This window comes from Solanum verrucosum, unplaced genomic scaffold (genome assembly GCF_900185275.1).
Source record: "Solanum verrucosum unplaced genomic scaffold, falcon-dt-bn FXZP01000228.1, whole genome shotgun sequence".
Lineage (NCBI taxonomy): Eukaryota > Viridiplantae > Streptophyta > Magnoliopsida > Solanales > Solanaceae > Solanum > Solanum verrucosum.
In genome coordinates this window covers 3,119,441-3,191,529 of record NW_026020210.1, presented here as the reverse complement: position 1 = coordinate 3,191,529, position 72,089 = coordinate 3,119,441, and the positions used below count along the sequence as shown (strand labels likewise).

At 35.6% G+C, this 72,089-nt stretch overlaps 2 protein-coding genes and 2 pseudogenes across 2 annotated transcripts; all 4 read left to right on the top strand.

Moving 5' to 3' along the window:
- The first annotated feature begins 10,456 nt into the window (after nucleotides 1-10,456).
- Nucleotides 10,457-11,942, top strand: LOC125830378 (putative F-box/LRR-repeat protein At5g02700). The gene is made up of 3 exons (XM_049509559.1): nucleotides 10,457-11,017; nucleotides 11,441-11,868; nucleotides 11,939-11,942. Exons 1-3 carry the CDS (start codon nucleotides 10,457-10,459, stop codon nucleotides 11,940-11,942), a joined length of 993 nt encoding a protein of 330 aa, XP_049365516.1.
- A 63-nt stretch (nucleotides 11,943-12,005) lies between these two features.
- LOC125830489 (uncharacterized) lies at nucleotides 12,006-12,546 on the top strand. Its single transcript, XM_049509689.1, has 2 exons — nucleotides 12,006-12,203; nucleotides 12,331-12,546. The coding sequence occupies exons 1-2, from the start codon at nucleotides 12,006-12,008 to the stop codon at nucleotides 12,544-12,546; spliced, it is 414 nt and encodes a 137-aa protein (XP_049365646.1).
- A 3,927-nt stretch (nucleotides 12,547-16,473) lies between these two features.
- LOC125830377 (uncharacterized) lies at nucleotides 16,474-48,120 on the top strand (annotated as a pseudogene).
- Nucleotides 48,121-51,814: 3,694 nt separating this feature from the next.
- On the top strand, nucleotides 51,815-52,423 carry LOC125830375 (phenolic glucoside malonyltransferase 1-like; annotated as a pseudogene).
- Nucleotides 52,424-72,089: the final 19,666 nt, after the last annotated feature.

Below are 72,089 nucleotides of genomic sequence, written 5' to 3'. Positions count from 1 at the left end.
TCAGATACTTTAAAACACAAGCAGTCTCTTGTGGTACCTCTTAGGTACCTAAGTATCCACTTAACTACCTCCCAGTGTTCTTTTCCAGGATTTTCAAGGAATCTGTTAACAACACCAACTGCATGAGCAATATCAGGTCTTGTACATACCATTGCATACATCAAACTCCCCACTGCTGAAGAATAAGAAACTTTGGTCATTTCCTCTTTCTCCTATTTTATTGTAGGACACATCTGTTTGCTCAACTTCAGATGACTCGCAAAAGGCGTGCTAACAGGTTAGCACTCTTCATGTTGAAGCGTTCTAGTACACGTTCAATGTACTTCTCTTGAGATATCCAAAACTTTCTTTTTGTTCGTTCTCGAACAATTTTCATCCCTAGAATTTGTTGTGCCGAGCCCAAGTCCTTCATGTCAAATGACTTGGACAAATCCATCTTCAACCTTGCAATCAAATCTTTGTCTTGTCCTACAATTAACATGTCATCCACATACAACAATAAAATAATAAAATTGTTGTCAGAAAATCTTTTGAAGTATACACATGGATCAGAATAGGTCTTTGTGTACATTTGACTTTTCATGAAATAGTCAAACTTTTTGTACCATTGCCTTGGTGCCTGTTTCAACCCATAAAGACTCTTATTCAATTTGCACACCATGTGTTTCTTTGCAGATACTTCAAATCCCACTGGTTGCCATAAAAATCTCTTCTTCCAAATCTCCGTGAAGAAATGCAGTTTTCACATCCAATTGCTCAACTTCAAGATCTAGGCTAGCTGCTAGGCTCAAAATAGTTCGAATAGAAGTCATTTTGACAACAGGTGAAAAAATTTCATCAAAATCAATACCTTTCTTTTGTTTGAAGCCTTTTACAACCAATCAAGCTTTGTACCTGACCAACTTGCCATTTTCATCTTTCTTGAGTTTAAAGACCCACCTGCACTTTAGCGGTCTTTTGCCTTTTGAAAGTTCAACTAGCTAGTATGTACCATTTTTATGTAGAGATTCCATCTCTTCTTGCATGGCTTTCATCCATTGACACTTTTCTGGACGAGACAACATCTCTTTAAGACTTTCTGGCTCCCCTTCATCATTGATGAGGACATACTCTAAGGAAGGGTACTTGGATGACTCTACCCTTTGTCTTTCTGATCTCCTCAGAGGTTGAGATTGTTCTTCTTCTTCCGGGTACTCCACTTGCTCGGTATTATCACCAAGTTGCTCCCCCTGCTCAACAATCTCATTAGGTTTCTCTTCCTGTTCAACAACTTCATCGATCGTACTTTCTGCACTTATGGGATAGTTAGAAGTAGAAGGAATGGTAACAAGATTAGGGACTATACCATTCTTTTCCTTGGCTATCTCGGATAGAGCATCGACAGTTCCAACTTCACTTTCTCGGAAGATTACATCTCTGCTTCTGATGACTTTCTTCTTTACAGGATCCCACAATCTGTACCCGAATTCTTCATCTCCATATCCGATGAATATGCATGGAACTGATTTATCATCTAGCTTGGTTCTCTGCTCCTTCGGTATATGTGCAAAAGTTTTGCAACCGAACACCTTTAGGTACGAGTAAAACATCTCCTTGTTGGTCCAAACTCTCTCCGGAATGTCAAACTCCAACGGAACTGATGGACTACGATTGATAAGATAACATGTTGTCCGAACTGCTTCACCCCAGAATGACTTAGGTAATTTAGCCATTCTGAGCATGCTTATCACCTTCTCAACAATGGTGCGATTCATTCTCTCAGCTACACCATTGTGTTGTGGGGTTCCATGAACCGTCTTTTCATGTCTGATTCCATGGTTTGAACAGTACTCTTCAAATTCTCTTGAAGTGTACTCACCTCCATTGTCAGTTCGGAGACGTTTTAGCTTCCGACCCTTCTCTTTTTCTACCAAAGCATGAAACTTTTGAAATACTTGAAACACCTGATCTTTGGTTTTCAAGATATAAACCCACAATTTTCGTGAAACATCATCAATAAAGGTAACAAAGTATTTATTACCTCCCATCGATTCACCACAAACATCAGAATATACCAAATCAAGTATATTCAACGTTCTTTTAGATGATGTCTGAAATAAGACTCTATGTTGATTGCCAAATAAACAGTAGTTACAAGGTTTTATCATTGTACCTTTGTCAAAAGAGATGAGTGATTTTTTGGAAAGAATTTGCAATCCTTTCTCACCATATGACCCATTCTTTTATGCCACAAATCTACAGAAATCTCTTCGTGAGGCGCATTCAATTCACTTTGGCATATTTCTGCATTTGTCCTGTACAACGTGCCACGAGCAACTCCTTTTGCAATCACCAATGCCCCTTTGGTGAGTCTCCATTTTTTATTTGCAAAGTAGTTCTCATATCCATCTCGGTCCAAAGCAACTCCCAAGATCAAGTTCATTCGCAAATCAGGTACGTGGCGCACATCTTTCAAAAATAATATGCATCCGATATTTGTCTTTATGCAAACGTCTCCGATCCCCGCAATCTTTGAGTAACTTGTGTTACCCATTTTCACATTGCCAAAATCACCTGCTACATATCTGTAAAAAAAATCTCTTACCGGTGTGGCATGGTAAGATGTTGTTGTGTCGACCACCCATTCCGACTCTACACCTACCAAGTGCATGCATTCCTCTTCCTCGTTTGTGAGGAGAACAACATTGTCATTATTTTTCACCATTGCAGTTGTGTTGTCATCATTCTTCTAGCCGCTGCTTTCTCCTTTGCCCCTTTTTAGATTTGGACAATCTCTTTTGAAATGACCTGGTTGATCGCAATTGTAGCAATTTCTGGCCTTTGATTTTGATCGGACCTTGGACTTTCCACGAGCTCCGGATCTACCATAGTTACTTGAGTTCTTTTGGTAACTTCTGCCTCTACTTTCAGTGATGAAAGCCTACCCGTGATTCTCAGGCTTTTTTCTAATCTTCTCCAGAAGAGTTGATGTGACATCCTTCAACTCAATAGAGTCCTTACCATGTAAAATGGTTGTTGCCAAATTATCGTAGGAATATGGCAACGAGTTTAGGAGAACTATGGCTTTATCTTCCTTCTCGATCTTTACTCCGAGGTTTGCTAGCTACGTGATTAGTCCATTAAGCACATTTAAATGGGACAAAAAAATTGTACCTTCACCCATATGTAGGGCGTATAGCTGTTTCTTTAGGTACAATTTATTTGTCAGCGCTTTGGACATGTATAGATTTTCCAACTTTGTCCAAATGCCACATGCACTCTCTTCATCGATGATGTTATTAACCACATCATATGTTAAGTGCAACGTGATTGCACTAATAGCCTTTTCATCCATTTCTTCCCAATCCCCAAGTTGCATGGATTCTGGCTTTTTGGATTTGCCGCCTAGTGCCTTGTGCAAACCTTGTTGGATGAGCAAGTCTCTCATCCTTCTCTGCCACGTTGAGAAATCGCTATCACCGTTGAATTTTGCTACGTTGTACTTTACTCCAGACATATATTTTTTTCATTGAGTATAGTACGATAAGCTGCAAAAAATATTTTTGTAAATGAGCAGAACATATGCTCTGATACCAATTGTTGGGAATAAACCTGCAACAAAAATAATATTTGCGGTGATAAAAACAATAAAAGCGGAACACAACAATGCGGTTAATCAACAAGAATAAAAAGAGCAATAATGACACCAAGATTTTACGTGGAAACCCTCCTGAATAAGGGAAATACCACGGCCCGAGAGGAGCAACTGATATCACTATAGTAATGATTTTTATACTTGTAGGTCTGAGTAAAAACTCCAAAGACCACTACACACTTCAAAAGAAATAACCCTCTTTTGATTTTTTCACCTCACTACAATAACACACACTTACCATGTCAACGTCACGTCAATGCCACATAATAAATTAATTATTTTCGCTACTTTTACTTTTACTTTTCTTTTATTATATGCCAATTACAAACCCTCCATTATCACCAAAAATATCACCATTATCAAACCCAAATGTCATCCATTGACATTTCGGTAAAACAAAAGACGATGAATTTTTTTGGCGAGTAAAAGTCTTTATGATCTATATCTTTGATTTAGAATTTCACTTATAAATGAAATTTAACCCAATATGAATGAAATATAGAACATCAAAGGAAACAAAACTTTGAAATTCTTATTGTACTCAGACACCTAACCCTAAGTTGGTTTCTCGAATAGTATCTGAAACTATAGGCGCCGGCGGCAATGTGCATTTTGTCACTTTGGAAGGAAAGAAATGGTTTGTAACATTTTAAAAGCATCGCCATTCAAAGCGACAACGGATTAGGAGGAGGAAGAGGAGCCGGTTGCCGGCGACTTCTAGTTAAACTTTATCTAAACAAGTGTTGCTGCTCTATCCAGGTTTTTGGCAAAAAAAATTGATATTTTTTTAATTTTTAATTTTATTACTTTCATTGGAGAGTGATAACTAAATTTATTTAAAGGTGTTTTGATTATTGTAAGAAAGGGTTAATATGCAGAATTCCTGATGAATTTTGTAGAAATTTGTGATGAAAAATAAAAATAAAGCAAAAAGGAGAAGAAGAAGTATAGGGTGGGTGTAAAGAAGAAGAAGTGTGGGTGGGGGAGATTATTTTGATTTAATTAGAAAGTGAGAAAAAGAAAAATAAAAATAAAAGCAACCTATACACTCTCACTCTCTCTGAAATACACTTTCTTAGCCAATTCAACAATTAAGGGTTTATTTATTTTATTTTAAGACAGTTCAGGAGGTGATAGACCTCCATAAAGTTTAAGTGTATAGTCGAGAATTCAGTAATAAGTTGGAGGGATATTTGACCATTTTCTCTTTTATAGATATTCTAGAGAATAAGTATAAAGTTAATATGACAAATGATATGCATATACTCTGATGATCCAAAAGACCATTTTAGCTGGAAAGTGTATTCAACTGATAGCAAATTATATTATATGCATTATGAAGAAACTTATCATAGCCCCTCCTTCACGTATTTCACATTTCACTTTTGTTAAAGACACTGGCTAATATTTGACAATAAGTGTTAAAAAGTGGATATTCGCCCAAATATCTGATGACCACATTTTGTAAATATAATTACAATTGGGAAACTTACATAAATATACCATATTAATTTTTTTCTTTTTGGGTAAATTTCATATATGACATATATTATAGTACTATTTTCAGGCTATAGCAGTAGATTTAGACTTTCAAGCTGTAACATTAAAAATTTCAAGTTATAACAAATTCACAAATAAAAGAAATGTTTTTATTAATTCGAAAAAAGTTTTAAAAAAAAAGATAAACGGAAATTAAAAAAAAAATGAAATTAGAGATGATAAAGTAAAAAACTGAAAGTGTGGCATGTAATTTAATTTGAATTTATTGTAAATAATTAATGATTAGCATGAAATAAGGGATTCAAACAAATTAACAATATTTTTTATCCTTAATTCACTCAAAATCAGTTAAGATAAACTAAAAAATCAGATCATATCATTTTTTTTGTAGATAATTAATAAATAGCACGAATTAAGGGATTTAAACTAATTAAGATTATTTAGTATCCTTAATTCACTCAAATCAGTTAAAATCAAATAAAAATTCAGATTTTATCTTCTCTTTTTTTCAACGTTTCTCTCTCTTCAATTTGCAACAAAAAAAATTCAACGTTTCTCTCTTCAATTTTCAACAAAAAAAATCCCACATTCGAGTAATTGAAGTTTTTTTCATCTTTGAAAATTCTTGATTTTGTTGTGATGGACAACTGCATATCAGTTTTAATCAAACATGGTAAAAGATGGGATCCTTCGGGTTAGTATTTATTATTGTTTAACGTTTGTTTTAGAATGATAGCGAAATGAACAAAAATGATCAAATTAAACTGTCGATTAATTGAAGGTGGAGTCATATTATGTTTACTGTTGTGAAATGTAAAAAAATTAGTGTATTTTTTTTTATTTGTTTATTTTGTATACGGTTGTTGTTTTGTGAAATTATAAATTTAATGTGATTTTATGAATAAATTTGATAGAATAAATTAAATGAAATTTGTATGAAAGTGTGCTAATTATTCTGTAAAACTAATTTAATTATAATGTTGACGAATTTATGAAAATTTATTTTATTTGATAATGAATTTGATAGTATAAGTCGAATGAATTATGTATGAAAAGTTTGTTAAGAAATATGTAAAAAAAAAATTAGAATTCTTGACGAAGTGTAGTACAAGTGTTTTAAATTGGTATTAAATGTGAAGTTGTTGAGTTTATATTAGTTTTGTTATTTCTGTATGAAGTTGGTGACAATAATTAATTATTTGGGACGAGAAATGTATATAGTTTGAATGAATAATCGTATTGTATGAAATGTATATTAAATGAGTATGAAAATGTATAAATTTGGTATGAATGATGATTGTTGTATGAAATGTGTATTAAGTGAGTATTAAATGTGAAATATTATGTTTTGTATGAAATTTGTTTTGTAATGTACTGTCTGAATGATATTTGTATGAAAAAATAATGACGAGTGTGTATAATTTTATTGTTATTATAATGATTTTTATGGATGAAATTTGTATTGTCTTTGAAATGAAAAGTTAATATCATTTAACATATTTCTAATTGATTTGTATAATGTTAGACTAATTGTTATTTTTTTTAATGAAACAGAGAATTATGTTGATTTTCAAATGAAATGAATTATATATGAAAGAGGGTTGCTGATGTGAAATTCCAAAGGTCCAAAGTTACTTGCAGTAGATGTTGTCAAGTTGGCCATAACATGAAGCATGTTCAAATTATCTTGTGCAAAACTAATGACTGTTTATTTGTTTAGACTATATATAATTTTTATTTTATTTTGTCGTTTAGATTAATGTTTTGTTTTGATATGAAACATAATTGGTTTGAAGTGCATTATAAACTTAGTGTTTAATATAGCATTCATTATTTATATACTGTTCATTCATTAATCATACAGATTGCATACCGTTAAAAATAAAATTTATTCCAGCTTAATACATAAGATAGTGTAAATATTAGTGATAATTATAAAAAGTAATTATGGTATCCTGAGTATTTAATTTAATGTAAGTTTACATGAATATTAATTTGGTTTTCAACTGGTGTCCTACTATAAATAAATTTAAAACAAATTGCAGTTAGTGTTTCATTCCCACACTAACTTCAGTTAGTGTAATACACATATTAATCAAAATTTCATATACGTTTTATCCAAACAACATGTATAAAAATTGATAAATTCATATAATCACACAATTTATACAATTTGTATATCAATATTATATCACAATTCATACAATATTCGATAATAAAATATTAAACTCATAGGCATGCACGTATTAATCAGATTTCATACACGTTTTATCCAAAAACATGTTTAGAATATAAAGTAAGCATAATGTGATTTTTTTATAGAAAAAATCAGTAGTTTGACAAATCATACCATTTTCATACCAATTTAATAATTTATATCATAAACACAGTTAATAGACAATCACACCAATGTTAAAACGCAATTTATACCATTTGCATACCATTATTATATCACAATTCAAATTTAAGTGTAGTCATACACATATTAATCAGATTTCATACAGATTTCATCCAATAAATGTATAGTTTGGAAACACACTGATATTTTCAAAATAGTATCTTGAAATTGTAATAGGCAATCGGTAATTCATTTGTAAACGGTATCTGCATGAAAGAAAACATATGATATTATATATCATCAAATACTTAAACACAAAAAAATTGCCCAAAAGTTAAAAAAAATAACTTTTTGTTGTTCTTCTTGTTGATGGTTTTGACGATGCTCCAACTTCTACATTTGTTTTTTTTTCTTTTTGATTTCGGTAACAAAATCAAAATCGGAATCAGAAGGGGTTTCAACAATTTTCCCCTTCCTCTTCTTCCCCTTTTGATTTGCAGGAGTGACCTTTTTTTTTCTTCATTTTTTCTCTCTTTGTTGCTCCTTCAACTTAGATGAACCATCCGTCGTCGGATTTTGAATATTCGCCGGATTTTCAACAATTTTAGGCGGGGGGGGGGGGGGGGGAGGGGGGGTTGAGTTAATATATTAAAATTTGAAACATGAACATCATCATTAGATGTTCCTTCACCCAATCTGGGACTCTTTTGAGGCGTTTCAATGGGTTTCTTAGACATAATTTTGTTGGAAAAAAAATTGGACGAAAGATTGAATGTTGGTGTAGTTGGCTGGTGAGAAAAATGGGAGAGAAGAAGGTGAAAGTGGGGTGATAGCCTGTATAGTTGGATATGTGTGGGGGAAGGGTGGTGGGATTGACTAATGAGAGGTTATGAGTATAACATTAAATAAGGAAGCGTAATCAATGTAAAATCCCTATAATTGTGTAAGAGATAATTATGAGGTATTTTTTATTTAAATAATTTAATAATAATATAAAATGATAAAAAATTACTTATTTAATAAAGTAAAATTTAATTAGTGATATGTTATAACCCGTAATTAAATTGTTATAAGCAAGAATTTTTTAAAAGTAGATTTAAAACCTGTAATATTGACTCTTAAATGTGTATATGGGGTGATTTTTCCTTTTTTTTTTTTTTTATCATTTATAGCGATAACATTTTTTTTCACTTGATCACTTTTAATAAATTTATAATACAATTTTAATACATATTACAAAGAACAATTTATTATTCACATATAATACAAATTTTATTAATGGATAATACATTTATCACATATTTTAATACACTTAAGGCAAAGTTTATTGAATCATGTAATTTTAGAAAAAATACATATAATATATTAAAATATTTTTAAATTTATTAATTTTAAATATGTCACGTGAAAAGTTAGAACTAAAGAGTTGTCAAAAAAGAAAAAAATTACATGTTTTTAAAATAAATTAAAAAGGAAAGTAAAACAAACAAATCAAAACAAAAGTAAGGATATGTGCGCACTTAATTATACTATCTCCATTTCAAAATAAGTGATATTTTTAGTCTGACCATACTCTAAAGATATTACTCATTCCAAGCAAAAGTTAGAAGTGTTTTTACTAACTTACCTCTGATTATATTTCTTGATAAAAGAAGTAGTTCTTCAATAATGTAAAATTCATAAATTAAAACAAGAATAATTTTGAAAAAAATAAGATTAATTCCTTCTTGAAAACTTAAAACCATTTATCCCGAAACAAAATGTAAAAGGTTAAAATACCATTTCTTCCTGATCAGAGGGAGTATCAATTTATTACTCCTTCATTTTATATTAGTTGTCATTTTTCATTCACACACTCTTTAAGAAATCATAACCTTAATCCTTTTCATGCTATCAATATTATTTACTTTCAAACAATTAATTTCGAGTAGAGTACTTAACAATTAATATGCGACAAAATATATGTTATTTTTTGCTTTTTGCTTTTTAAAATTCAAATGAATTTTGATTAACATTTAAGATGTATTTCCACTATATTATATAATATTTCTCATATAATTGTTGACTATTTAAGTTTTTTAATTTGAGAAAGAGACACAGGGCCTGTTTGAATTGGCTTTTGGCTTTTGGCTTATGACGTATAAGCCAAAAGTCATAAGTTAGTATTTCTAATTTATGACTGTTGGCTTTAAAATAAGTGTTTATAAGCACTTTTTAACTTTATTCAAACACTTCAAAATTACTTAAAAGTTATTTTAGCTTAAAAACACCTAAAATAAGTCAATCCAAACGGGCACATAATACAATGTGTCAATTTCTAAACAAATAAGCATAATACATTTTAAAAAATAATCATAATACATATATACTGCATACATAATTCACTTTTAATACATATTACAGATTTAACATAATATTGTTATGTATTGCTATAAATGGTAATAAATAAAAAGTATCGCTAAAATCAATAATTATTTATTAAAAGAAACTCATCCAAGTAATTTTTCATAGCGGGGGATTCAAACTAATTCAGCAAATACCCACTTACTCAAACTAAATTACTCCATTTTATACCCTTTTATAGGGTATTTACTTAGTTTCCCTTTTTTTTAAATTTTAGGTAAAAAATTAAATAAAAAGTGGATATTCACTTAGCTTATGCCACGCTGAACACAGTGACGGCTGTATCCAACTATTTATTTAGCACACCGAATTCCACTTGCACTAATAGCGCGTGTAAACCACGTACGGTTATTCTAGTAGTTATTTTCCGCGAGTGTGTTTCCCTACATTCCCTCTTATTGAAATTCAATCGCCGTAGAATCTGAATCACGTGTTTCCCTATAAAGAAAAGGAAAAGTAAAAAAAAGTATTCCTAAACCAAACTTGACTTTGACCAAGTGAAACTCTATAAATATCATGCAACTTTTCAAACGTTACACATATTTTAGAATTTAGAGAGAATTCAAAACGAAGGAAGCAATATGGCAAAAAGAGTTTGTGTTGATGGAGAAGACATAATATCAGAATTGCCTGTGCATATTATTCATCAAATCTTATGCCGCACTGACCTCGGCGTTGAAGAGGCGGCGAGAAGTTGTATCTTGTCCAAGACATGGTACGATTGCTGGACTTCAAGACCTAATTTGATATTCTATCAATTTGATATGACCCTTGAAAACTATGTCAAGTTGGTTGATCAATCTCTGCGATTCCACGTCGAACAAAACTTACATCTTGAACAATTCATCCTTAGATATCGTGATCCAGAAGTGGATTCTCACGTGGATACTTGGATTGAATTGGCGGTTAAACTCAATGTCACAGAGCTGGGGATTCACCGTTCCGGTTTAACATCATCATATAACTTACCTGATGTTATTTATGATGCTAAAAAGCTGACAACATTGCAGTTAAGCAGGTGCAATTTTGAATTTGACGAAAGATTTTCTTGTCTTGAGTCTCTTTCTTTGAATCATGTCCATATTTCAGATGCCCAATTACAAAGAGTTATCGACAGATGCCCATCTATCAGGACTCTAAGGGCTCGTTTGGTGTGAGGTATAGTAACAAATAGTCCCGGGATTAAATTATAGTACCGCTTATTTTGTTGTTTGGTTGGCAAGTTCGGGATAACTTATCTCGGGATTAATAATTAGTATCGGGATAAGTTATCCCTCTCCTTGGGTGGTATAGTAATCCCGGGATAACTTATCCCGGGATAAAATAGGTAAATGACAAAAATGTCTCTTTCAACCCTTTTGTTATATCACTTTTTACATTAATGAAGGGCATTTTTGTAAACAAATAAATTGTTCTTAAAATTTATTATTTTGAATACAACAAACCAAACACTCAATAAAAAATAATCCCAACACAACTTATCCCATCATAACTAATCCCAACATAACTTATCCCAACATAACTTATCCCATCATAACTCATTTTCAAACCAAACGACCCCTTAGTTACAGTGTTGTCAGGGTATAAGCAAATGTCATATTTTTGGCTTAGTACATCTCAAGTATTTCGATGCTAGTTATTGCAAACTCCATAGTGTGATAGTCCAAGCTCCATATCTTCAATGCTTTAGATATACAGAACCTACTGAACAGGGTAATCTTCATCCTTGCCAAATTGCTATTTTGGATGGTTACAATACTTTACAAACACTCGAGCTCACTGGTGCCACCATCACAGACCAACAGTTTCGAGATGTATCTTATAAGTTCCCAAATATTTCAGAATTGAATCTAAGATCATGCTATAACCTGAAAAATATAGAGATTCAGAGTGAAAAACTCAAGAAATTCACCTTATTAGAGTTGAAGAGTCTGGAAAAACTCACGATTCAAGCTCCAAATTTATTGGAATTTGATTTTCATGGTAGTAAAATGCCCTTCACATTTATGGATACTTCTTCCCTAGAAAGTGCCCGACTCACATTAATAATATTTTGTCGCCAGGTAGTTTACATTATTTTTGTGCTTATGTCATTGATTTATGCATTACTTGTTGAATTTGGTTTAAACTATGGCATTGACTAAAATCTTGCAGACCAAAAGCATCCTAATTTATGAAAATCTAAGAGAAATTGTTATTCCACCAAGTCACAAAGCCGAGATATTCATTGCATCCATGCTGAGTGTTGAATCGATCATTGGAATAATAATGTTCGGAAGTCCCTATATCATATCCATACTTCCATGTACAGATAGCAAAGCACTACAGGTAAAACGTCCCTTGTGCTTGTATAAACTAAGACATTAATTTGAGAAGAAAATTTGTTGTTAAATGTTGATTGCTCGTCTCATAAGCATTATTGTATAACATATCTTATGTTTTTATTTAAATGCAGGCGATGTCTACACTAAAAGGGTGTACACAAAAGCAAAATTGTGGTAAACAGTGTCCATTCAATACCAAGTGGCTTCGTAACTTAAAAGAAGTTATCAGTTGTAGTGGGACATCTGAAGAGGGAATGGCTGCCTCCATGTGGTATCTCTGGTTGAAATCCACATCTGTAATTGACCAAGTGAATAATTTCGTGTTAAAATGGAAAGATGAAGCCTAGACCGAAGAGTTTGGAGGAATTCAGCAAACAGAGTTAATTAGTGTGTTGAGAAGAAGTATGATTTATTACATATCTGTAGTTTAGTTGCAGTTGTTAAATATCGTCACCCCAGCTTCAGCAATAATTGTTCTTTTCTGAATGAAATAGAAGAGAATTTTAACTCTTGCTATGGGTAATGACAAACCATCAGCGTTTAATCTCTTGCAAATTTCAACCGGCGGGATGAAATAGAACAGAATTCCTCTATCTTCACACTGGAACGTCACACTCTGTTCTGAACTCTTTGTGTCGATCTAACTCATGCTAAACGTATATTTATACATGCACACACAATCAATTTCCCCCATTTTGATGATAACCTAACTGACATAGATTTTTCCCCTTTTGGCATCATTATATTAAAAACGTGCAAAAGAGCATAGAATCAATTTAGGAAGCGGAATGCCACAATGTTAACTCTGGCCACTAAAGCTACACTTATTAGCCATCTCAAAAGAAAACCACACAGTAAGCTTAAGAAGATGGGGAAGAAATTAATCAGAATATCAAGCCAAACTGGGCCCTTAGCAAATCCAGAGAAAGTTTGTATATTACAAAGGGCACAAATCACGAGGGGATAGGTAATTAATGAGAATGCGAGCATTGTGCTCAACTAAGTTGCTGTCTTTTAGCTTACCTATGAAACATAGTGGTGGTCCTTCTCTTAGCCTTAGAACTAGGTCCTTTGTTGGGTAAGCAGTCACATTCCATCAGAGTGGTGTCATCGATCATATCCTTGTTACCGACACTAGTTTGTGTAGATGGATTTTAGTGGTCGTGTTATTGGCCTCTGATGTGTCCTGCTGATTTGTTGCACGTTGCAAGCCACCTGTGACGATTGTTACGACCCGCTAGTCTTGGGGAATTCAGTAAATAGAGTCAATTAGTGTGTTCAGAAGAAGTCTTTTTTCAAACAAGACAGAATTTGGCAGTTAAACTTAACGTCACAGTACTGGACATTTACCCTCCCTTCTTAAGTTCATATAGCTTACCTGATGTTATTTATGATGCTAAAAAAACTGAAAACATTGTCGTTAAGCAGGTGTAAGTTTGAATTTGATGTTAGCACCACTCACATAAGTTTTCATTGTCTTGAGGCTATTTGTTTGCATTATGCTGTCCATATTTCAGATGCTCAATTGCAAAGACTTATGGATAGATCCCCGTTCATCAGGAATCTATCCCTAATCGATTGCCAGAGAATAAGCAAATTGCATGTCTTTGGCCTAGTACATCTGAAGAATTTGACAGTTGTATTGTGCAAACTTAATAGAGTGATAGTCCAGGCCCCAAATCTTCAATTCTTTAGATATGCAGAAGGTCCTGTCATCCTTGCGAAATTGCTATTTTGGATGGTTACAATACTTTACAAACACTCAAGCTCACTGGTGCCAGCATCACGGACCAACAGTTTCGAGATGTATCCTATAAGTTCCCAAACATTTCAGAATTGAATCTCACAGAATGCCATAATTTGAAAAATATAGAGATCCAGAATGAAAAACTAAAAAAATTTACCTTATCACAGAGGAAGAATCTGGAAAAAGTCACGATTTAAGCTCCAAAGCTATTGACATTTGAATTTGAGGGTGATAAAATGCCCTTCTCATCTATGGATCGTTCTTCCCTGGAAAGAGCCCGACTCAGTTTCTTCTTAGTTCAACTATTCTAAAGGGTTGGTGTTGTAGACAGATAGACGCCTTCCTTGTATGTAGAAATCAAGAAATTGAACATAATTCTCCAAAGTTCTTTAGAATCAGATCCTCTCGAGTAGGTTGGCCACAATTCTTCCCTCAATAATCTCAGATAATCAATCTGGATTTATTAAAGGGATGTTAATTGTTGACTAAAGAGATCATTCATGGCATCAAGAAGAAAAACAATGGTGGCTTAACTGATCCATAGCATGATTTTCTCTCTGAAGATGAGCTACCCACTGATATCAAAGGTGCCTACCGAATTGATTAAATACAAATTTCAGCTTTTCGAGTTAGGTCCAAAAACCCCCCATGACTTTCCAATTGAAGAACTACTAATATTTTATCATAGTCACTATATAAAAAATGATCATTAACGGCAATTAATTCTTAATTGTCGCTAAATATGTATTTTTAGCGGCAATTAGCACTCTCTGTATATGTCCCTAAAGCTTTTAGCGACATTGATTCTAATGACACTTAACTAATGCCGGTAAAAAACCTTAACACTTTTTATTAATGTCAATATTTATTGCCGCTAAAAATTGTTTTTGTTGTAGTGAGTACTTGTTTGATATTTTTCTAACTGCAAATGTACCTGCTCTCTCTATTTTAAAATAAAGGAGTAGTGCGGCCAGCCAAAGTAAGAAATTTTAGTGTGTCATCCTTGAAGGCGCGGAGTAATTCTTTCAAGAATATACTGATAGTCAGCAGACAATGGCTGCACATTCGAAGTTGTAGTCTGGTAAAAAAGGACAAGATCATGTGCAAAAAGCAAATGCCAGAGGGAGCTAGTTTCGAAACGACTTAGCTTGATAGGATTCCATGATTTATCAGCAGTAGCGCGCGTCAATTATAAAGAGATATGGGGATAAGAGATCTCCTTAACGAATACCTTGGTTAGGTTAGGAAAACCTTTCATACACATTGAGTCATATACTATGAAAGTCTTCAAGTGGACTCCGGACTTGAAACATCTATTGTCCCTGTTTGGATTCTCATACATAAACTCCCATGGCATTTCTTTCGTTGGGATATTATATCTAGGCTTGTTCAATCAATAGGCACATCAAGCAACTTTTTTCAAACAAGAAAGAATATGGCTTGGTTTCAAAAGAAGAGATGGCCAATGGTCAAAAGAGTGACTGAATATTAATAGCTTATAAAAATAGTGGCTACTATTTGACAATAGGTCATGTTAAAAGTGGCTATTCACTTAATTCCCACTAGGAGCCTTTCAGTCATCAATTCTCACAAGTAAAACCCTTAAACAGGACATACGACGGCACCAGAAAACGAAGCAATATGGCGAAAAGTGTTTGTGGGGAAGACAAAATATCAGAATTGCATGTGCATGTCATTCATCACATCTTATGCCGCACTAACCTCGACCTCAAAGAGCCGGCAAGATGTTGTATCTTCTAGACCTAATCTCATATTCCATCAATCACAAAACTATAATACCAATTATACCTATATGACCCTCGAAAAGTTTGTCAAGTTGGTTGATCAATCCCTGCGATCCCATGTCATGTGGGTATCCTAGTTGGGTCAAATTTTTTAATGGGTATCCTAGTTGGCAAGCCTATGTGGCGGAATTAGTGTCATGTGGCTTGCCAAATAGCTTTTATTAAGTCTTAAGGGTAATTGTGGTCTCTTAGGGTAACAGTAGGGACATTTTTTATCCTAAAATATGTAACTGAGGATATAAGTGGTCTATTTCGCATAGTTCAGGGGCAATTTTGACCCTTTTCCGATAAATAAATGTTCCTTTTAATTTGACCTCATTTCATATTTATGCCCTTCAACATTGCGTGAGCACAAATAAACATTTAAACTTGTATAAAGTTGAACAAGTAGACACATACATGAGTCCTATATGGTATAATACACATAGGACACCACATAGGATGCAAATTGCCATATAGTATGCCAGGTAGGATACGTGTGTTTATTTGTTCAACTTCATATAAGAAGATGCAGGATTCAGGTTTAAATATAAACTAGATAAGATATGGGTGAATCTGATCTTTGTCAAGTTAAAGAGCATATTTATGTATTATGCGGTTAAAAATAGTAACTAATATTTGACAGTAAGTGTTAAAAGTGGCTATTTACTTAATAAATGATGGAGGAAGTGAAACCCTCAAAGAGGACATAGGACGACACCAAGAAATCAAAACGAAGCAATATGGCAAAAAGAGTTTGTGGAGAAGACAGAATATCAGAATTGCCTGTGCATATTATTCATCACATCTTATGCCGCACTAACCTCGACATCGAAGAGGCAGCTAAAAGTTGTATTTTATCCAAGAGATGGTACTTTTTTTGGTCTTCCGGACCTAATCTCATATTCCATCAATCACAAAACTACAGTACCAATAGATGTATGAGCCCCAAAAAGTATGTCAAGTTGGTTGATCAATCTCTGCGATCTCATGTCAAAAAAAACTTACATCTTGAACAATTCATCCTTACATATCAGGATCCAAAATTGGATTCTCACGTGCATACTTGGATTGAATTGGCGGTTAAACTTAACGTCACAGTCCTAGGGATTCACCCTTCCTTTTTATGTTTATATAGTTTACCTAATGTTATTTATGGTGCTAAATACCTGACAACATTGCAGTTAAGAAAGTGCAATTTTGAATTTGATAGTATCACTACTCACATAAGATTTGATTGTCTTGAGGCTCTTTGTTTGAATAATGTCCATATTTCAGATGACCAATTGCAAAGAGTTATCGACGGATGCCCATCTATCAGGACTCTAATGTTACTGTGTTGTCAGGGTATAAACAATTGTCATATTTTTGGCCTAGTACATCTCAAGTATTTCTGTTACAACGAAAAGAAGAAGAACTTCAGGTCTACAAGGTGTATACAGTAGGAAATAGCAGCTGTAAATTGCTACAAAAAATCTGAAAGTGAAGAAAAAGGCATAAGTTTTCTTGAGTTCAATTGTTTTCACTAGATGTTTCATTACATATGGTGTATTTATAGATAAAGTGTGAGAATTACAACCACATAATAAGCAAAATATCTCACACCAAACTATGTACCTATGTGGCTCACTAACCACCACTCATTTTAAATCAAGACTAACATATCTAGTACAAAATATCTCCAACCTAGGAGTTTCTAGAAAATTCTTACTTTTCTAACATATGTAAAACAAAATATCTCCAACTTAGGAGTTTCTAGACAAATCTTACTTTTCTAACATATCTAATACAAAATATCTCCAATCTAGGAGTTTCTAGACAAATCTTAATTTTCTAACACTCCTCCTTAAGATTTTTCATTGAAACTCGTTGCAACAACCTTTGTAACTCAAACATCTTAGTGGAAAGAGCCTTGGTCAGAATATTGGCCTGTTGATCTTCACTTATGCAATGCACCAACTTAACTTCACCATTCTTCTCGGCATCTCTTAAAGCATGAAACCTTATGTTGATATGCTTTGTTCTTCCATGCTGCCCCAGATTTTCAGCCATCGCAATGGCTGATTTATTGTCCACATAGATCACTGTTGGTTCTTTTGGCAACAAATTCAATTCCAACAAGATCTTTCTTAACCAAATTGCTTGATTTGTAGCAGATGCAGCAACCACATACTCGGCTTCTGCTGAAGATTGTGCTATAATATCTTGCTTCTTTGTTCTCCAAGAAAAAATGCAGGAACCAAATGAAAAACAGTAACCAGAAGTGCTTTTGTAATCATCCAAACATCCACCCCAATCACTATCTGAATAGGCAATAAGAGCTCCATTCTCCACATTTCTATACCATATTCCATAATTAATCGTCCCTGTAATGTACTTTAACACCCTTTTAGCAGCTCCAAAATGCTTAGTGCTGGGACTTTGCATATATCGAGTAACAAACTGACAGCGAACATTATATCTATCCTAGAAGCTGTTAGATACAATAGACTTCCAATTAGACTTTTATAAACTTTTGGATCTGCCCTCTCTTCGCCATTATCCTTCATTAATTTTTCATTCACAACAAGTGGAGTTGCAACAACTTTGCACTTGTCAAGCTTGAATCTTTTTAACAGATTCAAGACATACCTCTTTTGGGACAAGAAAATTCCTTCACAAGATTGAGATATCTCCATTCCCAAGAAAAACTTAATTTCTCCTAGATAAGATATCTTAAAAACTTTTAGCATTTCATTTTTAACTTCTTGAACCGCAAGAGGATTTTCACCTGTAATCATCAAATCATCGACATAAACTGATATCATAATCAACATCCCATCCGCTTGCCTTTTGAAGTACAAAGTAGGCTCATTTAGGCTTCTGTTGAAGCCTTGAGACAACAAATGAGAATCCAGCCTACTATACCAAGCTCTTGGGGCTTGTTTAAGACCATATAGAGCCCTTTTAAGCTTGTACACCTTGTCTTCTTCACCTGCAACTGTAAAACCTTCAGGTTGTTCAATATAAATGTCTTCCTCAAGCAATCCATTGAGAAATGCAGATTTTACATCCAAATGGAAGATTTTCCACTTGTATTATGCTACGAGAGCAACTAGAAACCTTACTGTCTCATGCCGTGCGACAAGAGCAAACGTTTGTCCAAAGTCCACTCCAGGCTGCTGAGAATAGCCTTTAACTACAAGTCTAGCTTTATGCTTGAAGATGGAGCCATCTGGATTGATCTTTGTTCGATAGACCCATTTGACACCGAAAACATTTTTCTCTTCTGGCCTATCAACCAACTCCCAAGTATCATTTTTATTAATCATGGCAAGTTCCTCCTCCATTGCTGAAATCCACACTTTGTGGTTTGTGATGCTTATCGTGACCAACGACACTAACCTACGGTACGAGTGTCTACAATCGTCGATAGTATAGTAACTCAACCAAGGGTTGGGGTCATGTCCCAATAGAGTGGTTTTGAGAATTAATAGAAAAATAAAATTAAGTTCTAACTAGTCATAGATAAAGACATTAGCAAACAAAAACATAGTAAATTAAAGAGGGTGACACGAAAGTGTCAGATATCAATTGGGGGTTTTGTCACAAGTAGTAAAAACAACAAAAATTAACAAGAAAATCAAGTATGGGGACAAGTTCTTGGGGTGTGACCGCAATACGAGTTGAGATAAATCGTTGGGTACATGCTTTCGATAGGAAATTTGTAAGATAATAGTGATTAGGCTAAGCTTTAGATGGAAATAAGTTCCCTCTTGGGCAACTTACCCCGTTTCAAATGGGTTCCTCTCGGACACCCACTTGCCGCAAGAAGACCAGCCTACACCTTACCCCACTCACTCTCTCGAGCTGAGTGTTAGGATATGGGACTAGGGTTCACCCTCTCGGGATGAACCTCATGTAGACCCACTCCTTAGGCCATCAGGCTAGTGGTCTTGGTTTCGCGACCTCCCTCTCGGGAAAGCCGAAAACACATGAGTGGTTTTGTATTTGCAACTACAAACCCATTAAATTAAACCACAACCACTAGGTGAAATCACCATTAAAATACATCTAACCTATCAGCAAGCAAGACCCAACAACAATATCAACACATATTTGTTAAATCACACCCCAAGAATGGGGTTTTTTAGCCACACATCAAGAAATAACAAAATACACCTAAAATGTTACTAAAATCAAATGGGTATAAGAAATTAAACATTGAATTAAGAAAAGGAAGAAGAATAGAGAAGACCCATTTCCAACTTGGGAAAGATGAACTCCTTTCTTCACGTTCCCAAAACCCTCTCCAAACTTGAGAGAAAATATCTAAAAAGTACTATTCTATTGTAAATAAAAATAATATTGTTCGACTCACTAAAATTAATAAAAACTTTAGTATTTATAGACTTCAGAAATTAGTGCTGGCGGATCATTCGACGAGTTTAGTTGGAATCACTGATTAACTCGGCGATTCACCTTTTAGTGTAGTTGTCGCCGTCTTGCACTAGCCTTCAACATGGTCGTGTTCTGTGTCATTGGGTGAGATAGTACTGCTTTGCGGAATTATTCAGCGAAACACCGACTGCTCTTTTCATTGCCTTTTTGATCCTGCTCCTTCAGGGCTCTGCGTACTGGAACAAAGGGTAGAGTACGTCCCTTCGGCGAATTGCCAAGAGTGCTTGGAAATTCTCAGGCTTCAGCTTCTTCGTTCTTTACAGCCTTATTGTTTATTTTTGCGCCTAAGTGTCCATGCTTCCACTAAAACTTCAAATACCTAAAACTTAAGAGTTTTCATCAGATATTGAGACAAAACAAGCATTTGAGGATATTATTTCTATTAAAATAATGCCCTAAATGAGTCCAATTTGTGGACTCATCAACACCCCCAACTTAAACTTTTGCTTGTCCTCAAGCAAACTTAAGTTCAGCCGTTCAACAAGGTGTCTCAAATAGTGCTACACAAGACTAAATCATGAACATACATAACAAGACTCAAGGTACTTATGCAAAATTCAACTGTGTACTCAAAGATTCAAGTTATGACACACTACTACCAAAGATTCTCATGCTCGCAATACTTGCTACTTGTGCAAGTTCAAGCTCAACAAAAAGTATCTAAATGCCCTCACACAAAGAATGATTCCATATACACCTATAGGTTAATCAATTAAAGATTAGGAATCAGATGCAACGCTCACACTCAAAAAGAGGAACACAATGCATGTTTTCACCCATACGTTTGCCCTTATTTTCCAATCGACTTTTGAATTGGCTTACTCAAGATCAAAAAGGTCTTATCAAGGCTTGTAATGAGGCTGAGTGCAAATGTATGGTCATTAAGGCTCAGTGACTTTTTCATCTTCGTGAGGTGTGGTGTTTGTAACATCCGGTAAGTCGAAATAACTATGAAAAGGCCTAAAAATCGAAAATAGTCATTTTTTTGAAAGAATTCAAAAATCTGAAAAATTGGTCAAGTGTAGAAATCAGTGAGTTTTGGCCAACTTTGAGCAGTCATAACTCCTAGCTCAGGATGAGTTAGGAGTAGTTCCAGTTATGATTGCAAATCTTGTGGAATGATCTTTCCAACGCCACCGAGTTTGCTCGATTCCAAGTTCGTATGAGCGAGTTATGTCCATTGAAAGTTGGGCAGTTGGCAGGGAATCCGTCCGGAAATTTTAAGGGCATTTTAGTCTTTTCCCTAGCTATTTCTTTTAGAGTTATATTGTTGTGTTAGGCTGATTTTTGGATCATTTTGGTCCCATTTTAAAGAGTGAGAGCTAGGGCTTGAGAGTGTAGAGGAGAAGAAGAGGAGAAAGAGAAGATCAAGCAAGGATTTTCGTCAAGGATCGTCGTGGATATCGTCGGGGGTGATCCCTACTAGGTATGTGAGTTCTTAGTGTTGGGTTGATCCTTTCCCCCACACCCCCAACTCATTTTGTTTTCCGAGAAAAACTTGGTTGGGTTGTTGAAATTGTTGGTTGTGTTGTTGGAAGTTCTTGTTGGTTTAGTACATGATTTGATTGTGTTTTTGAGTTGAATCTCTTGTTTGTTGAGGGATTTTATGATCCTTAGTGTTTGGAGTTGAAACCCTTAAAGTTAGGGTGGTTTAGAGTTGGAAAAAGGAGGGAGAAAAGTCGAGTTTTCTGGGGAAAGGGGTGGCGCGTCGCGCCTGCCAGCGCGCTCCAAAAGAGCTTCTGAGCTCTCTCCTTTGGGGCGCCGCGCCCTACAGAGCGCCTCAGCTGGCCTTCTGTGCTTCAAGGGCTGGCGCTCCGCGCCTTGCAGAGCGCCAAGGACGCCAAGTTTCCCCATTCTTTTCACACTTTCTCATACATGTTCCTTGGTATTGTACCTATGTTTCCTAGTTGTTTCCAACGCCCCAAGGTACGTTTAAATGTCAAGAACTCATCTATAAACGTGTGGTCATATACCTTGAATCCACAATCCAATTCAAGGCGAGTTAGTATCAAGTCAAAGTGAAGTTAGAGTCAAGTAAAGTAAAGTTAAGAAGTAAGTCCAAGCAAGTCCTTAAAGCTTTTCAAGAGTCGTTATTGAACGTTTTAACTTCGTTTCAAGTTTCAAGTTTCAAGTCAAGCAAGAGTATAGAGTTTCAAGTTAAGTAAAGAGTCTCAAGTTTCAAGTTAAGTCAAGAGCATAAAGTTGAGTCCATTCCTCAAAAGCTATTAGGGAACTAAGTATTTCCCAAAAAGGTTTGTAAATGTTTTACATTTGAGTAAGAGGGGAATCATGTTTTCCAAAAGAGCCTTTGGGCTAAGTTTTGAGTAATTATCTCAATTAAAGAAAGATGTGTTTAAAGACACTTATGAGCCAAAGTATTTTTGGGAGTAGTATTGAGCACCGAAATGGGGACACGAGTTCATATTAACTCAACTCTCCATAAGAACCATGCGCCAACATGGGACTTGACGTATCATTCTTTTTAGATGATCACGTAAGATTAAGCTAGTGGATCCACTAAGCAAAAGTAAGGTCCTATATCACGGCAAGGTATAGGTTGGTCCTTGGGCAACGTGAGGTAAAAAGTTGTACCACCACTAGGGCTCATAGTGGTGGTTGTCGGTTAAAGAATCTCCCACTAAAGTTATACTACTTTTATATAAATAAAGTTAAGTTGTTATTGCTCTAATCATTAACGAACTAAGTTGGTTGCAATGTTTTAAAAGCTTTATATATCGCATGTGTCTTATTTCATTATATATATTGAGTTCAGTTGTTCTTGAGTCGTCAGGGCCAAGGTAAGTGTTCTCTTGTATTTTTTTCAAGCTTAAGTTGCGGTTTAGCCTTCCATCTCGCATACTCGTACATTCAATGTACTGATGCCAGTTGGCCTGCATCTTATGACGATGCAGATACAGGTACCCCAGATCAGCATCCTGCACGTCGTTGATCCAGCTGAGCATTCCAGAGTCAGTGGTGAGCCTCCTTGCATTCTGGAGGGCTCAATTATTTTGTATTCTTAGTTTTATTTTATTAGGGTGTTGCGGGGTCTGTCCCAACATCCATCTCAGTATTTTAGAGGCTTCATAGACAGTCAGTCAGTTAGTTTTTGAGTCTCTCATTTATGTATATATGTAAATATCCTATTTTGAGATTCGAGTTGCCTTTGTGGCAAGATTTTATAAGTTAAGTTGTTTTGTAACCTTGCATTTGCATTGAGATATTCTGTTGAGTTAGGTTTCTGCTGAGTTAAGAAAGCTAGGCCAAAGTTCGCTTGGGGCCAGAAATGGTCTCCAGGTGCCGGTCCCACCCAGGGTGTAGGCTCGGGGCGTGACAGTGTTCTCAAGGCATTCCATTCTTTCCCCTTTCAATTCTTTTTCTAGTGCTTCTAAGTCATCTTTTTATTCACCTCCATGGATTGCTTGGAAACCCGATTTCTTTTGTATTTATTCCACATTTTTTTTAGATCGAAAGGTTTCCGTTGTTTTGCAACACCATGAGTTAAGGGGGACTTTTCTTGCACTTCTTGACTTCTCTTTTTCCTTTTCACCACACCCCCAACTTAGGCTTTTGGCCTAAAGTTGACTATTTACTAAACCACAAATCAAGAGGATTATAGGTAGTGGGTCAAGTAAGGTCTAGGGTTCATCAAGGTTCTTCCAAAGAAAGGTAAGGCTCAAAGGGTGTTCAAAAGAGTTTCAAATGCTCACGGGTATGTCACAAAAGAGGTATATGTCAAATTTGGCTCACACTCTAAAGTTGCCTAAGATCATTTCAAGAGCAAACCTTTCTAAATCAATCAGACTAACAGGGAAAATTCTAGGTTTATTCATGCATGGTTCAAATTAAGTTGATCACACAAGGCATTGACACTTAAGTTAAACAAGACTACACACTTTTGCCAGTGTGAAATGGTCATTACCAAAGAATCAATTCGATAAATGGTTAATCACAACGAGATGCAAATAGTTTACATATTGTCTATGCAACTTTATTTGGCCTCATCGTGGCCGTACATTCATATTCGTTCGATTGTATGCACTATTTAAGTCATCGGTATTGATCGAAACCGAGATTTAATTCTTGCAAAAGAACAACCACTTTCAACAAAAGCGGTGGCAAAAATCTTTGAAAAATAATAATAATTTTTTGGAAGGGTCAAAATCATTTTGCAATTAAAAGTAAAAGGAGCCATAAGCCCAAACAACCACAGAAAATAGTATAACAACAATTTTAAAACAGAACAACCCAAATATACACACAAATATCCATAACAAGTAAACAAGGTGGGCCTCACCCCACTACAAATAAAAAAACAATTTGTCCTCAAATGCAAATGATGAATATCTAACAGTGAAAATAAAGAAATATAGAGAGGGAGGTAAAGAGGGGATCATGTTTACAAGCTTGCCCCATCTGTCGGGGTATCGTTGCCTGACACATTAGCTTGGAATTCGACAATGGTCCCCGGATTGTCATTCTGGTTCTCATTGTGTTCATTAGCCCTAGCCTCTGTAGCGATGTTAGCAGCAACCATTTTGTCTATGTCATGGCTTGCCAAAAAAGAATTTATAGTAGTGTAGACTCCACGTTTCCATGAAGGGGTAGTGGGATTAATGGGGACCTTTCTACTGGAGCTTGCTTTCTTACTTTTTCTCATCTCTTTCGCCAGTTCTGCTATCTTTTTGTCTCTTTTGAAATCTTGTGCTCTTACATGTCGGGATGGCATGTCCCTTCCTGCAACTTTTGGTCTAGCCATTTCTGTAAAAGACTTCGAGACAAAGTTAGATAAAATTGAAACATGGGACAGGGGAGTCATGGGTGCAGAATTGCTTCACCAAAACAGTTGGTCAATTGGCGCATCCCATTAGCCAATTCACTGAAAATGATGCATAGATGGTACAATGGTGTAGACAAGACAAAGGGCGGATAAAGAGGCTTTTGGTGAGTCACCGAGTGTGCTTGGCGACATCAAATTTACCGCCGAAAGAAACAGATCAATCAAGCAGTTAAAGGTGAAAGGGGGATATTAGGCGAACTATCGAGCAGTTCGGCGAGACTAATTTGACTCGCCAAACTACCCCATATGTTTATTTTTCAACCCATTTCTTTCGAATCCAACCTTGCAACCCCAGATAACGCGATGCGAGTTTGTACAATACAAATTCAACGAAGACCTAACACAATTTTAGCAATCCCATAGCAAAATAATTTAACTAAAAAACACAGCCTAGAGGGATTTCACTGATTCTGCAACTACTACCGATTAAGAATCTATAATCCAACTCAATTCCATTGATTCAGAGACTCAACAGAGATTTTATACTATCATTATGCAGATGAGTGCAAGTTTTGATAAAACAACTGAGGGGTTCGATTACCAACCTTTGGTGCTGAATTAGATCTGTACTGCGTGATAGGTGGCAATGCAATCCAAATCTGAACACAATCCGACACTTAAAATATTCTAAAAATGTAAGGAATAAAATGCTAGAGTGCGGGTGTGAGTTTGATATGACAAAGCAGGGAGAGAAAGTGAATGAAATAGAACTTTTAAACCTGTGGCTTGCAAAAACCGTCCAGTTCCCGCTCATTCAACAATGTTTGTCAAGTTCGCCCATTCATTCGGTGAACCACCAAGTGTCTAGTTTATTCGCCAACTGTAACAGGCGCTGCAACTTATGTGAGGATTCCAATCGATGATTTTTCTCGAGATCGCCGACCATGCGCCACTAATTTTCTTCAGACCTCTGAGTTTTATAAGATCCAAGCTGACAATTCCTTGAGTCAGACGGCAGAAAGAATGGTGTTCGCCAATCTTTCCAGCGATCCTCCAACCGGACCCATTGCTTGCCTCCAAATACTAATTCAACCACCTCTCTTACTTTAACCTATACAAACAACACACTATTATTCTACTAGTAATTAGGAAATACTTAAAGGGTTTTGGGTTGTCTCCCAAACATCGCCTTAGTTAACGTCGTGGCACGAAGTAAGTCCACATTCAGACCTCACTCTTGGGGTTAGCCATAATATCACTAGGCAAACCCCCTTGTTGTCTCGGATTGAGATAAGACGAGATATGACCCATTTGAGTCTCTAACTGCTTGATCGAAACTGAATGAGAGGTGACAGTCTGACTGAGGGTAGACATGTCTTCTTTTATGCTTTTCACAAATTTGTCTGACCCTTCTACTTTGTTTAGGATACACGAGAGCATATCCTCGGACCTACCACCTTCTGAATCCTTGGGCTTCTGACGCTAATGGGGAGGCACATATTTATCCTTCTCCCCATCCTTCCAATTTGGATTACGGTCCCTTCATTCACGATCTCGATCCTTCCAGTCGTTGTCTCTAACCCATCCTTGGTTCCCACCCTACCTTAGGTAGTTTGAACGATAGCCCCCGCCTTGGTTAGCCAGAAAATTTACTTCCTCGTCATACATGGATTCAAACTTCATCTCCTCAAGTTTCGCACCCCCGACTCCCACAACATTTACACCACGGGCACCAGCCCCCATGACATTTTTGGATAAAATGTCAAGCTGCGTCATGATCTTGGCCATGTCTTGGTCTCTCTCATTATCTTTTTCAACTTGTTCCTTAGATGGCTGAAATGTGACCGGTGAGACTTGGTCTTCGCGAGTGTACCACGCCCTGTTGATGGTTGTCATCCCATTGACAAGTTGAGTATCTACTGCATATGGTTGCTGCATTAAGCCTCCGGGTGAGAGTTGGTCAGCTACACCTTTGTTTACCGAGTCTAGACTCCGGTAGAAGTATTAAAAGAGCACATTATCAGGTAGACCATTGGTTGGGCATTGTAGCACCAATTTCTTAAACTGGAGCCAAGCTTCATGCAGAGGCTCTCCATTCAGATGCTTAAAGCTTTGGATGCTATCCTGAATAGTCACCATCTTCGAGGGAGGGAAAAATCGCACATTAAATGTGGTGACCAACTCCTCCCACAAAGTGATCGAGTTATGTGGCAACTTAGCTAGCCACTTGCACACTTCCCCCATCAATAAGAAAGGGAATAGTCTTAATCGAACTGATTCCTGAGAGATGTTCTTAAACGAGAAAGGTCCACACACATATACGAAGTTTAGGGGATGCTCATGTGGGTCTTCATGAGCTAATCCACTGAAGAGTCCTTTTAGTTGCAAAAGTTGCAACATGGTGCTTGTTATGTGGAACACCGCATTTCCCTCTGCTGGAGGTAGACGGATGGATCAAACACCTCCTATGAGATGTGGATCATTGAGGTTGGACATCGTTGAGGTTGCCAATGTCATCCTGATGGCCTACTTGGCTCTCGTTACTACCGTTAACACTCATGCTTTCTGAAATGTTTACACAATCAACGGAACAAAGCTAAAAGTTAAATTAGTAAACTACCACTAATAAGAACAGAAACTCTATTAAACTAAAAATTCTCAAACAACACCACTCCCCGGCAGCGACGCCATTTTGATGTTTATCGTGACCAACGACACTAACCTACAGTACGAGTGTCTACGATCGTCGATAATATAGTAACCCAACCAAGGGTTGGGGTCGTGTCCCAAGGAAGTAGTTTTGAGAATTAATAGAAAAATAAAATTAAGCTCTAACTAGTCGTAGCTAAAGACATTAACGAACAAAAACATAGTAAATTAAGGGGGGTGACACGAAAGTGTCAAATATCAATTGGGGGTTTTGTCACAAGTAGTAAAAACAACAAAAATTAATAAGAAAATCAACTATGGGGATAGGTTCTTGGGGTGTGACTGCAATACGAGTTGAGATAAATCGTTGGGTACATGCTTTCGATAGGAAATTTGCAAGATAATAGTGACTAGGCTAAGCTTTAGATGGAATTAAGTTCCATCTCGGGCAACTTACCCCGTTTCAAATGGGTTCCTCTCGGACACTCACTTGCCGCAAGAAGACTAGCCTACACCTTACCCCACTCACTCTCTCGAGCTGAGTGTTAGGATATGGGACTAGGGTTCACCCTCTCGGGATGAACCTCATGTAGACCCACTCCTTAGTCCATCAGTCTAGTGGTCTTGGTTTCGCGACCTCCCTCTCGGGAAAGCCGAAAACACATGAGTGGTTTTGTATTTGCAACTACAAACCCATTAAATTAAACCACAACCACTAGGTGAAATCACCATTAAAATACATCTAACCTATCAGCAAGCAAGACCCAACAACAATATCAACACATATTTGCTAAATCACACCCCAAGAATGAGGTTTTTAGCCACATATCAAGCAATAACAAAATACACCTAAAATGATACTAAAATCAAGTTAAAAGGGGAAAAAGAGAGGTATTGGGATATTATCTAAGTTAAATACTTTGATAGAATATATTTCAACATTATAGGAAGTGACTATATAATTAGTTAATTTTTAGAAGATTAGTTCAGAATGACTATCTGTCGGAAAATTGAAGCGTGATAAACTTAAGATTAATAGTAGGTATTGACAAGTAAACAAACACAATAAAGAAAGGAGGGAAAGAGATTTGGGCCCAAATTTGTTTTTTCTGCCCACCTGGACCAATACTTGGGCCTAATTTTTGTTTTGGGACTAGAGGCCCAATATTTAGTACATGTCCTAAACTAATCTTTGAAATTTTCTTTTCTTTGGGCCTTAGCCCAATTTTTGTCTCCTTGTACCTGTCCTAACGACTAACAAATAATAATAATTACAATAATAGGGCTTAGGCCCAAAAAATAACAAAATACAAGCTGAATTTTGGGGCTATTTAACCCATTTTCGATACAATGTACAACGTATACGACTGATGTATATTGTTGTATATTATGAATATCCGGCCTTGTAATCCCCTTCGAACACCTGTACATCGACTTTAGGAAATCTATTCTTCGATTTATTGATCCGGTTGACTCGATAAAAGAGAATCGAACCTCCTTGGCCCACAAGGGACTTAGGCAGATTTCACATGCATAAAAATGAGACAGAATGTAAGTAGCCATCCATTAATTTAATGAAATGAAGTCAAATAAAATCGAACCAACATGCTGCAACTTCAAGTATTGCATACTACAGCAATGAACAATTCATTTTGAATATTACAAAAATCACAAGCCAAGACATCAACCACATAGCTACATACCGGTGCAAATAAGACTTTTTTAACTTATAAAAAATATATTAACACAAGGTGACTAGCAGAAGGAAACACAATATCAAAGATGAAGACATGAGTCGAACTTGCACGATAATCATTTAAGATGCAAACAAACAAGCTAAAGAAATCAACCTACAGTAACTTGGCTAATAATGCTACCCTACTCTTAAGTGATTTTTTTTTTCTAGAAAAAAGAGATTAAGTCAAGTTTCAAAATATATCAGTTAATCCAAAGTATAAAATAAACACATCTATAGATAAAAGCATAATAAATTAAGGTCAATGAAAAGATTTAAACTGGGCTGAAGCAGTAAGTAGAAGAGTATGAAGCGAATGTCAATAATGGAGATCACTGATACTACAGAGAGAATGTCACTGACTCGAGTTAAAATGTGATATTTTCGACTAAACATCCGATTGTGAAAAACTTGATTAAAATAGGTCATATTAGTCAACAAGACGAAGAAGACATTCAAGAAATAGATAAAACTACACGGTTAGAACAAACATGTGACTTACTCAGTTGATGACACAAATAAAACGAAATAATATAATTAATTTATGATCTTCTTAATCTTAACGAAATAAAATAGTTAATTTAATTATAAACTAAATAATTCAAAATAATAGCCATAATTTAAACTAAACTAATTTAATAAAGTACTTACTAAAGTTAATATCTTTTTTAGACGATTTTCAAATATTTAAGAAACACTAATTATACATATAATTATAATACACTATAAAAATTGACTAGACTTACTTAAAGTAACCTCGAGAAATATATGAATTTTATAAAACTAATTATTCTAAATCGCTTGAAAATTGAGAAGCTCATGAATTAATTTCTATCAGGGGGGGTCAAAATTGAGTGTCAACAACTGTTCCTCATTTTACTTGGATTGATGTAAGAAATTCGAGGAAAATGAAATTGACTAATACAATTTTGATCGACCACATCTTCATCTTTTCTGAAAAGGGATTTTGGTACAAACTTTAGGAATTATGGCCGAACCCCGAAATTGGGTTTCCTACATATTTCAGGCTATATGAGAATTCAGGCCACTAGTAGTTCGATACGCTTGATTTGACGCACAATTATGAAAGAATTCGAAAGTTATCCCGATATCGAATTTTGAAGAGATCAGAATGCTCCGAGAATGAGATTTAAGAGTGGATGTCAGAATGCAGTTGAGTAAGTTTGACTCGATCGGTTGAAAAAGGAAATCGCTTATGCTAAGATAACATTTGGCTCTGGAAAAGCGATAAAGTAAGTCGAGTATGAAAAGGAGGCTTGCAACCCCTTATCCATGAATGTGGCATGTTTCACACCCATAAATAAGAACTTACGCGAACATAATTTTCAACACTCTTAGAGCATTGTCACTCGGATTGGAAGGTTGCTTCCGGTGAAAACCAAAATTCTCCGGATGCAAAATTGAAACCAATAAACCTAAAGAAAAACCCACATGCCTTCTGATAGGGGTGTGGTTTGATTATGGTTAAAGTTGCTCCTTAGCTCGCGTTCCAAGAGTTTGACACTCCTATTCGGACAACGTCCCAATTCGCTGCTAAGAAAAGTTCCACTGTGCTGTATCTTTTTTTATGTAGTCTGCACCTGTGGTTTCTTTTTGAGAACTCATCCTATCGGATGCTCTCGGCAAAAAATGAAATAAAATTCATTAGCATAAAAAATGCAATTCAAATGGAGAGATAATGTCTTTTACCGTATTGACACTTAATTACTCTCCTTGAACATTTGACATCAGTTTCCCCCAATTTGACGTAGAGCAAATAAGCTTGTATTTCATGTTTGCAATATAATCTTTAATGTATTCTTCATTTGTTGTTGAAGTAATAAAATAGGTGTATGTAATATATTGATAGTTCTCTTGATTTCATTGTTGATGGTTCTTTTGATGTTGTTCTTGTAAATGAAAAATGATGTAGCTGATGTTGATTTTCTTGTATTGCATGACTTCTCCCGCGATGTATGAAGATAATGCTTCTTTGAAAAATACATGTGATGTTACTTTGAAAACTGTAGTTGATGGTGTCCTTTCTGCGATGCATGTGTTTTCTTCGCGATGCATGAATTTTTATTTTTTCTTGTGATTCATGATTTCCTTCTCTTGCTATGCATAAATCTGTTTTCCGCGATGCATGACTTCTCTTGCAATGCATGAATTTTTTCTCTTGCTATGTATAAATCTTTTTTCCGCAATGCATGACTTCTTTCCCGCGATGCATGACCCTTTCTCCTACAATGCATGAATCATTTCCAGCGGTGCATGAATCTTTTCTAGCGATGCATGAATCTTTTCCAGTGATGCATAAAATTTTTCCCTTGCTATGCATGACTTCTTCCTTTCTCTATGCATGAATCTTCCACTTGCTATGCATAAATCTTTCTCTTGCGATGCATGACTCTTTCTCTTGCTATGCATGAGTTCTTCCTCTTTCTATGCATGAATCTTCCTCTTGCTATGCATGAATCTTCCTCTTGTGATGCATGCCTCTTTCTCTTGCTATGCATGAGTTCTTCATCTTTCTATGCATGAATCTTCATCTTGTTATGCATGAATTTTTCTCTTGCTATGCATGAGTTCTTCCTCCTGCTACGCATGAAGATAGTGATGATGCCTCCCGATACCGAACGAGGATAATGTTTCACCGAACAATGTAGGTGACCTTCTAGGTATCTTATGGTGGCGGCATTGTCTTTTGACAATAATAAAAATGACCCTCGAAGTAGTGGTATCATCTCATTTGGCAATACGATATAGATGACTGTATGGGTAGGAATATTATCATATCTAAAAATATGATGCAGATTACTTCCTCCGAGTATTTTTAGTTGTTGGAAAACAATATAATTTCTCTCTTCGGGGATTCCATTTGCTCCATCTCCGAACATAATCGTGTGTTCATTATGGACCTTGCCTTGCTGAGTATTTGAATGAAATAATGTTACTCATATCCCCGATACTTTGGTATAAGAAGCATAAAACATTTTCTGCATCCACAGAAACATTGTTAATTTTGGGGAGCTTCTCACCCTTTTGACTTCTCCATATTCATTGAATATAGGAATATGCTTATCTTGAGATAAACTTATAGACCCGCATCCACAGAAAAATTGTTAGTTTAAAGAATGAACTGGTCTGGGTCGATTTCTTCGGTTGTCTGCTCCTTGTCTGACTATGTCCAGTTGATTTTTCCGATCTCCCACTTCTTGATAGATAAAACAAAACATTTTTATGCAAAATATTGAACACGAAAGAAAAGTTTTTTTAAGGAAAACAGATTTTCAAAAGTAATGTTTGGAAAAGGTCACTGCCAAGTGTCATGTCACTTCGAGCTTTAGCGGACGCCTTTGATGTTGGTGCTTCGAGTTCTATCTGATTACTTGTTGGGAAGTATTCAAAGTTGTTCTAAACTGCCGATAAACCCTGTTGAAATTTTGAGGCCATCCTCAAAATTTCTATCCCAGTTAACTGTATTGGCTTATCTTTAACTGTTGGTGAGCAAATCACAGATTTTTTGAGATCCTCTCAAAAATTCCGTCCCAGTTGCAAATCTTAAAGTAGCTTCAGTCTCGACTTTGTTGGAGATATGACTGAGCCGTTGTGGCGCCTACATATCTCGTTGAGGTAGGAATCAGGTCAATCGTAGTTTCCCTCTCGAAGACTAATAAAATAAGAAATTTACAAGGAAATCGACCGAGACCGACATAGGCCGCCTACGTATCTCGTTTTTGAGAATTCAGGTCGAGCGTAGTTAAATAAAATGAACTATTAAAAGGGATAAAGGGGGTGACCGAGGCCGACATAGGCCGCCTATGTATCTCATTATTGAGAATTCATGTCATACGTAATCCATTACAAGAGGGATAAACTTTAAAACGACGTAATTACATAAAATACAAACTGAAACTTCACACATAGTATCTCTTGACATCATCTGAGTTGATCGGTTTTGGCCATTCGGTGCCATCCATCTCCGACAGGACCAGGGCGGCTCCAGATAACACTTTACAAACCATGTAAGGTTCTTGCCAATTTGGTGCAAATTTCACTTTGTACTCATCCTCATGAAGGAAAATGCGTTTGAGAACCAACTGACCAATTTCAAATATTCTGGCTCTTACTTTCTTGTGGAAAACATAAATCATGCTCTGTCGATACAGTTGTCCATGACAAACAACCACCATTCTCTTCTCATCAATCATTGTTAACTGATCAATCCACTTGCAAACTCATTCAGCTTCTTGGATGATTCTCAACGAAGGTATTTCAACTTCGGCAGGTATAACTGCTTCTCTTCCATATACTAGCAAATATGGAGTAGCTCCAACTGATGTTTTGACAGTCGTTCGGTAGCCCAACAAAGCATACGAAAGCATCTCATGCCAACCTTTACGATTATCAATCATTTTCCTCAAAATCTTCTTTATGTTCTTGTTGACAGCTTCTACAACTCCATTTATTTGGGGACGATAGGAGGTTGAGTTCCGGTGAGTAATCTTTAATTGTTCACATATTTCTCTCATCAAGTGATTGTTGAGATTCGCTCCATTATTAGTAATTATGGATTCCGGTACACCAAACCTACATATCAAATGGTTGCAAACGAAGTCAGCTACAACTTTCTTGGTTACTGACTTGTACGAAGTTTATTCTAGCCACTTGGTAAAGTAGTCAATGGCCACCAAAATGAATTTGTGTCCGTTGGAGGCGACTGACTCTATTGGACCAATCAAATGGCCAAGGTGAACTCATAACATTGAGTTCGTGAGGTGGGACTCGAATCAAATCACCATGCACTTGACATTTGTGACATTTCTGTACAAACTTGAAACAATCATGTTCCATAGTCATCCAAAAATAACCGGCCCGGAGGATCTTCCTAGCCAAAGTGAACCCATTCATATGAGTACCACAAACTCTAGCGTGTATTTGTTCCAGAAGTTTTGCAACTTCACTAGCATCAACGCATCTGAGAAGACCTAAATCTGGAGTCCTCTTATAAAGGATTTCCCCACTTACAAAGAAATTGAGGGTCATACGGTGTATCGACTTCTTCTGGTTGAACGTTGCATTCTAAGGATAAGTCCCAATCTCTAAATACTTCTTGATGTCAAAATACCAAGGCAAACCACCTGGTTCCGCTTCAACATGTGAACAATGGACAAACTGTTCTTTTACCTCTATATCCACTAGATCAATATAACTTGTATCTGAATGTTTAATCATTGATGCGATGGTGGCAAGAGCATCGGCCAACACATTCTGTGTCCTGGGAGTGTGCCTGAATTCAATCTTACAAAATTTCTTGCACTACTTCTGTATATACTGCACATACGACGTGATCTTTGGGTTCTTCATAGCCACATTCTCCTTGGACCTGGTGAATTAGCAAATCTGAATCTCTAATGACCAGCAACTCATGAACATTCATGTCAATGGCTATTTTCAGACCAAGGATACAAGCTTCATATTCAGCCATGTTGTTCGTGTAATCAAATCGAAGTTTAGCCGTAATAGGGTAGTGTTGACCAGATATTGACACTAAAACCGCTCCGATACCTTTCCCTTGGTAATTTGCCACTCCATCAAAGAACACTCTCCAACTAGGGTATGTTTCAGAAATATCTTCACCCACAAATGCAACCTCTTAATCGGGAAAATAAGTCTTGAGTGGTTCATACTCTTCATCGACTGGATTCTCTACAAGATGATCAACCAAGTCCTGTGCTTTTATTGCCCTTTATGTCACATACACAATGTCAAACTCACTCAAAAGCATTTGCCACTTAGCTAACTTCCCGATCGGCATTGCTTTCTAGAAAATATACTTCAACGGGTACATTATGGAGATAAGGTATGTGGTATAAGAAGACAGATAATGTCTCAACTTCTGAGCAATCCAGGTCAAAGCACAACATGTCCTCTCCAAAAGAGTGTAACGGGCCTCATATGGAGTGAATTTCTTGCTCAAGTAATAAATGACTCGCTCATTCTTCCAGTTTCATCATGTTGACCAAGCACGCATCCAAATGCATTATCCGAGACAGACAAATATAGCAACAGTGGACTTCCCTCCCGTGAAAGAACCAATACCGGTGGATTGGACAAATAGTTCTTGATGACATCAAAAACAGTTTGACATTCTCCGGTCCACTTGGTAAAAACATCTTTTTTCAACAACTTGAAGATTGGCTCACACTCCACGGTGGACTAAGCTATAAATCGACTGATGTAATTCAACCTTCCCAGAAAACTCATCACCTCTTTCTTGGTCTTCGGAGGAGGTAATTCCTGAATCACTTTGCTCTTGGAAGGATCAACTTCAATGCCTCTTCTGCTAACTATGAATCCCAACAACTTTCCAGATGGCACTCCAAAAGCACATTTAGCGGGATTTAGCTTCAAATTGTATTGACGTAGGCGATCAAAGAACTTCATTCGATGAGTCAAATGATCTGAACTCTCGCGAGATTTGATTATGACATCATCTACATACATCTCGATGTCTTTATGAATCATATCATGAAAGATGGTTGCCATAGCCCTCATATAAGTAGCGCCCGCGTTCTTGAGACCAAAAGGTATCACCCGGTAATGATATACACCCATCGCGTGATAAAAACTGTCTTTTCTGCATCTTCTTCATCCATCAGGATCTGGTGATAACCCGCATAACAATCCACAAACGACTGCATTTTATGTTTAGCATAGTTAGCAATGAGAATATGGATGTTTGGCAATGGAAAATTATCTTTCGGGCTAGCTTTGTTGAGATCTCTATAGTCAACACAAATTCTAATTTTTTCGTCTTTCTTGGCAATCGAAACAATGTTGGCTAACCAAGTCATATATTACATCACTTCCACTACTTGAGACTCGATCTGTCTGGTAATCCCCTATTTGATCTTAAACTCAACTCAGGCTTGAACTTCCGAGTCTTTTGTTTTACTAGACTAAAATCTAGATTAATCGGTAACTTGTGGAACACCATATTTGTACTCAGCCCCGACAAATCTTTGTAAGACCAGGCAAATACATCAATGTATTCTATAAGCAAACATACCAAGTCCTTTCTTTGAGCTTCGGTCAAGTGGACACTGATTATGACTTCTTTGACACATTTCTCATCTTCGAGATTCACTGTCTCAATTTCTTCAAGATTTAGCTTGTATTGATTCTCAAATTGTCGAAACTCTTCAGCAACATGTTCAGGTACCTCAATTTATTCTTCGTATTCCTCGCACTCATCATCACCTTCCTCGAGATCACCATCGTTGACATTTTCTCACACCAGGAATGACTAGTACAGATGAGGAATTGGCTTGGCCAATGCTTGATCAACACTCTTGTTCTTTATCTCTGATTCGTCATCTGTTGGGACATATCCCAAACCAAACTTTGCTCCTTTGAAGGGGATTTGGATAGGCTCGACAATTCCTTAAAAATGCTTCCCCAATCCGACACTTGGTTCGAAACCGCTCCGAAGCATAACAATAGCGATCATCTTGTACATGGAAGGCATAGGAGGTTGTGGAGCCAATCCATCACCGTGGCATTTACCAGCTCCACCGTGTAGAAATCACAACCTCGAGAGACATCATCATTGATCGGCGCAAACCTGTCGAAATGGCTCCCTTCACCATGAATGACCAATTCCTGGTCCTTCCACATAAATTTCATCAGTTGGTGAAGAGTAGAGGGCACAGACCCAGCCCTGTGGATAAATGGTCTTCCCAGCAGGTTGTAACTAGTGTTGATATCCAACACCTGAAACTCCACACTGAATTCTGCAAGACCCATCTGAATATCAAAGTTTACTGCCCCTATCATGTCTCTTTGCACTACATCGAAAGCTCTCACATTGACTTGGTTTTGTTGAACCTTTCTTAAGTCAAATTTTAGCTACTTGAGAGTCGAAAGCGGGCAGATGTTGAAACTGGACCCATCGTCAACCAAAACACGATTTATAATTTTGTCCTGGCATTTGATGGTGACGTGCAAAGATTTGTTATGAATCCTGCCTTCAAAGGGCAGCTCTTCGTCGTAAAAATTGATTTGGTGTCCTCAAGTCCTCAAATGACCGGTTTATCATGGTTGCTAGATTGTCATTGTTAGTACCCACAGGCACATAAGTATCATCCAAAGCTCTCATCAGAGCCTACCTATGCATTTGTGAACTCATCAACAAGGCCCATACCGAAATCTGAGTCGGCGTCTTCTCCAGATGTTTCACAATCGAATAATTTTTTGGCTGCATTTTTCTCCAGAACTCCTCGTCCTCGGCTTCACTGATTAGCCTTTTTGCTTGGTCCTTCTTCTGCCCTCCTTGAGCCAACTCTTTCGGTGTGAAACATCTACCGGATCTGGTCATGCGTTGAGTGGCAGTTGTTTCAATCACAAACTTTGGTTGGGCAAGAGTTTCTCTTGGCACCAAGGCAACAACCTTTTTGAGTGTCAGAATCACAAACTATTTCTTCTCTCTAATGCTCAACGAGTCTACAGCCCTTTCCAGTTCATCAGGAGCAATCAGAACTATTGCATTTGTCACACACCAATCATCATCTGTCTCTATCATATTGATAGTGACGCCTCCATGATTTGGCAAAGGATTATTATTGACATTGGGCGCAACCGTCTGAAGAGAGACCACGTTCTGGTCAATCAGGTCTTGGATCTTATGCTTCAGGTTGTTATAGTCCTTGGTATCAGGTCCAATACCGTTGGAGTAATATGTGCACCTCTGGTCAGGTCTGTAAAACTTTGAGCTAGTGTCAACTGGCTTGGGCCCCACTAGATGAATATATCCTGCCGCGGTTAATCGCTCGAATAGCTTTGTTCGGCTTTCGATGAGCGATGTGAAATTTCTAGCAGGCTTCTTCTCAAATCTAGGGCGGGAGGGGATCATAATTGCCTTGTTGAGGGGGAGGTTATTAGCGATAATTTGGAGCGTTTGGACGGGGGGCTTGATATCTGGGATATGAATTTATCGGGTAATTTGGTTGTGGAGCTTGGTAGGTAGATGGATTGTTTTGGTATTGTAGAGCTAGGGTTTGGTACATTGGGGGAGGTGTTTGATAATTTGTCTGAACATTATCACAGTTGGGAACGGCATTTCGATAGTGATGAGACAGAGTCTGATAAACTGGAGGGGGAGTTTGGTAGATAGGAGGGGGAGTATTTTGATAACTGGGGGGATGGGGATTTTGGTAATCAGTTTGTACACTACAAGACGGGTATAAACTCTGTAAAGGTTGAGAACGACCTTGGTATGATGAGGATTTCCTTGGGGTCTTATTCTCCTCATGAGAGATAGAAAATACATCTTTTCTTTTCTTCTTCAACAAACCCGAGGATCCGAGCGAGGTAGCTACACGGGCAATCTTCCCGGTTCTTAATCCATCTTCGATAGTCTCACCTACTTTGACTATCTCAGCAAACTTTGCTCCAACGAGCAACATGATTCTATTATAATATTTGGGATCTTGAGCCCGCACAAATACTTCGATAATTTCCTCTTAAGACATAGGAGGTTGAACTCTAACTGCTTCCTTTCTCCATATGTATGCAAATTCTCTGTAACTGTCATTTGATTTCTGCTTCATTTTTTCTAAAGAATAACGATCAAGAACGATCTTCTCATTGTATGCGAATCGTTCGATAAAATCCTTAGCCAGAGCATTTCATCTAGGCCACTGTCTTGTTTCATAAGATGTAAACCATTCCAGAGCCTGTCCACTTAGACTTCGGCTAAAAAGCTGCATCAGTAAAGCTTACTCTCTTCCAATTCCCACAAGCTGGTCACAGTAGGCCCTCAGGTGCGCTAATGGGTTCCCTATTCCTCCAAAAAGGTCAAATTTTGGCACCTTGAATCCTTCTGAGAGGTCCAAATTCGAATGAATGCATAAGTCCTCATAACTCAAACCGGCGACTTCAGGAATACACTGCAACTCTCTCATGGCCTTTCAGATATCTTCCTTCATATTCAGTTTGGCAGCCTCTTCCTTTGACCTCCACTCTCTCTCTCTCGCTTCTCATAGTGGTCGAGCTCAGAACCATTGGCATCATGATCATTGGGGATCGGGATTTGGAAAGTGGCTTTTTGAGGTAGGGTGGAGCAATGGAGGAATTCTAGGCATTTTGAGGGGCGTGATAGTTTTGGGGGAAAGTCTGGGGGCTGGTATACTGATTTTGGTGAAGAGGGAAGTTTGCGGGTTGTTAACATTTTGGTGTTGAGGGGGTGGACCAGTTTGGAGGTTGGCGTTTTGGGGAGAAAGTGGCACTTGGAGGTTGGTATTTGAGGAGGGGGCGGTGTCTGATAAGAGGCGGAGGCATTATGGGGATTTTGGGTGGTTAGGCTGATGATTGAGGGGTTATGAGTAGGATTGGAGGGTGGGTTTTGAGCCTGTTCCGCACTTGAAGGAGGAAAGTGAAGTGGAGGCCTTCCATCTGCTGAAGAATTGAAAGTAAATGCTGGATTAGGCAAATCTTGTCTTCTCTACATTTAGACCCGCATCTCAGCGATCTGTTGCATCAACTGCATAAGTAACTCGTTCTGATCGGCGATGACAGGCTGAGTCACAACAACATATGTTAAGCCGGTATCCTCAACGTTATCGCCCATTGTTGACTTGCCCTTCTGAGAACTTTGACTGGGGAAGGAATCTGTAGGCCCTTTTGATCTTGTAAAATAGGGATGTTCAGTCAGCTTATCAACACAGATCAGTCATAACTACCTGTAAAAGAAAACAACTCAAAGGCAAATCTGTTAGTTTTGATTCAGGACAAATAATGCAAAATATCACATAAAGGGCATATAAACACATAAGAGTTGCATTGTTTGAGGACATGTTAACCTGAATAATGGGGACTTATTTTTTGAACAAGCAGGAATTTGCTTTCTATTTCCAGTCTTCGAAACACATTCCACTTCTCTTATTTCCAATCCATAAGTTGAGCTCTCCCAAATCGCTTCTCAAGCTTTCTAATTCTCGAGTTACACTCTCGAGAGCGTATTTATCCTCCTCTTGCTTTCGAAGAAATTCATTGTGCATTTCCTGATCTTCTCTTTAAACCTCTCTTAATTCTATCAAAGTTTTGGACTCTTTGTCTTCCACACTGCGGTAAATGTTCGCAACTGGGAAGGAGATACCTTGTATATTGCCTTTCAACCAAGCTTTGTAGGTTTCATCGTACCCAGCATTAAATCGGTCTGCGGCAATGGTGTCTTTATTCATTCGCACAACCTTTTTCCATTCTGTTAGCATCTCTGAAGCCTCATGCACTCTGTCGTCCCCGATGCCGAACACATAGATACGATAGTATGCATTTGGGGGTGTAGTTTGTCTTCTTCCGAATTTCCTCAAGACCCGGATTGGTGCATACAGGCGGATATCTCGAATACCTGGTAGAGGAAGCACAAGTTGCATGTTGCCCCATACTATGGCATATTTTGAGATGAAACGGTCGAACATCCACCGAATATCTTTTTCTCTTAACTCGGAGAAAATCTGAGCCTATCTTCCTCTAGCCTTCCTATTTTCTAAATCTGTCCAAAACAATATATCATTCAAACTTTTAAGAGCATTATTATCAACAAGGGTGTGTAGTTGTTGAGTCATGTGTCCCTTCGCTAAGTGGCTCATTATCCACCATTGGAGGAGGAGATTACAGCCCTGAAAGTAGCGATGTCCTTCCTTACATCTTCCCAAAGCACAGTACATGTCGGACAGGATGACAGGAGCGATGGTATAATACTTCACTTGCCATTGGTTTAGATGCCCGTGGAAGAGAGTGTATGCAAGCATTATTACCCAGGTGTTGATGTTAAGGCTCGGGCCTTGGGGAAAAACCATAGTACCTAATAGCGCGATAGTGAATGCCAAAGATCTGATCCCGTTCCATTCTCTGAATGTAACCCTGAACTCTTGGTTGTAATTCACATAAAAGCTTGCATTCCTGAATCTAACATAGAGATCCATAAAAGAAATGCTAGAACCATCGGCCTAGAAGGCGTAATCCTTTCTTAATCCGAGCCAATTTACAATATCCTCGAGAGTAGGCTTGTTAGGGATTAAGATGTTTTGTTGTTTTCTCACTCATCTTTCGAGCCCTATACCAACTGTGTCTATTCCGTCCCAAATTTCCTCAACTATGATTTCCATGGATCCAAATCGAAACACCATTCCCTCGTTGTTCCAATAACCCATGAGGACTTCAATCAGCTCGGGCCACCCAACTATATTAATGAGTTATGTTTGAGGTCCCTTTTTGTGAAACGTATTGAGGTCGTTGTACCACATCTTGAGCAGAACTGGGGCTTCCAATACCATGTCGAATTTATGAAATCGATTCATACCTGTAAAATAAAACCCGGTTAAGATCCCCCCAAATAGATAACAATTAGGTTTCCACACATACGTCTTTCAAATGTCAAATGATATGATACGTCGTTAGGTCGTGGACCTTAGATATGATTTTTGACGGTTTTACTAATAGACTTAATACGTCTTGGGTATTAAGCCGTTTTAGGCTAATGCTTAGCTTTGAATTTGGTTTTGCTCTACTCTATGTTGACTAGAATTGGTTTAGAAATGACGGTTACCTGAGTCGGACAAACAACGGGGTGAAGATTAATAAACGACGTTGGATGACCACAAGCCAACTCTTCTTTTATCACTTCCAAAGAATTCAACTTGTGTTTTTTCTGAAGGACAGTCATGGTAAGCCACGTAACCACCTTATTTCCTAATGCAATCTATTTGTCATTTGGCGGAATCGGATGCCATGAATGTCACAATTCAATAAATACTATAAATAAAACAAGTAGACAATTAAAACACGTAGCAAAATAAATTAATATTAAGGTTAGAACCATTCAAGTCCCCAGCAGAGTCATCATTCTGTTTTATTTAAATATATTCAGACTGATTTAAGAGTCGCCACTTAATTTTTAAAGTAAAATTAAAAAAAACTATTGTTTTCAAAAGACTAAAACAGAAATTTAATGAAAACTTAAAGGGGGTCCGGGGTTCTTATTAGTGTTCTAGGAAGGGTTTTAAAGCATCTAGAGCACCCGCTAATTTGGTTATCCGGCAATTAACTATTTGGCAAAAATAAATTAACTTAACTTGAATTGCAAAATTGAACTATTTTATAGTTAAGACCATTTTAAAAGAGGAAAAGGAGAAGTATTGCGATATTATCTAAGTTAAATACTTTGATAGATTATATTTCAATATTATAGGAAGTGAGTATTTAATTAGTTAATTTTTAGAAGATTAGTTCAGAATGACTATCTGTTGGAAAATTGAATCTTGATAAACTTAAGATTAATAGCAGGTATTAACAAGTAAACAAACACAATAAAGAAAGGAGGGAAAGAGATTTGGGCCCAAGTTTGGTTTTTCTGTCCACCTGGACCAATACTTGGGCCTAATTTTTGTTTTGGGACTAAAGACCCAATATTTAGTACATGTCCTAAACTAATCTTTGAAATTTGCTTTTCTTTGGGCCTTAGCCCAATTTTAGTCTCCTTATACCTGTTCTAACGACTAAAAAATAATAATAATTACAATAATAGGGCTTAGGCCCAAAAAATAACAAAATACAAGCTGAATTTTGGGGCTTTTTAGCCCATTTTTGATGCAATGTATAACGTATACAACTGATGTATATCGTTGTATATTATGGATATCCGACCTTTTAATCTGCTTCGAACACCTGTACATCGACTTTAGGAAATCTATTCTTCGATTTATTGATCCGCTTGACTCGATAAAAGAGAATCGAACCTCATTGGCCTATTTCGAGATGCAAGGAGGAGGTCCACAAAGGACTCGGGCATATTTCACATGCATACAAATGAGACAGAATGTAAGTAGCCATCCATTAATTTAATGAAAGGAAGTCAAATAAAATTGAATCAACATGTTGCAACTTCAAGTATTGCATACTACAGCAATGAACAATTCATTTTGAATATGACAAAAATCACAAGCCAAGACATCAACCACATAGCTACACACCGGTGCAACAAGACTTTTTTAACTTATAAAAAATATACTAACACAAGGTGACTAGCAGAAGGAAACACAATATCAAAGATGAAGACATGAGTCGAACTTGCACGATAATCATTTAAAATGCAAACAAACAAGCTAAAGAAATCAACCTACAGTAACTTGGCTAATAATGCTACCCTACTCTTAAGTGATTTTTTTTTTGTTTTTCGCGAGAAAAAAGAGATTAAGTCAAGTTTCAAAATATATCAGTTAACCCAAAGTATAAAATAAACACATCTACAGATAAAAGCATAATAAATCAAGGTCAATGCAAAGATTTAAACTGGTCTGAAGCAGTAAGTAGAAGAGTATGGAGCGAATGTCAATAATGGAGATCACTGATACTATAGAGAGAATGTCACCAACTCGAGTTAAAATGTGATATTTTCGACTAAACATCTGATTGTGGCAAAACTTGATGAAAACACGTCATATTAGGCAACAAGACGAAGAAGACATTGAAGAAATAGATAAAACTACATGGTTAGAACCAACATGTGACTATATCATATATATTAACAATATTAGCTTATTTGAGAATTTAAACTTACATGAATAACAACGTAAAACAGTAACAACTCAAACACAGCACGCCTGATATCGATAAAATTTAGTAGATCCTTGAAATGATATTACGACTAATCCACGAAAACAAACCCAGCTCAGCGATTTTCCAACGCTAACAAAACATAACAAGGAAAGAGATAAAAAGAAAAGTCAGCAGAGAAGAGGTTACCTTTTTCGGGCAGCGAACGGAGACGAGAAACTTAAGCAGAGGGACACAACTTCTACCACAAAACTTGACCACGAACAGCGAAACGAGAGACCTGGACAAAATGTGAGCAGTTCTCTATTCAGGAGCATATTTCAAGTGTGTTACTACCTTTTCTTAATCCTTTGCTCTGTATTTCCCCTGAACATTTTTTTTCCAACCACTTACAGTGAACTAAAATGGCTTTATATAGATGGGAAAAATTGGGGTTCGTTTGGGTGTTGAGGGATGAAAAATCAAGTGAGAATAAAGGTAGAATCAAAATTCTCCATAAATTCCCAAAATCAAAATCTTCACCAGGACCAGAGAACAGCTGGGTTTTGTATGAGATTTCGTCCAAAGTCCCATAAAATCTGGACGAGGAGCAGCGTGGACGGCTTTGATTCATCCCGATCTCCCTGTGCTTGACGTGTCGCCATCTCGTAGCCACAAGGGCGATTGGACGCGGCTGGCAAGACTGGAACGGGTTGGTGAGGGCAGACACTTGCTTTTTTCGTGAATTTCGCCGTTCGACTGCTGCTGCTTTGACGTTTTGGACTGCCGCGTCTGGGTCTTCTTTGTTAACGTTGGAAAGAAAAGAAAATGGGGCGGGTCAATTCTGGCTGGGTTTCACATTTGGTTCTCGTGGAGAAGAAGAGAAAAACGCAGGAGTGGGGTCATTCGGCTACTGTTGTACATGTATCTATTTGTTGTTGTATGGTATTGCTGTTGAGTTGTTTTGGAACGTGTTTGGTGGGCTTTTGGGCTGAGGATGAGATAACGAATGGGCTGAGAGTTGTTGGGCTAACATTTTGGTATTGTTGTATTTCTATGCATTTGATGGGTATTGGGTCTTAAAGAATTGAGTCCAAAATAGGGAATGACTATATTTGTAATTGAATTACAATTGTAACCAATTTTTAAGTCGAAACTCTAGCTAAATTGAATTAAATTGGCAAACTCAGTTGATGAAAAAAATAAGACGAAATAATATAATTAATTTATGAGCTTCTTAATCTTAACGAAATAAAATAGTTAATTTAATTATAAACTAAATAATTCAAAATTATAGCCATAATTTAAACTAAACTAATTTAATATACTTACTAAAATTAAAATCTTTTTGAGATGATTTTCGAATATTTAAGAAACACTAATTATACATATAATTATAAAATACTATAAAATTCGACTAGACTTACTTAAAGTAACCTCGAGAAATAATTGAATTTTATAAAACTAATTATTCTAAATCGCTTGAAAATTGAGAAACTCGTGAATTAATTCCTATCGGGGAGGGTCAAAATTGGGTGTCAATATGATGTGTGCGAGGCTATGAAAACCTCCTCCTCTGATTTTCCAACTTGGTGATCATCTGCGAAATTCACTCGATGGAAAGACTGGCCACTGTGATTTTGCTTTTGCCTACAATACTTCTCAATGTGACCATACTTCTTACAATATCTACATTGAATTGGAGACCTCTTTGAATTCTGCCAACAATTCTTCTCTAAGTGGCTTGACTTCTTACAAATGCCACAAGGTGGAAATTTTCCTTTTATCGACAAATCACATTGGTTTCCACCAGATTTTACCTCTCTAGATTTATCCAACCAAACTTTTCTGCTTTCCTTTTGATGTTTGAATTTATGCCTTGCTTGAAAGGCATCTTCTACTATCCCTTCACTTCTCATAATGACCCGTTGCTCTTGGACTTGTAATTTGGAGATTAGTTCGGCTATTGTAAGAGTAGTCAAGTCACAAGACTCTTCAATAGCTAAGATTTTTTATTCAAACTTGTCTGGAAGGCTGACCAAGATCTTCTCTACAACTTTCTGATCTGGAAAGGTTTCACCAAGTATTCTTATCTGGTTCACAATCTCCATCAGCTTTGAAGAGTATTCTTTCACACTATCTGAGTCTTTCATCTTCAAAAGCTCAAACTCTCTCTTCAATGCTAAGAGTCTAATAGACTTTACTCTACTGTTGCCTTCAAATTCCTCCTTTAACTTATCCCAAGCCTCTTTGGCTGCTTCACAAGTCATAATCCTCGTAAACATCACGTCCGTAAGACTTGAATGCATGCAGGTGAGAGCTCGTGGGGATCTAGTCACCAACTCATCATACTTCTTAATTTCATTGAGAGTTGCATTAACTCTCAATGGCTGGACAACAGGTTCTCCAAGCTCAACAACTTCCCATAAGTTTAGAGCCTTTAGATAAGCCTTTATTTTGATGGCCCATATGTGATAGTTCTCTCAGGTAAAAGTCAGAGGACCTTTAGTTGGTTGATTTTCAGGTGCCATGATTTTTTTTCAGCAAGCAAATTCAAGAAAGAACAGAAAGTAGATGAGTGAAACAAACAAAATTTGATTCGGATCCCTTAGGAAATAGGCTCTGATACCATGTTACAACGAAAAGGAAGAAGAACTTCAGGTCTACAAGGTGTAAACAGTAGGAAATAGCAACTGTATATTGCTACAAAAAATCTGAAAGTGAAGAAGAAGGCTTAAGTTTTCTTGAGTTCAATTTTTTTCACTAGATGTTTCATTACATATGGTGTATTTATAGATAAAGTGTGAGAATTACAACCACATAATAAACAAAATATCTCACACCAAACTATGTACCTATGTGGCTCACTAATCACCACTCATTTTAAATCAAGATTAACATATCTACTACAAAATATCTCCAGCCTAGGAGTTTCTAGACAATTCTTACTTTTCTAACATATCTAATACAAAATATCTCCAACCTAGGAGTTTCTAGACAAATCTTACTTTTCTAACATATCTAATACAAAATATCTCCAATCTAGAAGTTTCTATACAAATCTTAATTTTCTAACAATTTCGATGCTAGTTATTGCAAACTCCATAGTGTGATAGTCCAAGCTCCATATCTTCAATGCTTTAGATATACAGAACGTACTGAACAGGACAATCTTCTTCCTCATGAAATTTCTATTTTGGATGGTTACAATACTTTACAAACACTCGAGCTCACTGGTGCCAGCATCACGGACCAACAATTTTGAGATGTATCCTATAAGTTCCCAAACATTTCACAATTGGATCTAACATCATGCTATAAGCTGAAAAATATAGAGATTCAGATTGAAAAACTCAAGAAATTCACCATATCAGATTTGAACAGTCTGGAAAAAGTCACGATTCAAGTTCCAAATTTATTGGAATTTGATTTTTACGGCAGTAAAATGCCCTTCTCATATATGGATACTTCTTCCCTAAAAAGAGCCCGACTTAATTTCTTCTTGCCGAGCACAAACTTTGGAAATGTGGACAACAGTTGGTACACGAACCTTCATCACTTTGTTCAGAAGTTCAACTATTCTAAAGGTTTGATATTAATAATATTTTGCCGCCAGGAAAAACAAATTCTTTACATTATTTTTGTGCTTATGTCATTGATTTATGCATTACTTGTTGAATTTGGTTTAAACTATGCCATTGACAATATTCTTGCAGACCAACAGCATCCTTATCTATGAAAATCCAAGAGAAACTGTTATTCCACCAAGTCACAAAGTCGAGATATGCATTATCGCACCCATACTGCATATTGAATCGATCATTGGACCGTTATTGATCAATCGTCCCAAGATCATGTCTATACTTCCATGCATAAATAGCAAAGCACTCCAGGTAATTTCTTGCTTTACCTGGAAATCCTTTCAAAAAACGTCTCTTGTATTCTCTGTCTTATGTTTTTGTTTAAATGCAGGTGATGTCTACACTAAAAGGGTGTACACAAAAGTAAAATTGTGGTAAAGAATGTCCATTTGATACCAAGTGGCATCGTAACTTAAAAGAAGTCATCAGTTGTACTGGGACACCTGAGGAGGGGATGGCAGCCTCCATGTGGTATCTCTGGTTGAAATCCACATTTGTATTTGACCAAGTGAATAATTTCATGTTAAAATGGAAATAACAAGCTTAAACCGAAGAGTGGAAATTCAGCAAATAGAGTTTATTAGTGTGTTTAGAAGAAGTATGATTTATTACCTATCATATCATTGCCCCAGCTTCAGCAATAATTGTTCTTTCCTGCATTTCCTGAATAAAATAGAACAGAATTTTAACTCATGTACGTTATTCGTGAAGAAAAACCATCAGCGTTTAATCTCTTGGGACTAGTACCTACAATCATTGTGTCATCTGCTGATGGTTTGGGACTATTTAATTTCCATGTCCTGCCTAGGTTACTAATATTGTGTGCACATCCGGACGTGCTTTAATTTGTATGTATTGTCTGTTAATTTCATAAATATGTCTTTTGTTGTTCTATTACAAAAATGATGTTATAGGAATGTTCATTTCACTGTATGAAACAAACTAGTACAAACTACTCGACTTAAGAACCTGGTTCCTTCAGAATGACTAAAACTGTCAAATAGATAACATGAGATTTACTGTGGTAAACCTTCTTGCTCAAGGGAGTAAGAACCACGACCTCACATGTGTGGCATTTCCATCAGTCTTCACTAACTTCAAAAGACGGTTTCAGATTACTACTCTATAATCCAAGGGACTAACTCGAGTAGTCACATTCCATCAGGGGTTTTTGGATAGGACTTAAGGTTTTGAGGCAGAGTGGTCGGTGGTGGCTAGTCCTTGGCACTCGTGTGGGCAGATTGAGAATTAGGGGTATCTGTGGTAAGTGAAGGATCAGTAGAGGGGTATCTTCTGGGCATGGAGGTGGAGTTACCTCGGATGTCGACAAACAGTCCTCCTCATCAGAATAGTGTACCTCTCAGTAGACCTTTGCATCAATTTCCTGCTAGTACAACACTGAGTCAACATTTATTCATTTTCTAAATTAATTCTATTATATCCTGCATTTCCTTTTGGTATTTGGACACTTCCTGAGAGACGTAATTGGAGTGGTATAAGCTTGTAGAAACTATATATATATCTATGATCTATCCATGCCTCATAACCAGTGGAAATCAAGAAATCGAACACAAGTCCTGTAATTGAAAAATGGGAAGTAACACTCAGTTGTGAACTCTTTAGTCCTTGACAATTGACAATTCACCCAACACCATACCGAGGAAGAAGGGCTACCATCAGTAACAAAATCAGTGGTCCTTGGATAATAATTGGTGATTTTAACTCTATTTTGTCAACTCATGAGGTTATCAAATATTTTAGGTTGTTGAATTTTTAAACTACCCAATCAGACTACATGGATATCATCAGGAATATCTACAATATGGCTTAACTGATAGCATGATTTTTCTCTCTGAAGATGAATTAAGCCCAAAAAAACACTCTGATTGGTTTTTTAGCTTTCCAATCGAAAAAGTACTAATATTTTATCATAGTAGTTCTTCGATTTTTCGCTAACTGCACATGTGCATACTAACCTAGAAAGTTCCCTGTTTTGCACTCTTGGGAGGTGGAGACGTATACGGATCAACAATAATTTTAGTAATGGTTTTGCAGATAGTGTTACAAAGAGTGGCTGAATATTACTAGTGGCTACTATTTGACAGAAGGTGTTAAAAGTGGCTATTCACTTAATATATGATGGAGCCTTTTGGTCATCAATGTAAGTAAAACCCTTAAAAGTGGACATACGACGGCACCAACAAAACAAAAAAATGGCGAAAAGAGTTTGTAGAGAGGACAGAATATCAGAATTACCTGTGCATATTATTCATCAAATCTTATGCCGCAATAACCTCGAAGTGAAAGAGGCGCCGAGAAGTTGTATCTTGTCCAAGAGATGGTACTATTGTTGGTCTTCTAGACCTAATCTCATATTCCATCAATTTCAAGGCAAAATATATATGCCCCTCGAAAACTATGGCAAGTTGGTTGATCAATCCCTGCAATCCCATGTCGAACAAACCTTACATCTTGAACAATTTATCCTTGTGTATCAAGATCGAGAATTGGATTCTCACTTGGATCATTGGATTGAATTGGCGGTTAAACTTAACATCAGAGTGCTGGAGATTTATGCTTCCTTTTTAAGATCATATTGCTTACCTGATGTTATTTATGATGCTAAAAACCTGAAAATTGTCGTTACGCAGGTGCAAGTTTGAATTTGATATTAGCACCACTAACATAAGATTTTGTTGTCTTGAGGATCTTTATTTGTATTATGTTCATATTTCTGATGCCAACTTGCAAAGAATTATCCATAGATCCCCGTTCATCAGGACTCTAACCCTATTTGCTCGCGGAGGAATAAACAAATTGCAAGTTTGTGGCTCAGTACATCTGGAGAATTTGATTGTTGTATGCTGCAAATTCGATAGTGCGATACTCCAAACCCCGAATCTTAAATACTTTGAATATGACGAGCATACTGATTGTCCTTGCAAAATTGCTATTTTGGATGGTTACAATACTTTACAAACACTCAAGCTCACCGGATCTAAAATTCTGCTTTAAGCTGAAAAATATAGAGATTCAGAGTGAAAAACTCAAGAAACTCACTTTAGTTGGGTTGAAGAGTCTGGAAAAAGTCACGATTCAAGCTCCAAATTTATTGGAATTTGATTATAATGGTGATAAAATGCCCTTCCCGTCTATGAATCCTTCAGTGGAGAGGAGTTGGTACACAAATATTCATCATTGATCAACTATTCTAAAGGTTTGATATTAGTGATATTTTGCCGCAAGGTACTTTCCATTCTTTTTGTGTCTTTGATTTATTCATCACTTGTTAAATTTGGTTTAAGCTATATGCCATTAACAAATGCAGACCAACAACAACATCCTTATTTATGAAAATCCAAGAGAAATTGTAATTCCTCCAAGTAATGATATCGAGATAGTCATTGCACCCATACGGAGTGTTGAATCCATCATTATAAAGTTATGCTCTACTGTCCCAGGATCATGTCCATTCTTCCATGTATAAATAGCAAAGTTCTCCAGGTAATTTCTTTCTTTACCTGGAAATCCTTTCAAAAAACATCTCATGTTGTCTCATAAGCATAATTATATTCTCTATTTCTTATGTTTTTCGTTTAAATACAGGTGTTGTCTGCACTAAAAAGGTGTACACAAAGGCAAAAATGCGGTAAAGAATGTCCATTCAATACCGAGTTATTCCACAATCATCGTAAATTAAAAGAAGTCATCCGTTGTAATGGTGTGACAATTGAGAAGGGAAGGGCCTCCATTTGGTATTCCTGGTTGAAATCCACCTCTCTAATTGACCAAGTGACTAGTTTCATGTTAACATGGGAAGTAATTAGAAGATAGAATTAATTAGTGTGTAATTAGAATCTACATTTTCTATTGTGCATTTTTTTTGGCTCTGTCTAAGACTACAACTTTGATTACACATTTATACTTGCAATCAAATCCATGAAATCTTAATTTTATGGAATTGTTGGATTGTATGGAAGGAAGGCAATGGATGATATAGTACGATAAATTTTACTTTCAACAAATCATTTCATTATTTTTCTAGTTTGTATTATCACATCTCAAGGCCTCCTTTGACCTAAGATTAGAGTGTGACGGATCAAGTGTTTGTGTATGTGTGACAAATTTGGAAAATTAACTCACAAAATTTCAATATAATAACAAATGACTATGTCTGTGGTAGGTGTTATTTGTTCTATATATTGATTTATTAGGCAAATTAATCTATAAACCAAACGACAATGGCTTCAATGATTGAGCAATTCCAAGTTGCACCACCTCCCTGCGGTGCAGCTGAGCTGACACTCCGTCTTACCTATTTTGCATACCTGGTTAGGTTTTGGATGTAACAGACGAATATTATTCTACAGCCTCCCTATTTCCAAATCCGATTTCGTCCAAGCCATTATTCCTACTCTTAAACATTCACTCTCCCTCGCTCTCAAACACTATACAATATTAGCTGGAAACCTTGTTTGTCCACTTATAATCTCAAGTGGTTATCCTGAGTTGTGCTACCTGACAGGAGATTACGCATCTGTTACTTTTCTAAGACGACTGATATGGATTTCAATTATCTCATAGGTAACCATCCCTGAAATGCTAAGGATTTTTATCCCTTTATTCCTCAATTAGCGGAACCTAAGGATGCACCAGGGGTCCAATTAGCCATTAAAGTGACACTTTTTCCTAATTTTGGCATATCCATTGGTTTCAGTAACCATCACTACGCCTGTGATAACTGGTTTAAAGAATTTAACACGGTAGATATAAAACGGTTGTTTTCAGTTACTGGATCTCCGAAGTTTGATTTATATACTACTGATTTTGGTTGGGGAAAGCCTGAATAGATAGAGTCTGTTTCTATTGACAATGGTGGATCAATGTCCCTTAGTAAGTCCAAGGATTTGGATGGAGATTTAGAGGTTGGCTAGTCTTTGTCCAAAGCTCAAATGAATGCATTTGTTGCTATATTCATTCATGGTTTTAGCTTGTTGTAGGAGCCAACATTAAAGTCAGAGGCGAACCCAATCCAGAATTTGAAGACAACGGGGATACTACTAGACGTGGATGCATGTTAGTTGAAGTACCAACATTTTGCCAGAAAATATTGTGAAACAACTATAAAATCGATGTATAGATAAATAGAAATTAAATAGAAGTGTAACAAAGTTCAATGTATGGTAAAAAGTTGCCAAACAAGTATATAATGAAATGTATCAATAAATATAAATTAAACGAATGTGTAACATAGTTCAATGTGTGGTTTGATGGTTTTGACCTTATAAACTTTAAGGTTGCTAGTTGAATCTAGCTTGAGTTTTTATTTACATGCAATTTTTTTTTTTTAAATGACAATAAAAATATACCCAGAATCGCACCCTAAAAAAATGACAACACCACCATACTAACAAGAAACAAATCCGGGACGCCTTGCTAGCGAAGATCCGGACACTCAAGCATTGGACCAGTGCACCACATCAGATTTTGTGATTATGGATGCACAAGTAAATATGTTATATGTATTTAGGTATATTCATGTATATTATATACACATAAATATTTCTAAAGTTAACCGTGCACGTGCACCCCTTCATCTAATGTGGACCACCTCTGATTATTGTTACTTAATCCATCATGTCTTTTGTTGTTCTATTACAAAAATGATGTTATAGGGATGTTCATTTCACTCTACGAAACAAACTAGTACTAACTTCCTCTCCTTTTGCTCTTCTCGCTCTATCACGTTCATTTTTACTTGTTCACTTTGATTTTAAGGTATAACTATGTACTACTTAATTCCTTTGAGCTCACCATGATTAGGCTGTATTAAAAAATCTATATACAAAATAGGTCCAATATAAACACTGATGCAAGTAAATTTTTTATTTATGTTGCATTTGTATTTGCATTGTTTATTAAACCTCATATTAATTAAATGACCTTCGTGAGTTTCCGAAAAAATCATATTATACGAGGTTTGAATAAACAACGCAAAGAAGCTTGTCATAATTATAAACCGTAGTCGTAACAAAGAAACTTGAAGTATTTTTTTTATCTCAATCTATATGATACTTTTTTTAATCAACATCAGAAATAATGACATATTTTTATATTTAATAACTAGTAAAATTACCCGTGCTTCACCCGGGAATTTAATATCACGAAATTTATAAAATAATACTTAAAATCTATCGGTCATTAAAACTAAAACACTATATTATCCTACATACAAGATTACGTAGTAACAAACATTAATATCACGAAATTTATAAAATAATACTTAAAATCAGTCATTAAAACTAAAACACTCTATTATCTTACATTCAAGATTACGTAGTAACAAACATTAATAATGTAAAGAAAGTCATTAAAACTAAAACACTATATTATCTTAGATACAAGATTACGTAGTAACAAACATTAATAATGTAAAGGAAAATTAAAATTATAACATCTTATCATTTATCCTTAATAACATAAGCATAAATTAATGACGGTAAAAATACATACCATGATCTGTAACATAAGCAATGGTGTCAGTGAGCCACTCAACAGGAGCAAAGTACATAAATATTTAATTGTGAAGAAGAAGAAGAAGAAGAGGTTCAGAATTTTCGTTGTTTCAAAATGAAAGGAAATCTCTCTATTTATAGACAACAAAGGCTAGTGTGAACAAATGTTTATTGTGCCTTATCGGAAAGGTTACAACTATTTGGAAAAGTTGCAACCCTTCGGGAAGGTCACAACCTTTCATAAAAGTCACAACCTTTCATAAAAGTCGCAACTCTTCATTAAGTCGCAACTTTTTATAAAAGTCATAATTTTTCATAAAAGTCATAATTCTTCATTAAAGTCGCAACTTTCCTTAAAAGACACAATTTTTCATGAAAGAGGAAGGCTAGTTTTGAAAATAAATAAATTAAAAGGGAATCCTGGTTTGTGGTAGCACCACATAAGTGGGCCTAGGGTTCTCTTATATATATATATATATATGATAATTTAACTTTAAAATATTAATTTTATTCTTAGTTAAATAATTTATAGTCGCACGCTTATTTTCGTCCATAAGTTTCAAATTTATTTATTTTAATTTCATATCAAGTCAAACAATATTACATAAATTAAAACGAGAAAAGTGCTGGCTTAGAATTAACCAAAAACTAACGCACTAATGGAGCAAAATTGATTGATGTGATTCCACTAATTTCAAAAGCAGAACAGTGTGATTAAGACATTGTGGTTTTTAGCAGACAAAAATCTAACTAAGTCATTGCGGGCAAGATATGTTATTTGTGAAAGTTTAAAACTTTTATTCCCTATACATTTAATTAGTCCTCCATGATTAACTATAAAAGCCAAAAATTTAGGTAATTCAATTGGTGCAAGGATGAAAATAATTAAAGTTGGGCAAACACTTGTCAACTTATGAACTTTTTCATTTTTCAAACGTTAAACATAAAATTAAAGTATTATCATAATTATTTTTGTCTTTTCTAAAATAAAAATATAATTTCTTTCATATTTGGCTATTTTTATTTTTATTTTGGAAGACATTTTTTGGATATCAATAAATTGAAGATTTGCTCAATTAATCAAACTATATTAAATTATATGCATTTTTAATATGATTTCTTTATCACCTAATTTATCACCGCCATGATTTGTAATTGTTAGCTTCTGCATGACGTCTTAATTGTTTTGATACTAACATAATGAATCTTGGACCTAATTTACACTCAAAAAATTAGCTCAAAAATAAAAGGATTGTTCAAGTTATAGAAAACGTACTGAAATCTTGTTTCGATTCGACGCAGGACAGTTTTCATCAATAGAATCTAGAGACAACTATTAATCGTGAGATAATGTTGGATGTTATGAGCTAATTATTTTTGCCACATCTAATACTAGTTCAAACAGTTGTTTTATGTTTTAATTTATCATGCATGGAATGAACTGCCTCACTCTCATTTCGCTCGCCTCTCTTTCTGTCTTGCTCGCCTCTCTCCCTATTTTTGTGTATTTGATAGCAAAATATATGTATTCAAGTATTTTTTTCAATATATGATAGAAAACTCTTAATTAGTGTTAAGATATGTAATATTTTAAAAGTATAGATAAAGTTTTTCTTTTTTTTAATGCAAATTGGATTGGGCCAATATTTCTATCTTGCAGTGACGACCAAGTCTTGGACCCAATTTTCATTCATCTTTCACAACATGTCCATTTTAATTAAGTTTCAAAAGACATTTACTTAAAGTTTACCTTTTGTTTGATTAGAGCATTTTTTAAGTAGAGCATTACTTTGAATAAACGTTTAAAAACTCTTCGAAAAAAATAAATAGGGTCAAGTTGGATGGATTATGGCTTAACCCATTTTTAGTCCATTTCAATTTATAAGTAATTTTTGGATCAATTTTAATTCAACTCATTTATTAATTCAGCTTATTTTAATCTGTTTATATCCGGACCAACATGTTCATTTGTGATTTCAATTGGTTAAAATGATTAAGTTTCAAAACACATTTATTTATTTATTTATAGATTTTTTATCCGGTGTTTGATACTCGCATTAAAGCTCAACTAAATTGGATAAACGTCTCAGAAAGAGAAAAGATAATACTACTTGAGTAAAAAATACAGTACTCCATCCGTTTCAAAAAAATAATCTACTTTCTTTTTTCAGTCTGTTTAGAAAAAATGACTTTTTTTTATGGTAATACTTTAATTTTAGTTTTTCACATGACATGTTTAAAGCCACAAGATTAAATGACATTTCATACACTTGACATTACTTTATTTTAAAACCCCAAAATTGAAAGTCTTTTTTATTTTTTAAAATTTCATGTCAAGACAATTAGGTCATTATTTTTTAAATCGATGTAGTATTATGAATTGATCAAATTAAGGGGTCCTAAATTGTAATCATAGACCCCAATAATCTTACTGATTGACATGTTAAAAAATGAAAAAAACTAAAGGTGCAATTATTACATTTTTTTAAGAAGCCAAGTGGCATACTTTGTCAATACACCATTATATTGGTTATTTTTTTAAGTTCAACAATATCATCATGTTATTTTATGTCCTTTTCAGAAAATGGAAAAGTATGTACTATTACTAGTAGTACGTTTCGTTTACTCATTCAAAGATTTTAACATTTTTTGTCTTTATTACTTGGAATTTTGGGAAGATCATTCAAAAAATTATACTAGTGAATTCTTATAGGCTAAGGTATGAAGTATTATAGTCTACGAGACAAAATGATGAGAGCCTTTATGCAAAACAATCACAAATTATCCGTTTAGCCATAAAAAAAATGATCTAAAAAAGAATATTTTATTTTATTTTATTCCAAAGTTTGGCCATAAAAATAATAAATACAATTTGAAATTTGAAAAAAACACTTTAAAAGAAATTAAAAATTATGCTCAAGCACAATTTTAACTTTAAAAGAAATTAAATAATTTTTTATTATTATTTTCATGATCGAACGTCTACTCAAAAATTCAAGTTATGTTATTCTATCCTTTAATTTGTTCATTTTTTTAAAGAAGAAAATGCACTAGCAGAGTTTTAGTCAATCCTCCAGCTTTTTAATGGCAAAGTTGATTATGCAGCTTTGGCACTAGGAATTGTTTTTTTCCATGATCATATTTTTATCATATATGATAGAGATAATGATAAAAATATATTGTCTATACATTGAAAGAATTATTGTTTATTTGAACAAGTATTGTGTATATATTGAAACATATCTATTTGAGTAGATAAAAATAGTTCAAATAATAGAAGAAAATATTTTTTTAATAGATAAATTGATGAAAATTCAAGGGAAAAAAATGGATAGTTAAATTGTAAAACTTAAAAAAATAAAAGTAATTATATGTGATTTTTACTATTAACTCTTTTATCATAAGGAACTATATATAATAGAGAAAAATTTAGAAATAGCAAAGATAATAGATATAATAAGGCTCTATAGCTATAGTTTCGATAATTGCACTCTAAAGATATAGTTTCGTTTGCTATTGAGGCTATGGCTTGTATATTTCGCTTGTGAATATACAAACAGGGTAAGTGTATACAAATTTTATTTTTATACATTTAAGATTTTTTCAGAACTCTGTTTGTATATTTCGCTTTCCAATATACAAACATAGTAATTTATTATGAATTTTTCATAAATCATATACAAATAGCTAGGGTAAGCATATACAAATTCTGAATTTATACAACCAGAAACTGAATTATACAAATTCTGGATTTATACAATTAGGAAACCGAATATCAAATTTCACAAAACTATAGCTATGGATTAAAACTATTCAAAATTATAGCTATATTACGTAATATACTCTAGATGTTTGTCATTTCGCGTAATTTCTCTAGGAAAAAGTACATCATATGACAAACTTTGCTATATATTTAAGGCATGTAGCTATAGTAAATTTTATTTATTTAAATATTAAATAGCAAGTATGCTACTACCCGCTAGTGTATTTATGTTTTAATTTATCCATTATCATTGAATATCAATAACATAAGTTTGTTTGAATTACAGATTGATAAAGTTGTATATGAAAGAATTTGTTTGTCTCATAAATGAATTACAGACTAATAAAGTTGTATATGAAAGAATTTCTTTGGCTCATAAAATTGGCCATTAGTTCATACAAATGTGTATATATTTTATTCATAATGATTTTTATATCCGAATATTTATTTATTAAATTAACAAAAAAAAACACTGTATGCAAACAAAAACTCTTTGAAAGGTAATTTATGTTTCGTTAAATTAATAATGGGAAGTTGAGAGGTTGAGGGACATAATTAAAGGAAAGTCAATTACAATAATGAAAATCATCTTATTTAGTGCACTGCAATTATAAATGTATCGACTTTGCTCTATCAAACCATTGTTAAAAGATGTTAGGTTTTTCCCCCTTTCATCATTACAAAGAAATATTTTGTCAAGGTATGAATTTGTAAGGCGAGAAATGATCAATTGTATCAGGTATTGAACCTTTGAAAGGACTTACACATGGGTTGAGTCGTAAAGTTTATTACTTTTGATTGTTAAAGTATCTAAGAAAGGTTTTCATTAAAAAAGTGTTGGTTTAGAGTAAGGTAAATGGTCGGAGTGGTTATGATGGTTGTTAGTATTGAGAGTGTGGGCTTCAGTGAAAGGATGTGAAGAGTATGTGGAGTCAAGTGAATGGAAATGGTTGGTATCGACTCTTCACAGAAAAACCTTTAGTGTTATTCTATTTAATTTTGTACAGGGTTGTAAGTATGAGTCGCTAGCTATGCTCGTGTGTGTTTTCACTTTTGTGGGTGAATCCTTAGTGGTGGATCAGGTGTACCGATCATGCGATGTTCTCATGGTTGAGTGAGATGATTGGGATGACTTGGTTATTTCATATGACATATTTGGTGTTGTCGTGGAGTTGTTAAAGTATTTCAGTGCTTCTACATGTACCACCTGACTTATGAGAATTCATAGAAGAGTTACCATGTGTATTTATGGTTGTACGACAATCTTAATATTCACCTAGTCGTCAAGGTCATGTATTGATTGTGTGTGGTGGAATGTGGGGATCATTAGGTCCAATTCTACTGTTCTTAAGAGGTAAACTACAATTACTAAATCTAGCTTCTCGTTAGTGTTGTTAGAGGGTTTGTATGCTTGGACATATCCCTCGATGAGTATCTGATGTCTAAAGATCAATTTTTTATAACTTAAGCTCATGAAAATTTACGTTGTGAGAATGAGTTGTTGATAAGAACTATGATTGTTTGAGTATTATGAGTGTGTGTTGGTTGGTTCAAGTCCACCTCTAATTATTGCAAGTATTGATTTAGAAGTTTATCATGGTTATGTGAGAAAGAATTTGTGCTGATGGTTGTGTCAAAGACCTTGATAACATGTTGCATACATGTGTACGATCAACTTTGGTGGTTATTGGGAATAACTTTGTTGTTAGTTAAGTGTACATACAACAATAAATATCACTCGAGTATTGTAATGACTTCATTGAGGCATTGTATGGAAGGATGTGTGGGTATTTAATTGGTTGGTCTGAGGACCAAGGAAATAAAGTCTGTGAAAGTTCAATGGAAGCATCGTCTTGTTGAGGAAGCTACTTGGGAAATCGATAAGGACATGCATGACAAGTATTCCCAGTAATTCAACGATTCAAATACTATTCTACCCTTACTTTAACTAGGCTTTCCTAGTTGATCACTCGGGCACGAGTGATGGGTAAATTGGTATCTATTGTAATGACCTAATTTCGTCGTTAGGAAAAAACCAATGGGGAAAGAATTGGGGCTAGAAAACTTTTGAGTAGTAACTTGGAATTTTCTAGCCTAGTCCAGATTTGGACGAAATCGAAGTCAGGCGAGTCTAGGGAAATCTTGTAACAATTGGGTTATCTAATTATGATTTTGATCACATGAGTAGATAGCTAAGACGTTAAGGAACACGTACGACTTTAAGGAATTAAATTCGGGAGAGTAGAACTCTCGAAACTGATCTTAGCGTGAACAGGTATGTTCTGAGTGTCATGGGATGAAGGTGTGTTGTGAAATGGGGGTTTGGAATTCTAAATTCGACTCATTGTTTTCGTGCAAGCCGTTATAGCGGGGTGAGGACCGTTGTGGCGGGCCAGTCGCGAAATAAGTCGAAAATAAACCCCAAAATCGTTTTGTTCTGCAAATTTCAACTTTGAGAGCTAGGAGACGACTCCGGGTGCTTTCTTGACAGTTTTCCACCATTCTTGAGGCTAAAGGTAAGATTTTAACTCTTCGAATCCATTTTTTGATCCGTAGAACGTAAACTAATGGGTAATTATCGATTGGAGAAGGGTTTTGGAACTGTTTAGATGGTAGGAAAAGCCCTAATTTGGGTAATGGAAATCATGGGGTTGATCTAGGGTTGATAGTGTTGACTTTAATCCGGGTAATTAGACATCATTTATTGATTCCCGTGTTATTATGATTGTTTGTAGACCAAGAACAAGCGGAAAGAATTTGGAAAGAGAAGAATCAAGCTTTTTAGGGGATTCAAGCTTTGTTCGAGGTAGGTGATGGTTGTGATTTCATGTTGGTGTGATATATGTTTGTAATTGCTTAATTATAATGCATGTATGTATGTGAATGTTGCATTATTGATCACCCTAATCATAAATGAGGATAATTAAATAATTGTATGCCATGAATCACCTTTTGTTGTATGATTATGAGAATATACATTGTGATTGTGGTTTGTTGAATGAAGCGGGTGTCACGATCCGACACGCTAACTAGGATCGATTGCCACGTACCGACATAAACATTGGAACGGGTGTCACAATCCAACACACTAACTTGGATCGGTTGCCACGTACCGGCATAAACATTGGAACGGGTCGCACGTACTGGTACACTAATAGTTTCAGTATGGGTTCCATGAGAAGACCATTGAATTGGGGTTCCGTGAAAGGACCATTGAAATGTGTTGTGTATCTACTTGTGATGATTACGTTCATATCTAATGGTGATTGAGGTTGAAAGATTGTTTGTTACTTGTGATGATTACATTCATATCTAATAGTGATTGAGGTTGAAAGATTGTTTGTTGTTCTAAAAATGATAACCAATGTGTATTATTGAGAACGTGGAATGCTACTTTGATCCTGAAAAGATGACTAATATTGTATATGTTTGATAAATGCCTGTTTTATAATGTTGTGGTTACTTGCATGTATTTCACTTATTGGGATAGCCGTGTGATCCTACCAGTACACTATGATTATGTACTGATACTGCACTTGCTTGTTCTTTGTTGAGTACAGGGCATCTTCATGTGGCTATTGATAGACCTCAGCTAGATGACTATTGAGTGTGACCGGATTCAAGGGTGAGGCAGTTCTTTTAGGGTGTCATGGATATTTCTTGTTTAAGTCCACCCTTTCGGACTTAGACTATTTGTTTAAGGTGTTTTGTTTAGCTTCTGGGTTTTACGCCTTGTTCTTGAACTTGTCGTTAGTAGAGTTTTGGTACAATGATTTTCGGGTTCTAGGGGTTCAATTTCAGCATTAGTTTGGTTAGTTATTGTTTAAACCTTTGGAGTTTATGGGGACTCCATTTTTATTGTCATTTAAACCTGCTTCCCTATCTTTAAATGTGTAGTATTTTGGTTAAGACTGCTTAATTCGTTGTAGTAATGGTTCTCCCACCGGAGGGTTAGTGTGGGTAACAATCACGACGGTCTGGGTCGTGACAAAGTTGGCATCAGAGCCCTAGGTTCGTTGATCTCATTGTACCAAAATGAGTCTAGTAGAGTTTTGCGGAACGGTACAAAGACGTCTGTACTTTTCTTCGAGAGGCTATAGGACTTTAGAAAATAAAACTCATTTTTTTCTACTTTTCGTGCTATGACTTGAATCTAATTGGTATTTGGGTGATATAAATTGATATCTTTCCTCCTCCACTCTGTGGTCCGAACTAGAGCAACAAAAGTGGTAACACCATCACTAGAAAGAGAGGATGTGTATAGATTACCGATAATTGAATAGGGTCACCATTCGAAACAAGTACCCATTACCTCAAATATATAGATAATTTTTTTGACCAATTGCAAGGTGCATCAGTTTTCTCTAAGATTGATCTAAGGTCTGGCTATTATCAGTTAAAGACTAAGCCTGAGGATATACCAAAAAAGGGCATTTAGGACCCGCTATGGACACTATAAATTTCTAGTTATGTCATTTGGGTTAACAAATGCGCTGCATAGTGTGTTAAAACCATTTCTTGATTCGTTTGTTATAGTATTTGTTGATGACATTTTGGGTTATTCAAAAAGTGAGGAAGAACATGCCGACCATCTTCGTATTATTCTGGGTGTCCTTAGGAAACAAAAGTGGTATGCGAAATTTTCTAAGTGTGAATTTTGGTTGACTTTGGTTGCCTTTTTGGGGCATGTAGTTTCAAGGGAAGGGATTAAGGTCAGATTTGCAGATTTGAGTTTATAGGTGACAACATTCAAGAAGTTTTTGGTAAGGGATGGTTAAATAATGAACACCATTACTTTGGAAAATGTATTTAGTACTGTTGTCATAATATGTATGGGTTGTTTAGCGAATGATGAAATTAAGTTATGTCAATTGAGGTTAGAAGCTATACTACGATGTCATGGATTGATTGTATATCAAGAAGGGTCAAGATACGACTGCTCCAATAGCAGCGATGTTTACTTGGTTAAGTTATTAAGTGTGTTAAAATTGTGGAGAACCTGGGCACATGAAGAGGAAATCAACGAGGTCGTGGAGGCCGGGGAAATGGTAATGCGGGTAGAGAATTACCGTTAAGATAACAGGGCTCAGTTTTATGTGTTTCCAAGCAAAACCGAGGCTGAGGGTCTGATGCATTGATCACAAGTACTATTATTGTTTGTGACTGGATGACTAATGTGTTGTTTGATCCGGGTTCTACTTATTTTTTTATGTCCGTGTGATTTGCCTCAGAATTTGATATGATTTGTAATATACTTGATGCCCCATCCATGTTTCTACCCCAGTTGAAGAGTCAGTCATAGTCACCCATGTATATCGTGTTGTCCTGCTGTGTTTATGGATTTTTAGATTTGGGTTTAATTGGTTATGTTAGATATGACTGACTGGATTTAATTTTAGGCATGACTTGGATGTCCCCCTATTATGCTATGCTTAATGGTAATGCTAAGTCGGTAACTCTAGAGATCACAGGGAGGGAAATGTTAGAGTGGGAAGGGGGTACAAGCCTAAGTCAGCTAAGTCATATCTTTCTTGCAGGGTAGGAAACTGGTGGGCAGTATTGTTTGGCGTAATTGGCTCATATTCGGGATGTTGAGATTGAGTCTCCCTATATTGAGTCTATTTCATGTGGTGTTAAAATTTAGAGAAGTGTTTCCTACTGATTTGCATGGTATGCCTCCAGATAGAGATATAGATTTCTGCATTGACTTGGAAACTGGCATTCGCCCCTTCTCCATTCCTCCTTATCGCATGGCTCTGGCAGAATTAAGAGAGCTTAAAGCTCAAATCCAAGGGCTTCTTGATAAAGGTTTCATCCGTCCTAGTGTTTCCCCATGGGGTGCTCTTGTCTTGTTTGTTAAGAAGAAGGAGGGTAGTGCGAGGACCAGTGATTTTATCTTAAGCCAAAAATGAGTGGATTGATACCAGAATGACAAGCTTATGGATAAGGAAAGTTTCATTGAGTATACTTCGGTAAAGGAAATTGAAGTATTTTAATAAGAAAGTGCGTATAAAATTTTGTTAGTCCTTTGAATTTGATGAGTTTACCTGAGGATGAGGCGTCATGTTGATGAAAAGGTTGACTTTATAGTAATATTCAAGGCTGACTGAGCATAATGATAATAAGAGTTTGTGATGGATTGTGACGAGATACAACTATATAATAAAATTATTGGTTAAGCGAATTTTTGTATAGTAATTACGACTTGCGAGTATCTAAGGTTATGATTTTCTAATATTTGGTGGGTAACATGGTTGTATGGAAAGTTCTAAGAGATGATGGGACACCACTCGAATAGAATTTTAAAGAGCTAGAGTTATAATGAAGAAAAATATAGTGGGATGTTGTACCGCCCCTAGAGAGAGGCGAGAGAAATAATATTTTATTTGATTGCAAAGGCAAAAGAGATATCTTCAAAGGGGTAGGTAATTGTGTTCAGAGACGCGTGATTTCATTTGTTTTATTGTGGCTATGGTAATAATGTCACAAGTCGATTGGTTAAAAACTATTGGAAAGGACTTGAGAAAGGAGTGCACAAACATTAGCTCGAGTGTGATGATAAGTGCTTTGTTTTTTTTATGAGTTTAGTAAAGAGTACGATTGAATTGCTAGCGAAAGATATTGTAAGATCGATGGAGATGCGATCAATGATAAGCGGAGATCCACTTTAAGGTATAACCTAATGTTGATAGATAAGAGGATTATGTTATATAGTTGAATTTATAATTTAGATATTTCATTGTATATCTACATTCATAGTGATATATTTTGTCAAGGTATGAATTTGTAAGGCGAGAAACGATCAATTGTATCAGGTATTGAACCTTTGAAAGGACTTACACCTGAGTTGAGTCGTAAAGTTTATTACTTTTGATTGTTAAAGTATTTAAGAAAGGTTTTCATTTTAAAAGTATTGGTGTAGAGTAAGGTAAATGGTCGGAGTGGTTATGATGGTTGTTAATATTGAGAGTGTGAGCTTCAGTTGAAGGATGTGAAGAGTATGTGGAGTCAAGTGAATGGAAATGGCTGGTATCGACTCTTCACAGGAAAACCTTTAGTGTTATTCGATAAATTCTTAGGTGATGATCTATTTCATTTTGTACATGGTTGTGAGTATGATTCGTTAGCCATGCTCGCATGTGTTTTCACTTTTGTGGGTGGATCCCTAGTGGTGGATCAGATGTACCGATCCTGCGATGTTCTCGTGATTGAGTGAGATGATTGGGATGACTTGGTTGTTTCATATGACATATTTGATGTTGTGGTGGAGTTGTTAAAGTATTTCAGCGGTTCTACATGTACCACTTGACTTATGAGAATTCATAGAAGAGTTACCATGCGTATTTGTGGTTGTACGGCAATCTTAATATTCATCTAGTCGTCAAGGCCATGTATTGATTGTGTGTGGTTGAATGTGGGGATCATTGGGTCCAATTCTACTATTCTTAAGAGGTAACCAACAATTACTAAATCTAGCTTCTCGATAGTGTTGTTAGAGGGTTTGTATGCTTGGACATATCCCTCGATGAGTATCTGATGTCTAAAGACCAATTTTTTATAACTTAAGCTCATGGAAATTTATGTTGTGAGAAAGAGATGTTGATAAGAACTATGATTGTTTGAGTATTATGAGTATGTGTTGGTTGGTTCAAGTCCACCTCTAATTATAGCGAGAATTGATTTAGAAGTTTATCATGGTTATGAGAGAAAGAATTTGTCTTGATGGTTGTGTCAAAGACCTTGATAAGATGTTGTAGACATGTGTACGAGTATTGTAATGACTTCATTGAGGCATTGTATGAGAGGATGTGTAGGTATTCAATTGGTTGGTCTGAGGAAGAAGGAGATAAAGTCCGTGAAAGTTCAATGGAAGCATCGTCCGATTGAGGAAGCTACTTGAGAAATCGAAAAGGACATGAGAGACAAGTTTCCCTAGTAATTCAATGATTCAGATACTACTCTACCCTTACTTTAGCCAATCTTTCTTAGTTGATCACTCGAGGATGAGTGATTGGTAAATTAGTATATATTGTAACGACCTGATTCCGTCGTTAAGGAAAAGCCAATGGGGAAAGAATTGGGGCCAGAAAACTTATAAGTAGTAACTTGGAATTTCCTAGCCTAGTCCAGATTTGGACGAAATCGGAGTTAGGCGACTCTACTGAAATTTGGTAACAATTGGGTGATCTAATTATAAGTTTGATCACATGAGTAGATAGCTAAGACATTAAGAAACCCGTACGACTTTACGGAATTGAATTCGGGTGAGTAGAACTCCCGAAACTGATCTTAGCGTGAATGGGTATGTTCTGAGTGTCATGGGATGAAGGTGTGTTGTGAAATGAGGGTTTGGAACTCTTAATTTGACTCACTGTTTCCCTGTAAGGCGTTGTGGCGGGATTATTCCCGCCAGGGTGGGGCCGATGTAGCAGGGTGAAGACCGTTGTGGCGCCCCAGTCGCGAATTAAGTCAGAAATAAACCCCAAAATCATTTTATTCTGCAAGTTTCAACTTTGAGAGCTAGGAGACGACCTCAGGTGCTTTCTTAACAGTTTTCCAACATTCTTGAGCCTAAAGGTAAGCTTTAACTCCTCGAATCCATTTTTCGATTCGTAGAACGTAAACTAATGGGTAATTCTCGATTAGGGAAGGGTTTTGGAACTGTTTGGATGGTGGGAAAAGCCCTATTTTGGGTAATGGGAATCATGGGGTTGATCTAGGGTTGATAGTGTTGACTTTAATTCGGGTAATTAGACATCGTTTATTGATTCCTGTGTTATTATTATTGTTTGTAGACCAAGAACAAGCGGAAAGAATCCGAAAAGGGAAGAATCAAGCTTCTTAGGGAATTCAAGCTTTGTTCGAGATAGGTGATGATTGTGATTTCATGTTGGTGTGATATATGTTTGTAATTGTTTCATTATAATGCATGTATGTATGTGAATGTTGCATTATTGACAACCCTAATCGTAAATGATGATAATTGAATAATTGTATGCCATGAATCACATCTTGTTGTATGATTGTGAGAATATAAATCGTGATTGTGATTGTGGTTTGTTGAATGGAGTGGGTATCAGGATATGACACGCTAACTGGGATTGGTTGCCACGTACCGGCATAAACATTAGAACGGGTGTCACGATCTGACACACTAACTTGGATCGGTTACCACATACCGGCATAAACACTTGAACGGGTACCACGTACCAATACACTAACAGTTTAGGTATGGGTTCCATGAGAGGACCATTGATTTAGGTTTCGTGAGAGTACCATTGAATTAGGTTGTGTATCTACTTGTGATGATTACGTTCATATCTAATGGTGATTGAGGTTGAAAGACTGTTTGTTCTTCTAAAAATGATAACCAGTGTGTATTATTGAGAACGTGGAATGTTACTTTGATCCTAAAAAGATGACTAATATTGTATATGTTTGATATATGTTTGTTTTATAATGTTGTGGTTACTTGCATGTGTTTCACTTATTGGGGTAGCCGTGTGATCCTACCAGTACACTATGATTATGTACTGATACTGCACTTGCTTGTTCTTTATTGAGTACAAGGCATCTTCAGGCGGCTATTGATAGACCTCAGCTAGGTGACTATTGAGTGTGACCGGATTCAAGGGTGAGGCAGTTCTTTTAGGGTGTCATGGATATTTCTTGTTTAAGTCCACCCTTTCAGACTTAGACTATTTGTTTAAGGTGTTTTGTTTAGCTTCTGGGTTTTACGCCTTGTTCTTGAACTTGTCGTTAGTAGAGTTTTGGTACAATGATTTTCGGGTTCTAGGGGTTCAATTTCAGCATTAGTTTGGTTAGTTATTGTTTAAACCTTTGGAGTTTCTGGGGACTCCATTTTTATTGTCATTTAAACCTACTTCCCTATCTTTAAATGTGTAGTATTTTGGTTATGGCTACTTAGTTGGTTTTAGTAATGGTTCTCCCACCGGAGGGTTAGTGTGGTGCCAATCACGATGATCTGGATCGTGACAAAAACTCAAGTAACCTTTTGAATAATCTGGCATTCCTTTATTTCTCATACAAGAAAGAAGAGAAAAATAAACTAAAGCAAAACCTTAAGTCCCAACTAATAAGCAAACAAACAAACAAAAAAAGGACATATATGCCTATGTTATAGTACTACTTTATCATTTAATCATAATTAATTGATGCATTTTGAGATGACTACTTGAATATATTATTAAGGAAATGTTTTTTTCGAAAAAGGTAAGTTAATCCAAAGACTATTTGATGATGTTACATCTCAAACAATTTTGATATATACTCTCCGTTTATTTTTATTTATCATTTATTTTAAAAATAAATTTTTATTTTTATTTATCACTTTTTGATATATCAATTATTTTTTCTATACTTTATACTTAGAATTAAATATTATTCTATATATCATTTTTCAAGACTCAATATCAAATATTAATTAATAGAAATAGTGTGATAAAATAAATATATCAAAATTAATTAGTTGAAATAGTGTGATAAAATAAATATATCAATAATTAACATTTTAATGAGTGTGTCAAGTAAATCAGTGATAAGTAAAAAATGAACCGGGGAATATGTTATATGCCCATGTGCGGGACCCAACCATTATGGTTTATTTCTCTTAGCCAATGAGTCTCCTTTGATGGCCAAGAAATAATGTTTGGCTATAAAAAGTCATTTTGTTCATTTACGAAGAACAACAATACATATACAATTCTGCCTTCTCTCTTTCTCTTTACTTTAGCTTTCTTTATCATTTCCTTCTTGTTCATTTAAGTTTGTTCCACTTATTTATTTTATAAGACGTATCAATACGAGTCTCTTTTTCTTCAAGTAAATACTTTAAAAGTCTCGAATATTTAAAAAAATTCAAATAATGTCAATCTTTCTAAATTTGAATTTCTTGATTTGGATATATCGGAAAAAAATTTTACCTATTTTTGCTACTAGATGCTAAAATTTATCTTGATGTGACGGATTTGACAGACATTATTCAAGACAAAAATCATGCATCAAATTAAAATTGTGTCAAGGCAATGATATTTCTTTGACATCATCTTGATGAAGATTTAAAAATGAAATATCTCAATGTTTAAATTATTTTACAACACAAGAGAATCTTTAACAGAAAGATATTTATTTTTAAACCTTCCTCAAGGTGATGTAGGAGAAATATCATTGCCTTGGCACGATTTTGATTTGATGCCTGATTTTTATCTTGGATATTATATGTCAGATCCATCACATCAAGATGAATTTTGGTAGCTAATACCTAAGGTAGGTAGCTTTTTCCGATATATCCAAAGCAATAAATTCAAGTATAAAAAGATTTGATATTATTTAAGAAAGAAAAATTTATATCTTCAAAGTTTTTAAAGTATTTACTTGAACTGATAAAGATTCGTACTAATAATATATTATAAAATAAATAAGAAAACAAACTTAAATAAACAAGAAGAAAAAAATAAGAAAGCTAAAGTAAGTAGAGAGAGAGAAGGAGAGAATTGTATATGTATTGTTGTTCTTTGTAAGTGAACAAAGTGGTTTTTTATAGTCAAACATTGTTTCTTCGCCATTAAGAGGGAGGCTCATTGGTTCAAAGAAGATAGGTGGTCTCACACATATACATCCACTTTTATTTTACAACACTCTATCTTGAATGTCAAATAGAAATTATAGTGAAGGAACAAACACTATATATATACCCTCACTAAAAACTTTATCAGACAAATTCAGTGGAATTAAATCTTAATTAGAGAAAAAAGAGTATAACGCGCATTCTACTCCACCTAATAAAGTCCTCACATTATAATCTTGTATACCATCCTCAAAGGAGTTGACACTAATAAAGATTTGGTGAATAATCTGCTAGATTATCACTCGAACGAATTTGTTGTATATCAATATCACCGTTCTTCTGGAGATCATGTAACACCCGAGAAATCTTTTGTCTTATCGATAAAGTGTCGAAGAACAATTAAATAGCACAATAATAATTTAACTTATCATTTAGAAAAATAATAGTCCTGAAAATAAGATGAATATTACTATGATAATATATAAATAATAATACAGACTATTAATACTCGAGTTGTGTTGGGCACTGTCCTAAGAAACTATTTTAGCGGTGTAATGTTTTCCTAAGATTAAACAAATTTTCTCTATTTAAATAGAAAATATATGAATCAGTAAATTAATTAACATCAACAAGTTATTAGTGGGAAAATAAAATAACAAAACTCAAATTATTATAATTAATTAACTTAAAAGGTGAAGACTAAAGAAAGAGAGGCAAAACATGAGGGAGAGTAAGAGAGTGATAGTTTTGTTACTGTTTTTTTCATAAAGGAAAGATAATTATGCAAAATTCATCATAGGACAAGTGTCAAGGAGGGTGTAAAAGAATGGCATACACTGCCAAGTGTTGAAACATTTTTCCAATAAAGAAGACAACTTGATAACTACAATTCCCTAATGGCTTCACAAATACTTTATTAAAAAAAGTCTTTTGAAATAAACCATTTTGCTTACAATTTTCCACATATTTCAAAAGAACTTATACGAAAAATATCACTTGCTTGATTTTCATGGACAAAATGCAATATGTCTAGTGTCTTTCAGACTATGAAACAAAGTTAGATCGATAAAATTTAATTTACAGAATTACTGGTGAAATATAAAATTTCTATGAACCAATAATTCTTATTGTAAATCAGAGACTTTACCAATCACATTTTAATCTCATTAATTTTGTTGTTCAATGCGCTTTTACGCCAATAGGCAATGTGCGTGCCTGGTATTCATGAGAGCTCTAGAGACTAAGCCAAAATCTCATAGGAGCGGCCTCACTCCACTTCTCATATAGGTGAATTCATCAAAAGTATGTTGCTTTAAATACACCACCCTTAATTAAGGACTATGAATTCATTAAGAGTTAATAACTTATCCCTCATTTTCAATAGTAGTTCAAGCACTCTCAGTTAGTGCACAGTGTCAATATTGACTTGTTATTACCCATACAAACCTACTTCATGGAATCTCCAATCAGATAGGTTGGGTTACCATCTTTATTGAAAATCACATTGGCCTTAAACCCATCTCTATTGAGGTCTGAAGAATTAATTTTCTTCTCACAGATTTAATCAGTGAATCGGCCGAATTCAATTCTGATTTCACATAATCTATTACATCTCTCAGCGGGTGATGAACGACATCATGCCTCAATTTCACGTGTCTCTTACAATTATAAGATTTATTCTCCGCAATAGCAATTACGGCTTGACAATCACAATGTATAAACACTAGAGGATATTCATCCTTTATTAAAGGGATATTTGCTAAGAAATTTCTTAGTCACTCAACCTCAGTACCAGCTAACTCTAGAGCTACAAACTCTGACTCCATAGTCAATCTAGCAATGATCGTCTGTTTAACTGATTTCTAGGATATTGCACCACCTAATGTGAACACATATTTACTAGTGGATTTTGTCTCATCTGAATAAGATATTCAAATTGCATCACAATACCCTTCTAACAGTGGAGGAATCAAGATTTTTGTCAAGGGTATTCGTACTTTAGGAAAAGTAAAAAAATAAACCTTGCTAGTCAGATTATAAAGATTGAAACGTCATTTTTGTTCTCTTTAAAAATGAAACTAAAAAAAATAAACAAAAATACGCCTTAGTCTGGGCTTGAACCCTGGCCTTTGAGGTGACTTTGAACAGTCTTAACCATTTGGATATCTTTCTTTAGTGTGTCAAGGTTGTTCAACAACTAGTATACATCCAAAATATTGATATTTAACATATATACTCGCAAAACTTTTCCGAAGGTTGTTCATCTGACCACCCATGCTAAGGTGTGGATCTTCCCCTGCCTTCTAAAGTAGAAGGAAATCTACTATACATGTTACCATTATTCATGGATCCTCTCAAATATTTCATCAGTTTATTCAATGCAAACCAATGCTCTTTATTGAAATTATGAGTATATCTACTCAATCTACACATAGCATATGCAATATCAGGCCTAGTGAAATTCATTAAATGCAATAGACTTCCAATAATTTGAGCATATTTAGACTGAGCAACTGGGTCATCATAATTCTTTTTCAATTGAGAGTTAGCATCATAAGGAGTGGCTATAGGTGTCACCTCGACACATTCAAACTTTTTAAGAACTGTTTCCACATAATGTTCTTGTGACAGCATTATACCATCTTCACTCC

Excerpts from the sequence above, each read along its gene's own strand:
- LOC125830489 (XM_049509689.1), top strand. The coding sequence starts at position 12,006 with ATGGCATTGACTAAAATCTTGCAGACCAAAAGCATCCTAATTTATGAA. Across the intron at positions 12,204-12,330 it reads CAGATAGCAAAGCACTACAG|GCGATGTCTACACTAAAAGG; the intron begins GTAAAACGTCCC and ends ATTTAAATGCAG.
- LOC125830378 (XM_049509559.1), top strand. The coding sequence starts at position 10,457 with ATGGCAAAAAGAGTTTGTGTTGATGGAGAAGACATAATATCAGAATTG. Across the intron at positions 11,018-11,440 it reads CATCTATCAGGACTCTAAGG|TTACAGTGTTGTCAGGGTAT; the intron begins GCTCGTTTGGTG and ends ACGACCCCTTAG.